General features: G+C 38.1%; 6 protein-coding genes across 7 annotated transcripts; 5 read left to right on the forward strand and 1 right to left on the reverse strand.

The window, feature by feature from the left end:
* Positions 1 to 19,248: 19,248 nt before the first annotated feature.
* LOC118774498 (olfactory receptor 5H1-like) lies at positions 19,249 to 21,935 on the forward strand. The gene is made up of 2 exons (XM_036523842.1): positions 19,249 to 19,671; positions 21,783 to 21,935. Exons 1-2 carry the CDS (start codon positions 19,249 to 19,251, stop codon positions 21,933 to 21,935), a joined length of 576 nt encoding a protein of 191 aa, XP_036379735.1.
* Positions 21,936 to 38,061: 16,126 nt separating this feature from the next.
* On the forward strand, positions 38,062 to 39,066 carry LOC118774499 (olfactory receptor 8D1-like). Its single transcript, XM_036523843.1, has one exon. It carries the CDS (start codon positions 38,062 to 38,064, stop codon positions 39,064 to 39,066), a length of 1,005 nt encoding a protein of 334 aa, XP_036379736.1.
* A 2,182-nt stretch (positions 39,067 to 41,248) lies between these two features.
* Positions 41,249 to 42,226, forward strand: LOC118774500 (olfactory receptor 5F1-like). Its single transcript, XM_036523844.1, has one exon. It carries the CDS (start codon positions 41,249 to 41,251, stop codon positions 42,224 to 42,226), a length of 978 nt encoding a protein of 325 aa, XP_036379737.1.
* A 4,758-nt stretch (positions 42,227 to 46,984) lies between these two features.
* LOC118774501 (olfactory receptor 2A12-like) lies at positions 46,985 to 47,959 on the forward strand. Its single transcript, XM_036523845.1, has one exon. It carries the CDS (start codon positions 46,985 to 46,987, stop codon positions 47,957 to 47,959), a length of 975 nt encoding a protein of 324 aa, XP_036379738.1.
* A 5,920-nt stretch (positions 47,960 to 53,879) lies between these two features.
* On the forward strand, positions 53,880 to 56,486 carry LOC118775455 (cytochrome c oxidase assembly factor 4 homolog, mitochondrial). 2 transcript variants are annotated; one of them, XM_036525390.1, is made up of 2 exons: positions 53,880 to 53,952; positions 55,273 to 56,486. In XM_036525390.1, the coding sequence occupies exon 2, from the start codon at positions 55,289 to 55,291 to the stop codon at positions 55,550 to 55,552; it is 264 nt and encodes an 87-aa protein (XP_036381283.1). In that variant the 5' UTR covers positions 53,880 to 53,952; positions 55,273 to 55,288; the 3' UTR covers positions 55,553 to 56,486. The 2 variants fall into 2 exon arrangements, with proteins under 2 accessions (XP_036381283.1, XP_036381282.1); XM_036525389.1 differs by lacking the exon at positions 53,880 to 53,952 and adding an exon at positions 53,994 to 54,319.
* Positions 56,487 to 57,025: 539 nt separating this feature from the next.
* Positions 57,026 to 58,123, reverse strand: LOC118774695 (olfactory receptor 146-like). Its single transcript, XM_036524128.1, has one exon. It carries the CDS (start codon positions 58,106 to 58,108, stop codon positions 57,140 to 57,142), a length of 969 nt encoding a protein of 322 aa, XP_036380021.1. The 5' UTR covers positions 58,109 to 58,123; the 3' UTR covers positions 57,026 to 57,139.
* Between the last annotated feature and the right edge of the window lie 2,593 nt (positions 58,124 to 60,716).

The raw sequence follows: 60,716 nt of genomic DNA on the forward strand, positions 1-60,716 counted from the left end.
TTACTTCATCAGTATTCTCTTCGTTTACTGTTGCAAGACCCTCTTGTTTTGATTTTGAGATCAGTTATGCAGAAGATCCACTTGCTTCCAGAATGGAACTTTTCAGTATCTTGAGTGGGAGTATTAAATTCACACTGCTAATTAATTAATCAGGTAATTCCACCTGAGGAGCCCTTCAAGTAAGTGTGACGCCACGGCAGTAGGTGTAACTGCTTAAGAAGGATCTGGTCAGGTTAAATAATCAGGACAGGATACACAGGATTGAAGGTAGAGGATCCAGACTCTGAACGCATGCATGAAGAAACACTTGATTACATCGATTTATGCTTCTTTTCTGTCACTGTGTGAAAGTAACATCATGTAACCTCATGAAAGTGAACTTGCTTACTGTAACAAGATATGTATTCTGCATTGTCATGATTTATTTGCTGAAAAAGGTGCAATGTCCATTCATACAGCTGTATGTTCTATTGAAGCACATTACATTGAGTACACTGCTACAGGGTACAACAGTGTCCCACCTGAGATCCAAATCTGCAGCCTTCTGGCAAAAGTCAAGTCTTAACTGCGTAAGTGTAATTCTTATTGCATATCCTCTTAATGCATATATCTGTTACATCAACCTTTGCTACTGTCATTCTTATGTAGCAATTTTAGTTTAGGAATTCCTACAGATATTTAGGGGGAAAATACAATGTTGAAACAACGTAGCTCCACTCATTTAGAAATCTACAAAACCTGTTAATGATTTGCGCAGCTTTCGGCGGCATACCTCAAAGTCAGGTGTGGTGGTGCTTGTCTGTTTAGACCTTGAAAATAGTTTCAAAAATAAGGTACATTAAGCCATAGAATGTCAAGGCTTTACTGACCTCTAAAGTCAAACAGCTGCAATTGTGAGATTATAAGCTTTGACGAAATAGGCTGCAATCTTTCATAAAAGAGGACAAAGACAGTACTGGGGCAGATTAAAAGATCTGTGACCTACAGTATCATATAACTGTACATTACTATACCAGATCTTTTGCATCTTTAAAAGTATATTTAAAGACCTAATTTAATCACGTCAAAATCCATTGAAAATCTGTGTATATTTCTGCTTAAATCACTCATTTAAAAGTAATACCGTAGGATTCAGGAATTGATCTCTATCCTTGGGGGTTTTACAAATGTCCTGTAGTTCCCTTTTTAAAACACAAGAGGGCAGCATAACAGATAAACTGTAGGTGCTTTGGCAATAGCAGTGAAATAAGCCTGGAATAACAGCTAAGAATAATATGATAATACGTCTCAGAATCAATATATGTTTTATTTTCATATAAGAATGACCTCATGGGTAATGCTTTTGAAAATGGCTCTATATTCTTCTTCTCCGGTGGAAACAAGGTAGCAGTTGGAATGCGGCCAAACCCTGGTAACAAGGATAGATTTTCTTCCTTCCGCCCCTGTGCCATTGCAATGATAAATGCCTTACAAAATGGCAGGCAAATATTTTTACTTGTCTGTGGGTGAAAATCTATTGTCTGTGTGTGCCAGAGAAAGCCAGAGTGAGAGAAGTCATACAGTTGGAGAGCCAAGAACTAGCCAGGTATCTGGTTCAGGGACAAGTTAGGTACAAAACACACTGTGAACTCAGCTGCTACTAATATCTGTACCATTAGACAGGGTGCAGCAATAAAAATTATAAACATTCTGCGTGTGTCTGTGTTGACATTCTTGTTTCCTTTTTTAAACAAGCTTTTATACGTCAACTGACAGGTTGCAAGTTCAAATGCTGGAGCTACTATTGGACCCTGTTGCATCAGTGTACGTCCAGATGCATAAATGTGCAGTGTTTAAACATGTAAGCCAAGGAATTGGGTAAGGTAAACCTGGGTAACGTGCATGATATAGTCTAGAAGAAAAGTAACGTATTCAGTGACACATCGGCAGTCTTGGATATAAACCAAACTCTCTGCTGCATAACCCAGTGTGTCTCATTAATTAATAACGGCTCTAATGAATTGGCAAATTATAATTGAATATAATAATGTTAATGGCAGGATATAAAGTATATTAATTGCAAACTGAATGTGAAAGAGCTGTGTGTGACACTTTGTCTCGGTGTCTCTGAAATTTCTCCCTTTTTAAGAAATAAAAAGCTATTCAAAAAAACAAACGAGGGTTGTGGAAAGTAATGATCACCTTTATCTGGGATTGACTGTGAGAGGCAGGAATGTAATTGCAAATTAATATTATACCAGCCAGATGGGTGTGAGATATCGAACTAATGTGGGGCAGTTAGTGAGGTAATAGAACTCTATATTTCTCTGTGTTGCTAGGAGGAAAGTAAAAGCATGAACTACTATAATTTAGGACTAGAGGCACAGAGGTTAAGTGGTTATATCAGTGCATTTGAGATGCCACACCTTCATATGCATTTCAGCATTACCCACTCAATGGAACCCCCGTACCCTGACCACTGTCTGTCTAGCTGACCTGTCCTCTGGTGGTCAGCTTCTCCCTCCCTCTGCAATAGATAGGGTAAGATCCCACAGTACAGGGAAAACAGTACTGAATCATTATACCTAACAGCTTTGATCAGGATTAAGATACACAATGACTTCAAGTGGGTTTTTGAATCCAATTCACAACAGCACCATGGCCTGCATTAATTTGATCTCAGCCATACATGTTTGTCTCTGTACGTGATTAGCTATTGAACTGAATAATATCCCATGTTGACATGTTTCATGTTCCCTCTCTGTGTTAAATTCTGTCTGTGCCACTGCACACCTATCTTCTTACTTGTTTTTTCAAGGTGAAATCGATCTACCTGGAGAGGCAACAGTACTTTACCTGTTTAACCCCATCTTGGAGGTTGCAAGCTACCTCTGATTGGTGGACTGCTCTGCTCACAAAGAGTCATCAGGTGAGGCCCTTGGGCCTTGTTATCGCAAATGAGAGAGTGATGCAAATTGGATACACCGAGCACTTGTTTACTGTAATAACAGCAATGTTTTCTGTTTTGCTGTTCAATTAGTGGATAATTAATGATAATGAGTACCTTGTTTGCTGTTGTTGGTAGTGGCTAAGGGGTTTCTCTGGAGAATTCTACCCCCCTCCCAGCAAATGTGGTTAATGAGTCCCCCATAGTGCAGGCCTTTGGGGTAGTGAAGTTAGCAAGCAGTAGGTTCTTTGCCCATTAGGTCTGTGTGAAGGGCTGCTGGGTCACCTCCAGTGAAATCAAAGGACCTTTGACATTACTGTCTCGGACCTTCACTAAAGCTGGCACATGTACATTTCATGTCTGTGGGGGTCTGCTTAGGTTGTGTTATACAGATTATCTTTTGCATTGAGATTTGCATTGAGGCATTTTTCTGTTCTTTGCCTGCAGAACAAAACAAATAGTAATCCCAAAGGAACTGATCCATATCTTGATTGTCCATATATTGTTTGAACTCTCTGGAAGTACTACAGTCTACAGAGCAGTCAATCCGTGTGACCTGCTGACACAAAATTCAATGAGCAGAATTTAGCCAAGGGAAATATCTGCTCTACAACACAGTTTCATGCAATTCAATAGTAATATGGACTTTCAACCATATTAGCATGACATCATATCACATGACCTATGAACACCACAGGGCTCATCAGGTGGCCTATCATCCCCTATAATCCTGACAAATTTATTGATTTTGTCATAAATCACCTGGATATCACATCATTAAAAGTGTTGGAAGGAAAAAAAACAGGAACTATGGGATGGATCAAATCAATGGCCTCCTAATAATAACATCCTGCTATGTTTGACTATGGCCACACCTCAAATAAGGACAAAGATCTGAGTGGTACTGTAAAACAATCCACCTGTGTTGCTCCTGAAAAAAGCAAATGCCTAACCATTTTCTCAATACATAATAAAAATTCCAGTGAAATACATCTTTAAGTTTCAGGCCCTCAATTTTAGCAATTGATTTTGGTGGGTACTCAGTAAAACGGAGGAATCAATAAATCAACAATACAATTTCAGGGCAAAATGAAAGACTTTTCCCTACCTTCTCTTTGTTTGAAATGCAATAATCAATACAAAAGGCAATCACAACAGGCCGCAGACCAGCAGCAATTCAAGCCCCCATTTGGAAGGGAATGCAGCACAGTCATTATGTTGTCACAATTTAGCTTTGTTTTCTTTATTTTCATCTTCAACTAAAAACAAGCAATTCCTGTGTTTTGACCCACCCCACCTGACTTTTTGTCTGATACTTTTAGATAACATTTTCAGTTATAAAGCCTTGGTTTGCATCCTTGACATTCACAGAATTAATTTCATGTGGGTTTTTATCCAGTAATGTGTTGTAAAGAATATCGAAGACAATTGAAAAAAACTGGGTTCAAAGTCAATTTGTGGTGAGATGATTGTGTTTGGCAGTTGTCTAACTATTCAAGTAGATATGTTGTGCCAATTCTGATTTTAAAAAAATGTTTGGCCACAAATTTATTGCATGATCTAAAAGGTCTCTAATGCCCTGTTTGGTGAAGTAAAGTTTAATCATGTATACCACCATGCACACAATGCACAAGCATGATGTAAAGTGGAGGCATCTCCTGTCTTTGAGAAACGGTAGATGCATGCTGTCTATCACCCAGTATGATAACTCTGTATTATGCTCCACAATGACTCAGGGTCTTTGCTCCCTACTTATGACTGTAGCTGAAAAGAGATCTCCATTAGATTCAACAGAGATTAATTAGTTTACACGAAAGATGGGTGTTTTGTTTACAGGGGGAGCATGAACACAGTAATTATGGGGCATTCCCATGGAACACAGACATGAAGCTAATTACCTAATCAGCTTCCACTAAGGAAAACAAAATGGGATGGAAAAACTGTGGACTATGTACAGGTAGCCTCATTATCAAAAGATAGTAGCATAAACCATGGATTATTTTAGTGCTCACTTGCAAAAATGAGGAAACTTAAAAAAAATTGTTTCAGATCTGAGCCATAAGGCATAAATAAAGTACTGGCAATTTTTAATAGACTTACTTTGGGTGTTTAATAGATAGTGGGTGAAAACAACTATAGTGTGTGTGTGTGTGTGCAGGTGTGTTTCCTATTTTCCTGTCCTGGATGTCAGACAGACTATTTTACATACATAATACAGATACAGCACGCCTACAGTACGTTTTCAAATACACGTGAACACGTAATACTTTTTATAAATCAGGGGATCACGTTTTGACATTTTAAAATAGTAATTGTAGTTCAGAACCATGAAAAATATTCCCAAAAATCCATGCCTCACAGCAATAACAAAAATGAGGGCACAGGATGTGTTGGACATTTTGGACAAATAAAACCCCTCACCAAATAAATTACGTGACAAATGAGGCACATAGTTCAATTGTGGACCTTCAGTGCTAAAAAGTCAATCAAATCAATGTGTACACAACAGGGTGAAGAGGTCATGTGTCACCACTGAGAAAACACACCAGGTAATTATAGAAAAGGGCAAACATGTTTTCTGCTGACATCACTACAAGAAGCCAATATCAGAACTATCCTCCCATGACCTCCAGGCAAAGCAAAATCCACAAGCGTTCTACAAATAAATGTTAATGAAAATTTTACAATCAAAGCTAGAGAGGTCTACAGCAGAGTTCAGAAGAGTTCAGAAGAGTTCACCTCTGGATTTGTCATAACACTGAAAAAAAAAAAAAAATTGAAGAGCAGAGAGGCTGACAGACAGGAGTGTTCTTACAACCTCTGCTCCACATTGCAGTTATAATGAGTGCACAAATCAGATGAACCAAGGTCTAAAATAAACAGAATTCAAACACCCAGCATTGCATTTTAGCTCAAACTGTTATATTACAGCTTTGTGTTAACATTTGTGTTACTCGTGTTTCTTTTTTCATTTATATGATCTTGAAATAAAAGGAAAACATTATCTAAATAACACACAAAAAAAAAACTAAAATTGGAGGGGGGGGGGGGTTAAGGTTTCTCAAAATAAGATCCAAATGCTGATGCACAGAATATAATTAATATTAATCAACAATGTAACTAATAGCAAATGAACAAGTCAACTCCATGCTATTATATTGCAAATACATCTGATATCTGATGATGCATCTACTGCCCAGTCAATTACATGCTATCTTGAGTTAGGAAGTGAAAATATTCAATCCACTAAAAGTAAAACTTTGTAGTTCCATTTGCATCCCTGGGAACCTTTATCTGGGCTTGCACAGCCAAATGAAATCCTCCTCTCTCTCTGTAATTGAATAAGGTAGACTGCTACACAACCCTCTTTTTCTGGTTTCCTCCAATACTGGTGGACTGCTGGAGCCCAGTGAACCAACTGAGAATGGAGAGGAGACCATTTGATTGGTTGAATCCTCTATTCCTCTTAGTCTCACTCTGTCTCTCACTTATGCTGTTGGACCTCAAAATCACCTTTTGCTACACAAACAAAGAGAGAAGTTGAATTAAAACTTTGATTCAAAAACTTATATGGAAAGACATTGAAAACACAAGCAGTTAGATGTCCAAGCAGGTCTGAGCTTGATTTCCTCAGGTATTGTATTTTTCATACACTGCAATTTGGTTATATATACATTAGATGACATCAGATAAACTAGAGGCCCTTTATGACATTGTTTAATACCCAGACTCATTTGCCACTGTGACTTGAATTCAAAGTTTTGTTGTTGTCCACTGTGATTATGTTATTTTTTTACTGCAAAATGAAATTAAGGATTTCATGAAATGAAAGATTTTAATGAAAAACTGAGATTCACATTATCTAATGCAAAATAGACTATTATCCATCAATAATTCTGATAAGTTGAGAAGACAATCATCCTGATCATATGTCAAAACATGTGAATAATATTACTGAATGATCTTTCAAAGCCTACTACAAATTATATTCTGAGCCAATAGACTTTAATAACGCAAGTTTAAAATAGTTAAAATACTTGCGTTCACAAATAAGACTATCAACTTTAATAATTTTCATTTTTGTACATACAATTTCTATTCAGGATTTAAATTTAAAATTTTAAATTTAAATGATCACTTACATCAGTGTTTATAATAACTGTACATTACATTCCTTTGTAACTACTTCCTTGCAGTTTTAAAACTGTGACAAACTCAGCATCAACATTTTCTCTTCCAGCTGGCTATTCTGCCACTGGGAATGAGAAGCACATAAACATCTTGAGCCACGGACCACTGGAATTTGTTTAAAACAGAGTAGATTGACCAGATCTTGTGAAAAACCCAGACATGACTGACTGGTAGCCTGTGATATCAAGTCTTGAATACCTTACCATTTCAGGTGTGTTAACTGTTTAAACAGGCTCCAAAATGATTTAACCAAAGCCAAGGTTAGTGTACTTGCCCCGTAACTTTTTCCATCTATTGTTTTTTTCACACACTTAGGAATGCGTGCACTGCTACCAAGCTAATCACTCATGACATGAGTAGTGCTGGAAAGCTGACCTTGCCAGTCATACACAGCTGACCCTGCCTCTTTTGCACTTGATGTTTTTTCAGTACACAAGCCATGTTCTGTCCAAGTCTTTCATTAGCTTGAGGCAGGTACACAGCTGCATGCAGGATCTGAGAGTTGCATTTCAGTCACTGTGGACACCATCCTTCCTGTTCCACATTGACTTCAATTCAAAATCAGTATCAAAATTTTGACATGTGATAAGGCATCATCAACCATAATGACCAGAAATTATAATAAGAATGCAATGACAATTACATGCGGCACTTATTTGGATACCAAAAAGTAAACAATCTATTTTGGCTGACAGTGCATTCATTTCAGCAGAAATATAAAGGACAGTGTTTCTTTGATCAGCCCCATGTCATTGATGCGACACAGAAAACCTGCTGAAATATTCCCCCATATGTTAAGCTGTTTGCTCCTGCAAAAACCAATTTGCTAAACTGGGAAAGGTTGAAGACATCTGATTAGGATGAGACTCAAATTAACATCCCCATTAGCCAAGGGAATTGAGGGCTTGGTGGGGACAAAATCCTTTGCAAACAGCAGGTCCCCAGGACCCTGATTAATTATCACTACTTGATGATGTTGACGTGTGTCTAATGGCACTGCAGTATGAAAGAAGGATGAGAAATATGCTTCAGTCACTTCATTGCCGTATAGAATAGCACCACATATTTACCTTACAAGTATTAAACTATGGGTGGATAATTGTGTGCAACAATAATTGTTTTCAACAATATGCAGTTTCAAATTGGACAATAAATTTGTGCAATCTATACCCTGACTAAATGCCATTTACATTATATAAACAATCTGCTTTCTTAATGGTGCATCTTCATTATTTTTGATGTGTGAAGTATAGCCAGGCAATAACATATGTATGTATTCTCTAAGAAAGTTGTAAGCATGAAAGGATTATTAATAGACTGAGAATGAAAGGATCTGTTCAGAGAGAGAGAGACTGTGGGCCTTGCCATTTTAATCACATTAATTAACTGGAGACTAATGCCTAATGAATTGGTGCAGCCAAACCATACCTTGTGATTCCTGATGCGTAATTCTGGTCAATTTTCCTAACTACTTCAAAGTTTTACATATAACTTATAATTAAGGCTTTGCAGAGTCTAGTCCCCAGGGGTTGGAGTGCTGCTCCATCTCTTTTTTTAATCGAAGTAAATTGAATGGTGAGACCAGGTATGTGTAATTAAATGAGTACCTCCTAACCCACTAAGTTCACTGTAGGTTCAGTTCTGCTTGATTAATGAATCTGGATGTTTCAGCTGTTTGGATACAGTCTTGCCAGCAGGGCCTTCAGCATCCTAGATTCAACCACATTACTACACTGCTGAAGCCCCAATAGCTGAAATTGTCATGCTTCTGTGTTATTTTTATTTTGACAATAGTGTATACCATCAAAAGCAAACACATATGAGTGGAATGGTCAACTGCTAAGCTAATTGTCTGCCAGCGATCAGTCATCCTCATGAGAGCTGTCAGTTACACTACATTAAGCTACAGGAAGCTTATTCCACTAGACAGGAGACAAAACAGACAGTGGCCATGACCATGATGTAAGGTTAGGAGACAGGGAAAGAGCCAAGCATCCTGAAGAAGCTAAACACAGTGATGTAGCCAGTGTGTAGGCTCAAGTGAAGATAAGTGAAGTGGATGCAAGCCATCACCGGTAGACAGTGAAGGGAGAACGGGGAACGGGGGAATTTGGAGACATTGTTGACCAGCTAAGCAGCAGCATTCTGTATAAGCTGCAGTGGTTAAATCACAAATACAAGGAGAGTAGCAAGGATGGACTTACAGTAGTCCATGTACAATAGGCAGAAGAGAAGCAGAGCTTGTAGGTAGTTGAGTAGGTGGTGAGGAGGCAGCAAATTCTTATGATATTGTCTAAGATCTGCAAATCCTACTGACTATCAATGTCAATGTCACTGACAGTCCAAGAGTCCTGGCACTGGTGTTTTCCAGGGCAATGGTCAGATCTTTGAATGGAGAAGACTTGTCTGGAATATTATAATAGAGACGCGTCATCTCAGGTGATGTTTAGACATCCACAATGAGACATCAACTAGGCAAGATGAGTTTACTGTTTCAATCCTAAACCAGATAGGTAGGTGTCTGGTGTCCTCTGTTTGCATATATTGTAACCATTAGAGATCAAGTAAATATGTATTGTCCATATGTTGGATTAATTATGACATGTCTCAAATAGCAATCGCACGTCATGACTTGACAAGTAGAAAGGGAAAAGTAACATAAGGAAAAGTGAAGACAGGCAATAAACAGACAACATTGGCACCCAGAGGAAGAAATGCAGGGCAGATAAAATATAAGACTACATCTCTGTTTCTCTGTCTAATCTCTGTTTCTCAGAGGTTTATAGATTGGAGATGTAAATGTCAAAGTAGTGGTTTTATAATTATTGTGGATTATAAACTTCTTTTATAAACTATAAAAATTTACTGCCAGCAGGTTTGTCCTTAAGCACTGTCCACAGATCTCACAGCAGGGCAGAACAGACAATAGAAAGATGCAGACTCATATGTGCTCTGTGGCCTGTTGACGAATGTTTGATAGCCATTAGGAAATAGGGTGAGGCAATGAGAATTAACAGATGGTTCAGTATGAGTCCCTGAGAAAAGGATGGGAATTTTTCAGCCAAAGAGAAAATTCAGCTAGTGCTGTCATATAACAGATAGTCAGAGTGGAGAAAGAGAAAAATATTTGTTTTTCTTCATTCCATGCTCTTTATGACATATATTTAACAATAAGTCACACAGAGGATATATGGTACTCTAGAAAGCAGAGCTGAACAAAAAAAAAGATCTTTGAGCTGCAGAATAACCTATAATGGGGGAAGCCAAAGGTCAGGTTAGGTGGAATTAAAGGGACAAGAAGCAGCTGTAGTGTGATTTACAAGAGGAGTGTTGGCAGGGGATGCAAACTTGGACAAGAGGAGTGGAAGATAAAAGCAGTGAGATGAAGAGCACTTAACACCAGAGACTGCCCCCTGGGTCAGGCTGGATGAATCATTAAAATTTAGGAATGCTGTTCTCATTCAGTCCTCATCTCTAATATCTGCTGGGCCGAGAGCAGAGGTGAGATTGTGATAGATGAGCAACTAGACATCTTGCAGCTTGCTTAAACTGCTTGAAAGTGAGTGACAGACCTCTGATGTGCCTCTCCACTTGAGGAGCTGGCTACCAAGTTCACTCACTTGATAGGTGATTCCAGTTACTACTACAGACACTTAACTAGTTAGCTTTGTAACTGGTTAGGTTTGAAATCTATTCATTCGGTCTGAACAGCAGCATCACAAACAGAGACAAACACTCTTTGCCCTCAGAGAGCAGGGTTCCTGTCTCAGGCCTTTGAGGAAAGGAAAGGGTGGAGCCCTTTTCCTGCTATAACAGGGAGATTGCATAGGACACAGATTATGTGCTGTTCTTGTGGTGGAGGGGACTGAGAGATCTATTTTAAATCTGTATACAAAAAGAGCAGATATTCATACTCATTCTGTGTTAGTTACTGTTTTGGATCAGTTAAAAAAACCTTTTCATAGCATAGTGGTAAGGAGCAGGACTTATAACCAAAAGATTGCTAGTTTGAAAGGTACTTGACCCAGAATTGCCTCAGTAAATATCCAGCTGTTTAAATGTCATGCAAAAACTGTAATCTATGTAAGTTGCTCTGGATAAGAGTGTCTGCTAAATGCCAATAATGTAATGTAACATATTATATTAAGAATATATCTTAGACAATATATTTTAGAACAATAAATACATTTAACATATGTAACCTGTTATAAACTATTGCCATTTTTGCATATTGCAATATATTTCTTTTTCATTTATATATTTTAGTTTGCTTGGGCTGAACAACATATTTCTCAATATAGTACAGGAACATACCTTTTTACACCCTTGAGGAAAGGAATGGCTGCATGCTTCTCTGCTGTCTAAAACACAGGATACAAAATGACCTGCATGCAGGGTATGGCATGATATGTAATCACATTTTCAATGCCAGAGTAAACTCACACAAAGTAAAATATTTGTAGATTTAATTGATTGTTTATTGTGAGGAGCTGAGGCAGATGGTACATATGGGAAACAGTTTCACAGCAGTTGTACGCAGCTCCTGCATACAAAGAAACACAAGTGTAAGTGCTCTGTAACAAACTGCTCATTCCAGATCCATTTCCAGACTTATCTGACAAATTATCAGTGCTTCACTGTAGAACTTTTGTTCCACACAAACTACATCAAATTAGAGTTTGGAATTTTGTAGTGATAAACCTACAAGAATTTGAAATTAAACTTCATGGAAGTTCTTAGGGATACCAAGCACATAATAGGTAAGAGGTCCTAACACAGCTGGTGTGTGTACACTCAGCACATCTAGCAATAACACTATAACCTGGGGTTTATTACCATTCGACATAATTGTAAGTGCCGCTTCATTATAGTATGTTGTCACTACAACTCCTGCCCTGAGCTCATGGCAGTGAGCAAAATGTAAGTAAATGTGGTTATATATTTTTTTTAGTTTTTTGAGGCATATTCTCACCAGAGATCTCATACATACATTTGACTCGATGTCTTCAAATCAAACTACAACCCTAAGATAACTGTGTCAACATTTCCCTAATCACGGATAGAATAGAAATGATTAGTATAATGAGGATTTTGCATATGGATTGACATATTCCTCATTACGTTGCTTCACACTTTAGAATATCTTGCCTTACATTACTTACTTGTTCATGACATTTTTAACTGTGTTACATTGCTTCATTTTGTCTCAAAGGAAACTAATGCTCCCTTTGAAGATTTTGTAATTGCACCCTAAGAGAAGCAATGAAAATCTAATTAACCTGTTGCATTAGGACAAGTTATTGGCAAAAAGTTCTCCAATCAAACATATTCTCCCAGAGCGTATTTGTGAGAAGTTGGCACCTAAACTGCCTCTCCCACTACAGTATAAGTATAGCCTACTCGAATTTTAGGATAATCCACAACTCCACAGTGCTGGCTGCAGTTTTCATTTGTTCCTCACTGGTTGGTATTCAAGATTATTTGATAGAAGATAAGATAATCATTTTGCAAAACTACTGTACCCTGTATTTGCCTGCTTGCTCATTCTGCTGCTTCCATCTGCGCCAATGCTGCTAATACTGCTGTGTGTGTATTGCAGCAGCTGACAAGAAGATTTGAGAAAGCAATATCCAATGGAAACAACAACACAGGACTTGAGCAACTTCACTCGTCCAGTTGGATTCTACATCAGAGGCTTCTATGCCCTCCAAAATGCTGAATCATATTTCATATTCTTGGGTGTTATTTATGTCATAACGCTTGTGGCAAATTTGATACTAATGTCCATTATATTGTTTGCAGAGTCTCTCCACACGCCCAAGTACATGGCAGTTTTCAACCTGGCTATAGTTGATGTGGGAGTCAGCTCCGCTCTTATCCCAAAAGCAGTTCACATACATCTTTTCAATTCAAAAATGATGTACTTTGACGAGTGCTTAACACAGATATTCTTTGTTGAATTTTTTGCAGGAATGGAATCGTATGCTCTTTGTGTATTAGCCTACGATAGGCTCATTGCTATTTGTTTTCCACTGCGCAGCCACTCTTTAAACTCAAACACTAAAATGCTGCTGGTCATCATTCTATCTTGGTCGATACCAGTAGTTATCGTGGCAGTAATGGTTAGCTTTCTCCCTTCGCTTGCATTTTGCAAATCTACTATTGTTAACAGCTTCTTCTGTGACCATGGACCTGTGTTTAAGATTGCTTGTGGTGATTATTCTCCCAGCTGGCATATGGCTGGTGTTGTCACAATAGCTTTGTATTTTGGTCCTTTTGGTTTTATTGCCCTGACGTACGTGTTCATCGTTTATGCAATTTTAAGAATTGCATCGTCGGAGAGTAGATGGAAAGCATTTAAAACATGCACTGCCCATTTAATTTTGGTAGCTGTGTATTTTGTTCCATTGTTCATAATTTACATTGTTGCTTGGAATAGTGTATACATTGACACTGATACTCGAATTATTAACACATCTCTGTCTACTTCCCTCCCTCCACTTCTCAATCCAATTATTTACTCTCTAAAAACCGAAGAAATAATGGAACAGATAAAAAAGCACTTGGGGATGAGAAAAACTGTGTCTGCTAACTGAAATGCAAAGTAGTTTGGCCTGTTTGCAAACACTTGTTGTGATTGTCAGTACTACAGTAAATATTTATTCATTTCATCAAATAAGGTTACTATAGAAATGTATCTGTCAGTAAAATGAATATGTTCAATGCAGATTATAAAAAGTAATACAGCTTTAAGGTACATTCAAATGCATGTAGTGTACAAATGTATTAATTGTGGTTATGTTCATTAATGTACATGTGAATATATTTACACAATGTGATGTAATTTGTCAGTTTTGATTGTTCACATGTCTACTCTGTTCCTTGTGTCAGCCATTGGATCTTTTCAAGTTTAATTTCTAATTTGCTTAAACTCCTGAGTGCCACTGCTCTCCATGGTACTGAGGATAGACATTGGCAAGAAATCTGAACATTTATAACAAGCAGAAAGTTTCTTATATTTCTGATATCACTGAAAATATATGCACAGGAGAATTGCTGAATTATGCTTTGTTTGTATGATGCCACATGACCATGTAGGCCTACATACATAAGTCAAAGGAATATATGTAGTCATGCAGATGTCTAATGTTAAGAATCACGTTTCTGATTCCATGTATCTTTTTCTGTTTTGTATATGATAGTGCTTGAAAAATTAAGGTGTCAGTATATAAACAAGTTTTAATCAGCAAAATGTCTGGTCTGGTCAGATGAACATTTATGGTATTTGAAACATTTGAATGGGTACAATATCACCATCTAAGTGTAATATGTTGTGAAATTGCTGAAAGGCTTATTTTTGATTTATGGACTGACACATTTGTTTCCACCTGTAATTGAAGTATTCTTATCCACCACCACCACCAACCCCTGTCCAATCGAAGGTTAACTAGATTTGAACTAATAAATATAACTAATATTATATAACTAGTAAATAACTAATAAATAGAGGCTGCATTCAGTGCCTGGGTGATCACCTTGTGCTCATCCTCACTGTCCATTTCTCTATCCCAAAGGGACCACTGATACTTTCGAATTGTCACTTGAGGTCAGGTGTTGCTCCCCAGTAACCCAAGCACAACGAGTGTGGGCTGCCCTCTGAGCAGTTAGATAGCAAAGCGTTCCAATTCATCCTGTAGGCCCAGTTCAATCAAAGGGGTTCTCACATAATTTCCTAACACTTTAAACCATCTGTGCTATATCATTTCTGTGATCCACTGTTGTTGGTTTACATAAACTCCTGTCCATACCATCTGCATGAATACCAATAAAACAGAGCTGTGGCAGCTTCAAGGACACCTGATCATGAGTGATGATCTGACACTCTGCTGGATAACAAAGGATCATGTACTGAAAACTAATGCTACAGGCAAAATTAAATAATGAACATAAGAAGTACATGGAGGGCTGATATTGCTGTACTGTATCAGTCTCTCCTGATAAGCTCAGATCGTCACACTGCATTTTGTCCTCCTGTGATTTCTTTTGCTAATACCATATTCTCCTGCTGCTCTATTGTAGCATATGGTCACTTGTGGTGTCAAACTAGTGTTAGTAGTATATTAGCATAACATATTTATAAGAGTATATATTTTGTTGACCCAGTCTGTTTACCAGAACATTCCAAATACTAAAACAAGGATGTTACAATTAGAAGTGAACCTAAGTGAACTAAGGAAATAGGGTGAGGCAATGAGAATTAACAGATGGTTCAGTATGAGTCCCTGAGAAAAAGATGGGAATTTTTCAGCCAAAGAGAAAAAATCAGCTAGTGCTGTCATATAACAGATAGCCAGAGTGGAGAGAGAGAAAAATATTTGTTTTTCTTCATTTCATGCTCTTTATGACATATATTTAACAATACGTCACACAGAGGATATATAGTACTCTAGAAAGCAGAGCTGAACAAAGAAAAGATCTTTGAGCTGCAGAATTACCTATAATGGGAGAAGCCAAAGGTCAGGCCAAAGGTCACAATATACTGTCCAAAAACATTGGTAATACACGTCTTTATAAGGGCCATGTTTAACATTGCAAAATCAAACAAAATGTGTTTGACAGCATAGAACATCGGTTTTTGTTTAGACTTTCCAGGTGTTTGGTTTTGATAAGATGTTCAGATCACATATCAGTGAAATCTTTTCTATAATAAAATTCATGTTAAAAATGACTTTCAGGCACTTTCAAGCTTCAGAGTGGTCTAAGTCAGGGGTGTACTCTCTGGTCTGCTATACCTTCTCTCTGTAAAGGCTTTGCTTTGCTCCTTAACAGGTCAGTGCTTTTATAACCCAAGGGTTTCTTGGAGCACTGCCCATAAAGGTGATTGTGTACACAGATGATGTGGCTGTTTTGATTTAAACAGTTGGATAATTCTAGCACAATATATAACCTCAGTGCTAGCTTGAGAGGATGGCTTCAGCCATCATCAATTAGAGTGAGTGTGACAGATGTTTAGTTGGCGATTGGCAAGATGGGACACCTCTTACTCTTCCAGGACAAGTGCGATGACACAGAATTTCAAAATCCTGGGGTGGGACAGGCAGTTCTTTGGCACCGGGAACTTCACAAGGAGATTGTAAAAGGCAATGAGAGAAAAGTACAGGAGCGGTTTTATATGTGGAATTGGCTTCTGTCTGAACTTGAACAGGACTGGCCCTGCTTGCATGGCTATGCTGTGGTTATTGTAACAGCTGATTTAGATGTCGCATGAGACCAGATATACCAATGACCACATTTGAGTAGCAATGATTGTTTGATATCTGATGTTTTGCAGCTAACTGTTGCGAAGGGGGACGGGTGACGGGGGATGGGGGGTGGGGGGTGGGGGGACAACATATGGGGGGCTGAGATTGGACCAGCTCCATTTTCAACTGGGTAATAGTTAACACATTTAGCTGTTACCCTTTTTACAGGGCTATTTTGAATGCATGGGCATTACCTAAGAGGATAAAGGTAGTCTGGGGGAAAATGGCAGTGTGTTGCTTTGAATCTTTTTAAATCCATCTTTTCCTCATCAGGTCACATGATTATAGAGTGTTTTCTCCTCTTTTGCCAGGAGTCACCAAGTTCACTCACTTGATAAGTGATTCCAGTTACTATTAGAGACACTTAACTAGTTAGCTTTGTAACTGGTGAGGTTTGCAATCTATTCATTCTGTCTGAACAGCAGTATCACAAACAGAGACAAACACTCTTTGCCCTCAGAGTGCAGGGTTCCTGTCTCAGGCCTTTGAGGAAAGGAAAGGGTGGAGCCCTTTTCCTGCTATAACAGGGAGATTGCATAGGACACAGATTATGTGCTGTTCTTGTGGTGGAGGGGACTGAGAGATCTATTTTAAATCTGTATACAAAAAGAGCAGATATTCATACTCATTCTGTGTTGGTTACTGTTTTGGATCAGTTAAAAAACCCTTTTCATAGCATAGTGGTAAGGAGCAGGACTTATAACCAAAAGATTGCTAGTTTGAAAGGTACTTGACCCAGAATTGCCTCAGTAAATATCCAGCTGTTAAATGTCATGCAAAAACTGTAATCTATGTAAGTTGCTCTGGATAAGAGTGTCTGCTTAATGCCAATAATGTAATGTAACATATTATACTAAGAATATATCTTAAACAATATATTTTAGCCCAATAAATACATTTAACATATGAAACCTGTTATAAACTATTGCCATTTTTGCATATTGCAATATATTTCTTTTTCATTTATATATTTTAGTTTGCTTGGGCTGAACAACATATTTCTCAATATAGTACAGGAACACACCTTTTTACACTCTTGAGGAAAGGAATGGCTGCATGCTTCTCTGCTGTCTAAAACACAGGATACAAAATGACCTGCATGCAGGGTATGGCATGATATGTAATCACATTTTCAATGCCAGAGTAAACTCACACAAAGTAAAATATTTGTAGATTTAATTGATTGTTTATTGTGAGGAGCTGAGGCAGATGGTACATATGGGAAACAGTTTCACAGCAGTTGTACGCAGCTCCTGCATACAAAGAAACACAAGTGTAAGTGCTCTGTAACAAACTGCTCATTCCAGATCCATTTCCAGACTTATCTGACAAATTATCAGTGCTTCACTGTAGAACTTTTGTTCCACACAAACTACATCAAATTAGAGTTTGGAATTTTGTAGTGATAAACCTACAAGAATTTGAAATTAAACTTCATGGAAGTTCTTAGGGATACCAAGCACATAATAGGTAAGAGGTCCTAACACAGCTGGTGTGTGTACACTCAGCACATCTAGCAATAACACTATAACCTGGGGTTTATTACCATTCGACATAATTGTAAGTGCCGCTTCATTATAGTATGTTGTCACTACAACTCCTGCCCTGAGCTCATGGCAGTGAGCAAAATGTAAGTAAATGTGGTTATATATTTTTTTTAGTTTTTTGAGGCATATTCTCACCAGAGATCTCATACATACATTTGACTCGATGTCTTCAAATCAAACTACAACCCTAAGATAACTGTGTCAACATTTCCCTAATCACGGATAGAATAGAAATGATTAGTATAATGAGGATTTTGCATATGGATTGACATATTCCTCATTACGTTGCTTCACACTTTAGAATATCTTGCCTTACATTACTTACTTGTTCATGACATTTTTAACTGTGTTACATTGCTTCATTTCGTCTCAAAGGAAACTAATGCTCCCTTTGAAGATTTCTTAATTGCACCCTAAGCGAAGCAATGAAAATCTAATTAACCTGTTGCATTAGGACAAGTTATTGGCAAAAAGTTCTCCAATCAAACATATTCTCCCAGAGCGTATTTGTGAGAAGTTGGCACCTAAACTGCCTCTCCCACTACAGTATAAGTACAGCCTACTCGAATTTTAGGATAATCCACAACTCCACAGTGCTGGCTGCAGTTTTCATTTGTTCTTCAATGGTTGGTATTCAAGATTATTTGATAGAAGATAAGATAATCATTTTGCAAAACTACTGTACCCTGTATTTGCCTGCTTGCTCATTCTGCTGCTTCCATCTGCGCCAATGCTGCTAATACTGCTGTGTGTGTATTGCAGCAGCTGACAAGAAGATTTGAGAAAGCAATATCCAATGGAAACAACAACACAGGACTTGAGCAACTTCACTCGTCCAGTTGGATTCTACATCAGAGGCTTCTATGCCCTCCAAAATGCTGAATCATATTTCATATTCTTGGGTGTTATTTATGTCATAACGCTTGTGGCAAATTTGATACTAATGTCCATTATATTGTTTGCAGAGTCTCTCCACACGCCCAAGTACATGGCAGTTTTCAACCTGGCGATAGTGGATGTGGGAGTCAGCTCCGCTCTTATCCCAAAAGCAGTTCACATACATCTTTTCAATTCAAAAATGATGTACTTTGACGAGTGCTTAACACAGATATTCTTTGTTGATTTTTTTGCAGGAATGGAATCGTATGCTCTTTGTGTATTAGCCTACGATAGGCTCATTGCTATTTGTTTTCCACTGCGCAGCCACTCTTTAAACTCAAACACTAAAATGCTGCTGGTCATCATTGTATCTTGGTCGATACCAATAGTTATCGTGGCGGTAATGGTTGGCTTTCTTCCTTCACTTGCATTTTGCAAATCCACTATTGTTAACAGCTTCTTCTGTGACCATGGACCTGTGTTTAAGATTGCTTGTGGTGATTATTCTCCCAGCTGGAATATGGCTGCTGTTGTCACAATAGCTTTGTTTTTTGGTCCTTTTGGTTTTATTGCCCTGACGTACGTGTTCATCGTTTATGCAATTTTAAGAATTGCATCGTCGGAGAGTAGATGGAAAGCATTTAAAACATGCACTGCCCATTTAATTTTGGTAGCTGTGTATTTTGTTCCATTGTTCATAGTTTACATTGTTGCTTGGAATAGTGTATACATTGACACTGATACTCGAATTATTAACACATCTCTGTCTACTTCCCTCCCTCCACTTCTCAATCCAATTATTTACTCTCTAAAAACCAAAGAAATAATGGAACAGATAAAAAAGCACTTGGGGATGAGAAAAACTGTGTCTGCTAACTGAAATGCAAAGCAGTTTGGCCTGTTTGCAAACACTTGTTGTGATTGTCATTACTACAGTAAATATTTATTCATTTCATCAAATAAGGTTACTATAGAAATGTATCTGTCAGTAAAATGAATATGTTCAATGCAGATTATAAAAAGTAATACAGCTTTAAGGTACATTCAAATGCATTAATTGTGTACAAATGTATTAATTGTGGATATGTTCATTAATGTACATGTGAATATATTTACACAATGTGATGTAATTTGTCAGTTTTTATTGTTCACATGTCTACTCTGTTCCTTGTGTCAGCCATTCGATCTTTTCAAGTTTAATCTCTAATTTGCTTAAGCTCCTGAGTGCCACTGCTCTCCATGGTTCTGAGGATAGACATTGGCAAGAAATCTGAACATTTATAACAAGCAGAAAGTTTCTTATATTTCTGATATCACTGAAAATATATGCACAGGAGAATTGCTGAATTGTGCTTTGTTTGTATAATGCCACATGACCATGTAGGCCTAGATACATAAATCAAAGGAATATATGTAGTGATGCAGATGTCTAATGTTAAGAATCACGTTTCTGATTCCATGTATCTTTTTCTGTTTTGTATATGATAGTGCTTGAAAAATTAAGGTGTCAGTATATAAACAAGTTTTAATCAGCAAAATGTCTGGTCTGGTCAGATGAACGTTTATGGTATTTGAAACATTTGAATGGGTACAATATCACCATCTAAGTGTAATATGTTGTGAAATTGCTGAAAGGCTTATTTTTGATTTATGGACTGAGACACTTGTCTCCACCTGTAATTGAAGTGTTCTTATCCACCACCACCACCAACCCCTGTCCAATCGAAGGTTAACTAGATTTGAACTAATAAATATAACTAATATCATATAACTAGTAAATAACTAATAAATAGAGGCTGCATTCAGTGCCTGGGTGATCACCTTGTGCTCATCCTCACTGTCCATTTCTCTATCCCAAAGGGACCACTGATACTTTCAATTTGTCACTTGAGGTCAGGTGTTGCTCCCCAGTAACCCAAGCACAACGAGTGTGGGCTGCCCTCTGAGCAGTTAGATAGCAAAGCGTTCCAATTCATCCTGTAGGCCCAGTTCAATCAAAGGGGTTCTCACACAATTTCCTAACACTTAAACCATCTGTACTATATCATTTCTGTGATCCACTGTTGTTGGTTTACATAAACTCCTGTCCATACCATCTGCATGAATACCAATAAAACAGAGCTGTGGCAGCTTCAAGGACACCTGATCATGAGTGATGATCTGACACTCTGCTGGATAACAAAGGATCATGTACTGAAAACTAATGCTACAGGCAAAATTAAATAATGAACATAAGAAGTACATGGAGGGCTGATATTGCTGTACTGTATCAGTCTCTCCTGATAAGCTCAGATCGTCACACTGCATTTTGTCCTCCTGTGATTTCTTTTGCTAATACCATATTCTCCTGCTGCTCTATTGTAGCATATGGTCACTTGTGGTGTCAAACGAGTGTTAGTAGTATATTAGCATAACATATTTATAAGAGTATATATTTTGTCGACCCAGTCTGTTTACCAGAACATTCCAAATACTAAAACAAGGATGTTACAATTAGAAGTGAACCTAAGTGAACTAAGGAAATAGGGTGAGGCAATGAGAATTAACAGATGGTTCAGTATGAGTCCCTGAGAAAAAGATGGGAATTTTTCAGCCAAAGAGAAAAAATCAGCTAGTGCTGTCATATAACAGATAGCCAGAGTGGAGAGAGAGAAAAATATTTGTTTTTCTTCATTCCATGCTCTTTATGACATATATTTAACAATACGTCACACAGAGGATATATAGTACTCTAGAAAGCAGAGCTGAACAAAGAAAAGATCTTTGAGCTGCAGAATTACCTATAATGGGGGAAGCCAACGGTCAGGCCAAAGGTCACAATATACTGTCCAAAAACATTGGTAATACACGTCTTTATAAGGGCCATGTTTAACATTGCAAAATCAAACAAAATGTGTTTGACAGCATAGAACATCGGTTTTTGTTTAGACTTTCCGGGTGTTTGGTTTTGATAAGATGTTCAGATCACATATCAGTGAAATCTTTTCTATAATAAAATTCATGTTAAAAATGACTTTCAGGCACTTTCAAGCTTCAGAGTGGTCTAAGTCAGGGGTGTACTCTCTGGTCTGCTATACCTTCTCTCTGTAAAGGCTTTGCTTTGCTCCTTAACAGGTCAGTGCTTTTATAACCCAAGGGTTTCTTGGAGCACTGCCCATAAAGGTGATTGTGTACACAGATGATGTGGCTGTTTTGATTTAAACAGTTGGATAATTCTAGCACAATATATAACCTCATTGCTAGCTTGAGAGGATGGCTTCAGCCATCATCAATTAGAGTGAGTGTGACAGATGTTTAGTTGGCGATTGGCAAGATGGGACACCTCTTACTCTTCCAGGACAAGTGCGATGACACAGAATTTCAAAATCCTGGGGTGGGACAGGCAGTTCTTTGGCACCGGGAACTTCACAAGGAGATTGTAAAAGGCAATGAGAGAAAAGTACAGGAGCGGTTTTATATGTGGAATTGGCTTCTGTCTGAACTTGAACAGGACTGGCCCTGCTTGCATGGCTATGCTGTGGTTATTGTAACAGCTGATTTAGATGACGCATGAGACCAGATATACCAATGACCACATTTGAGTAGCAATGATTGTTTGATATCTGATGTTTTGCATCTAACTGTTGCGAAGGGGGACGGGTGACGGGGGATGGGGGGTGGGGGGTGGGGGGATAACATATGGGAGGCTGAGATTGGACCAGCTCCATTTTCAACTGGGTAATAGTTAACACATTTAGCTGTTACCCTTTTTACAGGGCTATTTTGAATGCATGGGCATTACCTAAGAGGATAAAGGTAGTCTGGGGGAAAATGGCAGTGTGTTGCTTTGAATCTTTTTAAATCCATCTTTTCCTCATCAGGTCACATGATTATAGAGTGTTTTCTCCTCTTTTGCCAGGAGTCACCAAGTTCACTCACTTGATAAGTGATTCCAGTTACTATTAGAGACACTTAACTAGTTAGCTTTGTAACTGGTGAGGTCTGCAATCTATTCATTCTGTCTGAACAGCAGCATCACAAACAGAGACAAACACTCTTTGCCCTCAGAGTGCAGGGTTCCTGTCTCAGGCCTTTGAGGAAAGGAAAGGGTAGAGCCCTTTTCCTGCTATAACAGGGAGATTGCATAGGACACAGATTATGTGCTGTTCTTGTGGTGGAGGGGACTGAGAGATCTATTTTAAATCTGTATACAAAAAGAGCAGATATTCATACTCATTCTGTGTTGGTTACTGTTTTGGATCAGTTAAAAAACCCTTTTCATAGCATAGTGGTAAGGAGCAGGACTTATAACCAAAAGATTGCTAGTTTGAAAGGTACTTGACCCAGAATTGCCTCAGTAAATATCCAGCTGTTTAAATGTCATGCAAAAACTGTAATCTATGTAAGTTGCTCTGGATAAGAGTGTCTGCTTAATGCCAATAATGTAATGTAACATATTATACTAAGAATATATCTTAGACAATATATTTTAGCCCAATAAATACATTTAACATATGTAACCTGTTATAAACTATTGCCATTTTTTCATATTGCAATATATTTCTTTTTCATTTATATATTTTAGTTTGCTTGGGCTGAACAACATATTTCTCAATATAGTACAGGAACACACCTTTTTACACCCTTGAGGAAAGGAATGGCTGCATGCTTCTCTGCTGTCTAAAACACAGGATACAAAATGACCTGCATGCAGGGTATGGCATGATATGTAATCACATTTTCAATGCCAGAGTAAACTCACACAAAGTAAAATATTTGTAGATTTAATTGATTGTTTATTGTGAGGAGCTGAGGCAGATGGTACATATGGGAAACAGTTTCACAGCAGTTGTACGCAGCTCCTGCATACAAAGAAACACAAGTGTAAGTGCTCTGTAACAAACTGCTCATTCCAGATCCATTTCCACTGAAAGGGCACCAGGGATTTATCTGACAAATTATCAGTGCTTCACTGTAGAACTTTTGTTCCACACAAACTGCATCAAATTAGAGTTTGGAATTTTGTAGTGATAAACCTACAACAATTTGAAATTAAACTTCATGGAAGTTCTTAGGGATACCAAGCACATAATAGGTAAGAGGTCCTAACACAGCTGGTGTGTGTACACTCAGCACATCTAGCAATAACACCATAACCTGGGGTTTATTACCATTCGACATAATTGTAAGTGCCGCTTCATTATAGTATGTTGTCACTACAACTCCTGCCCTGAGCTCATGGCAGTGAGCAAAATGTAAGTAAATGTGGTTATATAATTTTTTTAGTTTTTTTTTAGGCATAATCTCACCAGAAATCTCATACATACATTTGACTCGATGTCCTCAAATCAAACTACAACCCTAAGATAACTGTGTCAACATTTCCCTAATCACGGATAGAATAGAAATGATTAGTACAATGAGGATTTTGCATATGGATTGACATATTCCTCATTACGTTGCTTCACACTTTAGAATATCTTGCCTTTCATTACTTACTTGTTCATGACATTTTTAACTGTGTTACATTGCTTCATTTCGTCTCAAAGGAAACTAATGCTCCCTTTGAAGATTTCTTAATTGCACCCTAAGCGAAGCAATGAAAATCTAATTAACCTGTTGCATTAGGACAAGTTATTGGCAAAAAGTTCTCCAATCAAACATATTCTCCCAGAGCGTATTTGTGAGAAGTTGGCACCTAAACTGCCTCTCCCACTACAGTATAAGTACAGCCTACTCGAATTTTAGGATAATCCACAACTCCACAGTGCTGGCTGCAGTTTTCATTTGTTCTTCAATGGTTGGTATTCAAGATTATTTGATAGAAGATAAGATAATCATTTTGCAAAACTACTGTACCCTGTATTTGCCTGCTTGCTCATTCTGCTGCTTCCATCTGCGCCAATGCTACTAATACTGCTGTGTGTGTATTGCAGCAGCTGACAAGAAGATTTGAGAAAGCAATATCCAATGGAAACAACAACACAGGACTTGAGCAACTTCACTCGTCCAGTTGGATTCTACATCAGAGGCTTCTATGCCCTCCAAAATGCTGAATCATATTTCATATTCTTGGGTGTTATTTATGTCATAACGCTTGTGGCAAATTTGATGCTAATGTCCATTATATTGTTTGCAGAGTCTCTCCACACGCCCAAGTACATGGCAGTTTTCAATCTGGCTATAGTTGATGTGGGAGTCAGCTCCGCTCTTATCCCAAAAGCAGTTCACATACATCTTTTCAATTCAAAAATGATGTACTTTGACGAGTGCTTAACACAGATATTCTTTGTTGATTTTTTTGCAGGAATGGAATCGTATGCTCTTTGTGTATTAGCCTACGATAGGCTCATTGCTATTTGTTTTCCACTGCGCAGCCACTCTTTAAACTCAAACACTAAAATGCTGCTGGTCATCATTCTATCTTGGTCGATACCAGTAGTTATCGTGGCGGTAATGGTTGGCTTTCTCCCTTCGCTTGCATTTTGCAAATCCACTATTGTTAACAGCTTCTTCTGTGACCATGGACCTGTGTTTAAGATTGCTTGTGGTGATTATTCTCCCAGCTGGAATATGGCTGCTGTTGTCACAATAGCTTTGTATTTTGGTCCTTTTGGTTTTATTGCCCTGACGTACGTGTTCATCGTTTATGCAATTTTAAGAATTGCATCGTCGGAGAGTAGATGGAAAGCATTTAAAACATGCACTGCCCATTTAATTTTGGTAGCTGTGTATTTTGTTCCATTGTTCATAATTTACATTGTTGCTTGGAATAGTGTATACATTGACACTGATACTCGAATTATTAACACATCTCTGTCTACTTCCCTCCCTCCACTTCTCAATCCAATTATTTACTCTCTAAAAACCAAAGAAATAATGGAACAGATAAAAAAGCACTTGGGGATGAGAAAAACTGTGTCTGCTAACTGAAATGCAAAGCAGTTTGGCCTGTTTGCAAACACTTGTTGTGATTGTCATTACTGCAGTAAATATTTATTCATTTCATCAAATAAGGTTACTATAGAAATGTATCTGTCAGTAAAATGAATATGTTCAATGCAGATTATAAAAAGTAATACAGCTTTAAGGTACATTCAAATGCATTAATTGTGTACAAATGTATTAATTGTGGATATGTTCATTAATGTACATATGAATATATTTGCACAATGTGATGTAATTTGTCAGTTTTGATTGTTCACATGTCTACTCTGTTCCTTGTGTCAGCCATTGGATCTTTTCAAGTTTAATCTCTAATTTGCTTAAGCTCCTGAGTGCCACTGCTCTCCATGGTTCTGAGGATAGACATTGGCAAGAAATCTGAACATTTATAACAAGCAGAAAGTTTCTTATATTTCTGATATCACTGAAAATATATGCACAGGAGAATTGCTGAATTGTGCTTTGTTTGTATGATGCCACATGACCATGTAGGCCTACATACATAAGTCAAAGGAATATATGTAGTGATGCAGATGTCAAATGTTAAGAATCACGTTTCTGATTCCATGTATCTTTTTCTGTTTTGTATATGATAGTGCTTGAAAAATTAAGGTGTCAGTATATAAACAAGTTTTAATCAGCAAAATGTCTGGTCTGGTCAGATGAACGTTTATGGTATTTGAAACATTTGAATGGGTACAATATCACCATCTAAGTGTAATATGTTGTGAAATTGCTGAAAGGCTTATTTTTGATTTATGGACTGAGACACTTGTCTCCACCTGTAATTGAAGTGTTCTTATCCACCACCACCACCAACCCCTGTCCAATCGAAGGTTAACTAGATTTGAACTAATAAATATAACTAATATTATATAACTAGTAAATAACTAATAAATAGAGGCTGCATTCAGTGCCTGGGTGATCACCTTGTGCTCATCCTCACTGTCCATTTCTCTATCCCAAAGGGACCACTGATACTTTCAATTTGTCACTTGAGGTCAGGTGTTGCTCCCCAGTAACCCAAGCACAACGAGTGTGGGCTGCCCTCTGAGCAGTTAGATAGCAAAGCGTTCCAATTCATCCTGTAGGCCCAGTTCAATCAAAGGGGTTCTCACATAATTTCCTAACACTTTAAACCATCTGTGCTATATCATTTCTGTGATCCACTGTTGTTGGTTTACATAAACTCCTGTCCATACCATCTGCATGAATACCAATAAAACAGAGCTGTGGCAGCTTCAAGGACACCTGATCATGAGTGATGATCTGACACTCTGCTGGATAACAAAGGATCATGTACTGAAAACTAATGCTACAGGCAAAATTAAATAATGAACATAAGAAGTACATGGAGGGCTGATATTGCTGTACTGTATCAGTCTCTCCTGATAAGCTCAGATCGTCACACTGCATTTTGTCCTCCTGTGATTTCTTTTGCTAATACCATATTCTCCTGCTGCTCTATTGTAGCATATGGTCACTTGTGGTGTCAAACGAGTGTTAGTAGTATATTAGCATAACATATTTATAAGAGTATATATTTTGTCGACCCAGTCTGTTTACCAGAACATTCCAAATACTAAAACAAGGATGTTACAATTAGAAGTGAACCTAAGTGAACTAAGGAAATAGGGTGAGGCAATGAGAATTAACAGATGGTTCAGTATGAGTCCCTGAGAAAAAGATGGGAATTTTTCAGCCAAAGAGAAAAAATCAGCTAGTGCTGTCATATAACAGATAGCCAGAGTGGAGAGAGAGAAAAATATTTGTTTTTCTTCATTCCATGCTCTTTATGACATATATTTAACAATACGTCACACAGAGGATATATAGTACTCTAGAAAGCAGAGCTGAACAAAGAAAAGATCTTTGAGCTGCAGAATTACCTATAATGGGGGAAGCCAACGGTCAGGCCAAAGGTCACAATATACTGTCCAAAAACATTGGTAATACACGTCTTTATAAGGGCCATGTTTAGCATTGCAAAATCAAACAAAATGTGTTTGACAGCATAGAACATCGGTTTTTGTTTAGACTTTCCGGGTGTTTGGTTTTGATAAGATGTTCAGATCACATATCAGTGAAATCTTTTCTATAATAAAATTCATGTTAAAAATGACTTTCAGGCACTTTCAAGCTTCAGAGTGGTCTAAGTCAGGGGTGTACTCTCTGGTCTGCTATACCTTCTCTCTGTAAAGGCTTTGCTTTGCTCCTTAACAGGTCAGTGCTTTTATAACCCAAGGGTTTCTTGGAGCACTGCCCATAAAGGTGATTGTGTACACAGATGATGTGGCTGTTTTGATTTAAACAGTTGGATAATTCTAGCACAATATATAACCTCATTGCTAGCTTGAGAGGATGGCTTCAGCCATCATCAATTAGAGTGAGTGTGACAGATGTTTAGTTGGCGATTGGCAAGATGGGACACCTCTTACTCTTCCAGGACAAGTGCGATGACACAGAATTTCAAAATCCTGGGGTGGGACAGGCAGTTCTTTGGCACCGGGAACTTCACAAGGAGATTGTAAAAGGCAATGAGAGAAAAGTACAGGAGCGGTTTTATATGTGGAATTGGCTTCTGTCTGAACTTGAACAGGACTGGCCCTGCTTGCATGGCTATGCTGTGGTTATTGTAACAGCTGATTTAGATGACGCATGAGACCAGATATACCAATGACCACATTTGAGTAGCAATGATTGTTTGATATCTGATGTTTTGCATCTAACTGTTGCGAAGGGGGACGGGTGACGGGGGATGGGGGGTGGGGGGTGGGGGGATAACATATGGGAGGCTGAGATTGGACCAGCTCCATTTTCAACTGGGTAATAGTTAACACATTTAGCTGTTACCCTTTTTACAGGGCTATTTTGAATGCATGGGCATTACCTAAGAGGATAAAGGTAGTCTGGGGGAAAATGGCAGTGTGTTGCTTTGAATCTTTTTAAATCCATCTTTTCCTCATCAGGTCACATGATTATAGAGTGTTTTCTCCTCTTTTGCCAGGAGTCACCAAGTTCACTCACTTGATAAGTGATTCCAGTTACTATTAGAGACACTTAACTAGTTAGCTTTGTAACTGGTGAGGTCTGCAATCTATTCATTCTGTCTGAACAGCAGCATCACAAACAGAGACAAACACTCTTTGCCCTCAGAGTGCAGGGTTCCTGTCTCAGGCCTTTGAGGAAAGGAAAGGGTAGAGCCCTTTTCCTGCTATAACAGGGAGATTGCATAGGACACAGATTATGTGCTGTTCTTGTGGTGGAGGGGACTGAGAGATCTATTTTAAATCTGTATACAAAAAGAGCAGATATTCATACTCATTCTGTGTTGGTTACTGTTTTGGATCAGTTAAAAAACCCTTTTCATAGCATAGTGGTAAGGAGCAGGACTTATAACCAAAAGATTGCTAGTTTGAAAGGTACTTGACCCAGAATTGCCTCAGTAAATATCCAGCTGTTTAAATGTCATGCAAAAACTGTAATCTATGTAAGTTGCTCTGGATAAGAGTGTCTGCTTAATGCCAATAATGTAATGTAACATATTATACTAAGAATATATCTTAGACAATATATTTTAGCCCAATAAATACATTTAACATATGTAACCTGTTATAAACTATTGCCATTTTTGCATATTGCAATATATTTCTTTTTCATTTATATATTTTAGTTTGCTTGGGCTGAACAACATATTTCTCAATATAGTACAGGAACATACCTTTTTACACCCTTGAGGAAAGGAATGGCTGCATGCTTCTCTGCTGTCTAAAACACAGGATACAAAATGACCTGCATGCAGGGTATGGCATGATATGTAATCACATTTTCAATGCCAGAGTAAACTCACACAAAGTAAAATATTTGTAGATTTAATTGATTGTTTATTGTGAGGAGCTGAGGCAGATGGTACATATGGGAAACAGTTTCACAGCAGTTGTACGCAGCTCCTGCATACAAAGAAACACAAGTGTAAGTGCTCTGTAACAAACTGCTCATTCCAGATCCATTTCCAGACTTATCTGACAAATTATCAGTGCTTCACTGTAGAACTTTTGTTCCACACAAACTACATCAAATTAGAGTTTGGAATTTTGTAGTGATAAACCTACAAGAATTTGAAATTAAACTTCATGGAAGTTCTTAGGGATACCAAGCACATAATAGGTAAGAGGTCCTAACACAGCTGGTGTGTGTACACTCAGCACATCTAGCAATAACACTATAACCTGGGGTTTATTACCATTCGACATAATTGTAAGTGCCGCTTCATTATAGTATGTTGTCACTACAACTCCTGCCCTGAGCTCATGGCAGTGAGCAAAATGTAAGTAAATGTGGTTATATATTTTTTTTAGTTTTTTGAGGCATATTCTCACCAGAGATCTCATACATACATTTGACTCGATGTCTTCAAATCAAACTACAACCCTAAGATAACTGTGTCAACATTTCCCTAATCACGGATAGAATAGAAATGATTAGTATAATGAGGATTTTGCATATGGATTGACATATTCCTCATTACGTTGCTTCACACTTTAGAATATCTTGCCTTACATTACTTACTTGTTCATGACATTTTTAACTGTGTTACATTGCTTCATTTCGTCTCAAAGGAAACTAATGCTCCCTTTGAAGATTTCTTAATTGCACCCTAAGCGAAGCAATGAAAATCTAATTAACCTGTTGCATTAGGACAAGTTATTGGCAAAAAGTTCTCCAATCAAACATATTCTCCCAGAGCGTATTTGTGAGAAGTTGGCACCTAAACTGCCTCTCCCACTACAGTATAAGTACAGCCTACTCGAATTTTAGGATAATCCACAACTCCACAGTGCTGGCTGCAGTTTTCATTTGTTCTTCAATGGTTGGTATTCAAGATTATTTGATAGAAGATAAGATAATCATTTTGCAAAACTACTGTACCCTGTATTTGCCTGCTTGCTCATTCTGCTGCTTCCATCTGCGCCAATGCTGCTAATACTGCTGTGTGTGTATTGCAGCAGCTGACAAGAAGATTCGAGAAAGCAATATCCAATGGAAACAACAACACAGGACTTGAGCAACTTCACTCGTCCAGTTGGATTCTACATCAGAGGCTTCTATGCCCTCCAAAATGCTGAATCATATTTCATATTCTTGGGTGTTATTTATGTCATAACGCTTGTGGCAAATTTGATACTAATGTCCATTATATTGTTTGCAGAGTCTCTCCACACGCCCAAGTACATGGCAGTTTTCAATCTGGCTATAGTTGATGTGGGAGTCAGCTCCGCTCTTATCCCAAAAGCAGTTCACATACATCTTTTCAATTCAAAAATGATGTACTTTGACGAGTGCTTAACACAGATATTCTTTGTTGATTTTTTTGCAGGAATGGAATCGTATGCTCTTTGTGTATTAGCCTACGATAGGCTCATTGCTATTTGTTTTCCACTGCGCAGCCACTCTTTAAACTCAAACACTAAAATGCTGCTGGTCATCATTGTATCTTGGTCGATACCAACAGTTATCGTGGCGGTAATGGTTGGCTTTCTTCCTTCACTTGCATTTTGCAAATCCACTATTGTTAACAGCTTCTTCTGTGACCATGGACCTGTGTTTAAGATTGCTTGTGGTGATTATTCTCCCAGCTGGCATATGGCTGGTGTTGTCACAATAGCTTTGTATTTTGGTCCTTTTGGTTTTATTGCCCTGACGTACGTGTTCATCGTTTATGCAATTTTAAGAATTGCATCGTCGGAGAGTAGATGGAAAGCATTTAAAACATGCACTGCCCATTTAATTTTGGTAGCTGTGTATTTTGTTCCATTGTTCATAATTTACATTGTTGCTTGGAATAGTGTATACATTGACACTGATACTCGAATTATTAACACATCTCTGTCTACTTCCCTCCCTCCACTTCTCAATCCAATTATTTACTCTCTAAAAACCGAAGAAATAATGGAACAGATAAAAAAGCACTTGGGGATGAGAAAAACTGTGTCTGCTAACTGAAATGCAAAGCAGTTTGGCCTGTTTGCAAACACTTGTTGTGATTGTCATTACTACAGTAAATATTTATTCATGTCATCAAATAAGGTTACTATAGAAATGTATCTGTCAGTAAAATGAATATGTTCAATGCAGATTATAAAAAGTAATACAGTTTTAAGGTACATTCAAATGCATTAATTGTGTACAAATGTATTAATTGTGGATATGTTCATTAATGTACATGTGAATATATTTGCACAATGTGATGTAATTTGTCAGTTTTGATTGTTCACATGTCTACTCTGTTCCTTGTGTCAGCCATTGGATCTTTTCAAGTTTAATCTCTAATTTGCTTAAGCTCCTGAGTGCCAGTGCTCTCCACGGTTCTGAGGATAGTGTCAGGGCTCCCGCCCCCTAGCTGTTGTGTTTTTGTTTTTTTCCCTGTCCATGTGCTTTTGTTTTTCTTGTGTTCTAGCCCTGCCCCGCTCTCCGCCTTGTCTCCGCCCACCTGATTGTCTCCACCTGCATGCCTGCACACCTGCCTCCCATCACCTAATCAGCCCAGCCATATATCTACCCTGCTTGTCTCTGTGTTGTTTGCCAGATCGTTTCAGTGTTTCTGCCTGTCTCGTTTCCTGCCTGTTTTTCCCTGTTCGGATTTTTGCTGGTTTTTGCCTCGCCTGTTCCTCGACATCGTTTTTTGCCTCCCCTACTGTCCTGATTGCTTGATCTGCCTGCCTTCAAATTTTGACCCGGCCTGTTTCTGTTTTTGATCCTTGTTTTCCCCTTGGACTGCCTACGTGGTATTTTGACCCTGCCTGATTTTGGACTGCCTGCTTGTTTGACGATTCTGCTAATAAACGCCTGTAATTGGCGCACTCGTGGTCCGTGTCTGAGTCCGTGCCTGAGTCCTGACAGATAGACATTGGCAAGAAATCTGAACATTTATAACAAGCAGAAAGTTTCTTATATTTCTGATATCACTGAAAATATATGCACAGGAGAATTGCTGAATTGTGCTTTGTTTGTATGATGCCACATGACCATGTAGGCCTACATACATAAGTCAAAGGAATATATGTAGTGATGCAGATGTCTAATGTTAAGAATCACGTTTCTGATTCCATGTATCTTTTTCTGTTTTGTATATGATAGTGCTTGAAAAATTAAGGTGTCAGTATATAAACAAGTTTTAATCAGCAAAATGTCTGGTCTGGTCAGATGAACATTTATGGTATTTGAAACATTTGAATGGGTACAATATCACCATCTAAGTGTAATATGTTGTGAAATTGCTGAAAGGCTTATTTTTGATTTATGGACTGACATTTGTTTCCACCTGTAATTGAAGTGTTCTTATCCACCACCACCACCAACCCCTGTCCAATCGAAGGTTAACTAGATTTGAACTAATAAATATAACTAATATTATATAACTAGTAAATAACTAATAAATAGAGGCTGCATTCAGTGCCTGGGTGATCACCTTGTGCTCATCCTCACTGTCCATTTCTCTATCCCAAAGGGACCACTGATGCCTTTCAATTTGTCACTTGAGGTCAGGTGTTGCTCCCCAGTAACCCAAGCACAATGAGTGTGGGCTGCCCTCTGAGCAGTTAGATAGCAAAGCGTTCCAATTCATCCTGTAGGCCCAGTTCAATCAAAGGGGTTCTCACATAATTTCCTAACACTTTAAACCATCTGTGCTATATCATTTCTGTGATCCACTGTTGTTGGTTTACATAAACTCCTGTCCATACCATCTGCATGAATACCAATAAAACAGAGCTGTGGCAGCTTCAAGGACACCTGTTCATGAGTTATGATCTGACACTCTGCTGGATAACAAAGAATCATGTACTGAAAACTAATGCTACAGGCAAAATTAAATAATGAACATAAGAAGTACATGGAGGGCTGATATTGCTGTACTGTATCAGTCTCTCCTGATAAGCTCAGATCATCACACTGCATTTTGTCCTCCTGTGATTTCTTTTGCTAATACCATATTCTCCTGCTGCTGTATTGTAGCATATGGTCACTTGTGGTGTCAAACTAGTGTTAGTAGTATATTAGCATAACATATTTATAAGAGTATATATTTTGTCGACCCAGTCTGTTTACCAGAACATTCCAAATACTAAGACAAGGATGTTACAATTAGAAGTGAACCTAAGTGAACTAAGTGTACATACTTGATCAAATGTATTCCTGGAAGATACTGAGTGACCATGCCTCATTTAAGCACCCGGTCCTGAGCCATGCACCGTTCTGGCTAGTTAACATTTACAGGGCAGCAGGTCCCTATTCAAAATTTCATACTGTTTTCCCCACAGCTCTACCAGTCAGCCCTTATGCAGTTATTATCCTCGGTAACTAGCATCTTTGTTGACAGCACCTCCAATCCCCCTTAAAAAGGAAAACTTTATTCCACTTCTTGGATCACTGGCATTTGCTCAAAATGTACATAAAGCTTCTCACATTACCATGTCCAACATGTGGCAATCAATCTCACACAGCATTGATATCAGCAGGATAACAATTAAAGAACTTCACAAAAACCCAGCCCTTACAGATCACTCTGAAGGGAATAACTATTTTTCTACATATCCTTGATGCTACAAATAAATTATCTTAAAGGTAAGCTTCATACATTATACTAGGAACTCAGCCCAGGGAGTAGATATTTATCCTATGGAGCCAGGCAATGCCTGCTGCAAGGGCGTCTCCTGCAGTGAAGAAGAATAACAATAATTAATAAGAGCAGGTTGTCACATAGGCCTTGAAGGGGTCTGAGCGTGGTACCTTACTGTATACGTTGCTAGCTGTATATATTATACTTTGAAACTATCATTCTGAACGACATGTCTGGTTTGTAACTGAGACACTTTCCCCTGTGCTGCATTGGTGAATAATCTTCACTTTTGAAGCAAGAATCAGTCTGGTGTATGGTAGCTGAAAATTTAAGTTTGAGAGTTAACTTGATTACTTTCAGTGTTTTTATCCCCAGCACCACTGGCCAAAGCAACAAAGTGCTTCGTCAGTGCATTCGATATTCTTCAGCACTGCAAATTACTACAGCTCTCTCATCCTTTCCCCTAGTAAAATCAGTGGCCATGACGATCGTAAGAGATATGCTACCACTGAATGCACCCAAGGTGAGCTGTACCAATGTGGCAATTAAACTCCCTTGCTTGAACAGTTAACAAATAAGTACTATCAGGCCCTAAAAGCTTGTGGCAGTGTGGCAGTGGTATACTGCATACTGTCCAAGTGAAAAAAAGAGCCATAGGAAACAGCATGAAGCCTAAAGCAGGCAGGCATGTTGTTCTCTTGAACGCAGATATGGAACAACTCACTTACACAACTTTATTCTATTCTGGAATACATTTGCTGCATGAATGCATATTATGTTTTTATGGAGCACTTGCAGCATTTAAGATATAAGGAGCTCATTTTTTAATAGGCAACAGCATTTTGCGCACTTAATGTGGCCAATAACAGCAATTACAGAGCACCCGGGTTATAAGAAAGGATGTAAGAATAAACCACACAGTGATCAAAAACATCAGGACAGAAGAATTCACACAGTGACATTCAAATAGTTGAAGTGAGTCATATTATTCTTACTTTATTGCAGGAAGGGTTGTATACAAATGCTGAACATTTCAAATGCATGTTTGAGGAACATAGCTAAAGACTTAGCTAAGACTAAAGAACTTAGCTAACTACGAAGGCTGGCTGAGCTAGCTGCAAGGAATGGCAAGTCCTAGACATGTTATCAGCTCTGCAAGTGGAATATGGCCGCTCAGCAACTTTTTATGTGTCTCACAAGGAACGTCTCCCACTGAGCAAGTGCAGGAAACAGGAATGTCACTGACTGTGTCCTCTGTCTGAAAGGAATTCAGACATTCTGTCACACATCCAGGGCTGTTCCACCCAGGCCACTTGGCAGATTATGTAAATCCAATGGAGTTGCACTGCCATCTAGCACCTGTAATTAAAACAGCACCCAAATACAAGTACTTGAAAAAGATTTCCCTTGACAAATATATAAGAGCTTACAATCACTTATGCATGAAAATATAATATGTATGGAGACATGGATGTTCAGAGTCAACATTCAAGAGGAGGTCTTTGATGCACAATTTATTGGTGCATGATCTATAGTAATTTATTATGTGAACGTTCCATGTGTATTGTTTAATGTGGTTGTTCCATTGCTCCATTTATAGATATGTTTGTGCATTTTTTATTGTTTCAATTATTACTCATGTGTTTGGATATGTCAACAGTCACATATCAGTTATAATATGCCAATTTACTTGTAGTATGATTGTTATTTGCTTATTTATTAACCTAGTGATTTTCATTTATTTCTGTCTTAAATACCTGCCTAGATGCCTGTTAAATCTATTTTGATGTTCTAGCTTCTATTTTATTTGACATTTTAATTCATTACAAGCAAATTAAAAAATACAGTTAACATGTTATCCCACATCTTTATCAGGTGGTCAATATGCTATCAGCAATGCAAACACAAGACCCACCTTTTCAAAAAACTTCCAAATAACTTTGAACATTGTTACCACAGCCCATGATTTGATGATTTGTTTCTGATTTGACTGTAGACTGTGTGGAACAGTAATGTTTTTAGCTTTGAGAGTGCTGGTGTCTTTCTGCCTCAGTGAGTGATCATTTATTTACTGATTCATAGATACAAAAATGACAACATCAACAAGGCTTTCATGAGGCTGCAATTACCTATAGAATATATGCAGATGCTAGAAAGGCTACAATCACATGTAGAACACATACAAATACAAGAGAACACCTTTCAGTTCAGGAAGTTGGTGTTTATTGGTGCTTATATTAAGATAAACAACAAAATAAAACTCAAATCTGAAGGGTATTTAAAGAGCTATTTTTTATCAGCACTACTGTTTCAAATGCCTTTCTGATTTTTATGACATGATACATGCTGCATATATCCTGGGGTCTTTGTCAAGCTTGAGAACCCTTGCTAATAGGGTCAATGACCCTGATGTCACCACAGTGACCTGCCAAACCCAAATCCATGCAGGTGGCTACTGCTGGTCAGAATAATATGAACACCGGGGTAAAAGATGGGTCATATATACATATAGTAAAGCACTGACCAGGTGATATTAAGGTTCAAACATAAACGTATGTGTCCTCTTTGTTGATCTGGCCTGACTTTAATTCGAGTGTTTTAATTGTCAGTGCTTATTACAAATTATGCTGATACCATAAAGTACGTTTTCGAATAAAAGACAAAACACACAATAAACCTGATGTAAGACTTTTCCAACCTCGAGAGCAACGTATAATTTTATTGACCTCTCGTGATTCTGCTTTGTTGGTATAGCGCCATAAATCCATGTGATCAAACATCCGTGTGATTTAGACATGTGATCTAATATCTGTGATATTAGTTAAGTGTATTGAGCTATTTGGCAAAAACACACTACATTTCCGTCTTAGTCTGGAGAGAGTGGTCATCGAAAACATACCTACTGTAGATATACTGTGCGGTATAGGTTAATCTTTGAGTTGACTTGTATTTCATACATAAACACCATCTAGACATACGATTTACGTTATGCAGCCTAAATATTAAGAAAAAACTTTGTAATTGCACCACAAGAGACTGTTTCTATATGCATCTAATTAACCCTCGGCTTTTACTGTACTCATGTACTGTTCCGACGAAAGTGAACTGGTTAATCACATGCATGAACCCCAGATGACTTGCGCTGGTTACACACGTCCTATCCCAACTATAAAGCATCGTTAATCCTGTTCGACTCTTCGGAGTTCAGACTCAACCGGGACTCTACCCTAAACGGTGCACAGTCTGTTTTCCTGCTACCATCAAACAGGTACGTATGGAGTATGTTTAAATTTATTATATATATATAATATATTATATTGCATTAAGTTAACTAATTGGTGCCATTCAATTTTATAGCTATGACATTTCGTCCTTTACGTTGAGCAACTCATTAAGCAAGTACGCGTTTTTATCTTTGTTTATTTTTTTATTCTTACACAATGAAGTGTATCAAAAGAATTGGGGGGAAATGTCATGCTTGCTTAAATATTCTGCTCAAAATGGAGCAAAGCCGTAATTTGAGGTATGCTGAGTGCTCCACATATCTTTTTTGCTGAGTATGTTCATGTTTCGTCTAGTTTAGAAAGGAATTGCGCACTTGATGTATTTGTGCGGTGACATATATTTTTCCTGTATGTTTCAGATTGAAAAAAAGACCAAAGAAACCAACTGCCTATGGAGACAACAACACAAGACTTAAGTAACTTCACGCGCCCGGTGGGATTCTACATCAGAGGCTTCTACGCCATGAAAAATACTGAATATTACTTTATATTTCTGGCAGTTATTTATGTTCTGACTGTTGTGGCAAATATACTGCTGATGCTTATCATTTGGTACTCAGAAACTCTCCACACACCAAAGTACATGGCTGTTTTCAGCCTCGCTGTGGTAGATGTCAGTTTAAGCTCCGCTCTGATTCCGAAAGCAATTCACATGTATCTGTTCGATTCCAAATTTGTTTATTTTGACGCCTGCTTGGCGCAGCTGTTCTTTGTTGATTACTTTGCATCGATGGAAGCGTTTGCGCTCTGTGTTTTAGCTTACGACAGACTCATTGCTATTTATTTCCCATTACGAAGCAATACTTTGAACACAAACTGTAAAATGATGTTGGTCATTATTGTATCTTGGTCAATACCATTTATAATAGATGTGGTAATGGTTGCACTGATTCCACCCCTGGCATATTGCAAATCAACAATTGTCAACAGCTTCTTCTGTGATCATGGACCTGTGTTTAAAATCGCTTGCGGTGATTATTCTCCAAATTGGTTTATGGCTAGTTTTACCACTGTGGCGTTATACTTTGTTCCTTTTGGCTTTATTGCTGTGACATACTTGTTCATCATTTATGCAATTTTGAGAATTGCATCGTCTGAGGGAAGGTGGAAAGCGTTCAAAACATGTAGTTCGCATTTAATCTTAGTTGCAATATTTTTTGTTCCTTTTTTCGTTACTTACATTGTGGCTTGGGCTAATGTTAACATTGATACGGACACCCGAATAATCAACACCTCTTTGTCCGCTTCAATTCCTCCGCTTCTCAACCCGATCATCTACTCTCTAAAAACCGAGGAAATATTGGAGCAAATTAAAAAGCACCTTAACCTGAAAAAAAACTGCACCCAGCAACTGATCAGCCACCATTGTTCACTCCAACTGCAAACTCCCCTTTAAAATAATTTTAGGGAATAAAAATCTGGTATACGTTTTCTATATGTTTTTATGTTTGAACACCCACACCGATACCAAACATATTTTTTTATTATAACATACAAAATATGATTTGATGTATCTATGTCTGGGAGATTAAGAAAATCTTGCGTGACTTAAAACATAAAGTAGCACAATAGTAGGCCTACTTTTTTGATGATTGAATAAGTTACCATTTGCCTATAAATTTTAATTGGTTTGGGAGGATTTAGCATTTCACGACCCGAAAAATAAGCATCTGTACTTGTTTGTCCATGTTTATTTCGTCATCGATGTCCTCCTTTTATGCTTCCAATAAAATAATGAGCTTATTCACTAAAATCTTGCCTGATCAAGGGTAGGAACGATGTTCGATTATGTTTCCCTGAAACCATGTCATGTTGCAACTTTGCTCCCAATTAACTGAACTTGATTCAGACTAAAAAACTTCTGGGTTAGGATTTGGAGTAGTCAATCTGATCGTGGATCAGCAGGGAAAAAAATCACGAAGCCGGCTTCCGTTCAGAATGATTTTCTGAACAGGGGCTCATGTAAAACCATGTAAAAGGATACTGAAGCAGGGGCAAGTTGTTGGAAGACATGTTCTTACTGTTGTAGTTGGGTCATTTTGAAAACACTGATTTGCTTGTTTATATCATACATTGTGATGCATTTAACGTTATTTAACAAGGGGGGCCATCTTATTTCGGACATAAATAATTCCCTAATGACGAAATCACCACTTCATATAACGTATTCACAGTCTAATTCATTGCGCTCTTCCAATTAAAATATTACAGGCAAGCCCCATTACAGGCAGTAGGCTATACATTTATTTTATGCACTAAATAATATAATATGAAGCGTTGCAGGATATTGCGGATAATAATGGTAATTGCACTAATAGTGTGCTGATGGCCTTGTATGATTTTTTTTTTTTTTTTGGATTATACTCGCATTTTTTTTTTTTTTTTAGTTTTTATTGAATTCATCCCTGGAATCACATCATTGCAAACACAGCAACACTAGAACTCATTTCCTCCTCAGAAAAACGAACTTACTGTGTCATAATGATGTTTTCTCGAAACATCGCTGTATGCAGAGCAAACTAGCCAAGCTCGCTTGGACCAAGGAAGCTAATAGGAAAATGCATCTCAACAATATTTATTGTAGTAGCTGAAAAGTAGTTTTCTGGAATCAACATCATCAAGAGTTCCTAATGAAATACGTCAACCCTCCCGATGCAAAATCACTTCAATCGATGGCACCTGCCTGGATTGGACGTACTTGTGGAGATAACTGGCATTTTCACGTTTTAAGCAAAATGAGTGAATGTCGATATAAATAACTACATAGCCTACATGTGGACAGACGTGTGTGTGCGTGCGTGTGTGTGAGGGGGGAGTTCAACATTCAATACAACAAAAAGAATTACTAAATATTAGTAATGTTAGTCTATATCACAATATCTTATATTTTCACATGTACACCATGCTGTAATACAATGTCTTGTCAAGGTGTGGAATGCTATTATGGCTATGTGGACTACAACATTAAACTCATTTTCCAAGGAGAAAAGAGATACCAAAAGGGAGGGCAATTTCAAAAGTTAATTAAGTCTACTGAGAGTTCTAAAGTATATCCCCTTACACATTACCAGATAAATACTGCAGTAACATTTTAGATATACCACAAGCGGTTTCGACAGTTATCAGTGTTGTGGCTAACTGGTAAGTGACTTAATTATGCTTGTTAAATTCTAATGAGCACTCATCCACCGCTCCATACTTGGAGAGCATTAACGTAGAAGTGTGAACGTTTGTTTTCTCGCGCATAGCATGCGTGCAAACGCTTGATATATGACAGTAAAAATAAATGACAGCAGCAATTATACGAGCTTTACTAAAAGTAAGATCTCTTTATTGAAATATCTATTTATATCTAATTAACATTGTCTACAGCCTGCAGTAGGCCCACAACTCACTGCGAACCTTAGCCTGTTACAGTTTTACTAGTTAGATGGTTATTTAATTTGGGTTACATACAAACCGTTAAGGTGTGCTATGAAATGTTGTAAAACACATCGCGTCTCTTTCAGTGGCGTTATTCACTTCTCTGTAACGACCCTGTGGAAAGGTTTCTAAGGACGGAAACAATCTGAGCAGCGATGGGCGCTCTCGGGACTTCCTTCACAAATGACTCCATCATTCAACCAGTGGGATTCTACATAATTGGATTTACATACTTACGGTTCGCCGATTTATATTTTATATTCTTAGCGATAGTCTACATTGTAACTATCCTGTCTAACTCCTTCATACTGTCAATTATATGGCTGGATCACCGGCTACACACTCCGAAGTATATTGCGGTGGCTAATTTAGCGATTGTCGACTTGGTTCTCAGTACAACTATCATTCCCGGAATGATTAAAACATTTCTCATGAAGGATAATTTCGTTGCCTATAATGCTTGTTTGACCCAGATGTATTTTTACTATTGTTTTGCGTCACTAGAGTCATTTTCCCTTGGTGTACTTGCATATGATCGACTCATTGCCATATGTTTTCCACTGAGGCATAACTCTATCAACACAACAACTACTATGCTCAGTATTTTAGCAGTTGTTTGGACGTTTTGTGTGAGTATCATTGTATTCTCGACCTCAATAATGACCAAGCTGTCTTTCTGCAATTCTGTCAAAGTGTACAGCTATTTCTGTGACTACGCGCCCGTGTTCAGACTATCCTGCAATGATAATTCACTGCAGTGGGCCATGGCCACCTCTCTGAGTTTAGTGGTTTTATTTGGACCCTTGAGTTTTATCATTATTTCGTACGTATGCATTTTGATAGCCGTGTTTAGAATGAATAATGTGGAGAGCAGGTACAAGGCACTTGCTACGTGTACAGAGCATCTAATTCTAGTAGCGATTTTCTACGTTCCAATTTTGACGCTTTTCATCATTGGCTTGTTCTTATTCAGCGTCGATCCAGATATCAGAATGGTGAACTTGTCTTTGTCCTCATGCATCCCACCCTGCCTGAACCCCATTGTGTATTCTCTGGCAACCAAAGAAATTAGAAACAAAGTGTTGGTTGTGTTCCGAAAGGTCAAGGTAATAGCGTGGGCGAGTGAAGCATAATGGTTAAGAGGAAAGTGACATTTTAAGTACATTGTGTGAGGAAATAAACCTTATTTTACCGGTCTTATTCAAGCCTATAGTAGACAAGTCTCATTGAAATGAAACCATTTTGTTTTTTGTTTTCTTTTTTCACTATGAATTCATTTTCAAACATTTAGTACTTGTTATAAAGCACATGTGATCGTCGATATAGCCTCAGCAAGATACTGAATGCATCACGATTTATAGACTGCCAGCACACATAAAATGACATTCATAACATGGCAACTGCATCTTTTGCATGTTTTTCACAATTTTAGGTGTTAAACCATGGCAGAGGTTCATTTCCATCATTGCAAATTACGCATTCTCTCAACTGCACAAATTTTCATTATTTCGACTTTCTGATACCCATTCACACATGTGGCATCGTCCGTCATCGCCGTTCTGTGTAACATCAGTTAACCTTGCCTCGTTTTCCTCTTGCTCTGTACCGAGAGAGAAACGAAAGCTCGCCAAAGTGATTAAGGAGCTACAATTTCCCAAATAGCATTCACGCGGGTTTTCAACGTATTAGGCCACCCAGCCCAACACTCTTGCAATGCGTTTTGATTTATGGGCTCTGATGTTCTTTCTATTCATTGTGGCAGGTGTCGTTCTGTTGATCACACAAAGGAAATAAAAGTTCCAGAGGTGTTTTGTATTTGGTTGTTTATTGTATTTTATTTGTATTATGATTGTTTATGTGCTTATTATGTTTATGATTAATCATGTAATGTGAGTGATGAATAAATTGGACAACATGAGTTGTCCAACTCATTGCTAAAACTGTGGGAAGAACAAAAGAAATTCAACACGTGCTTACTTTTCTTTCCCAGAGGTTAATAGAAAATGCATTGTGTTTGGACCAAATCTGGCATCCAATGTGGTACCAAGAGAAAATAACACCCAGGGAAAGCCTGTCAAAATGTCTCAACATTCAAGAATCAGTAATGTCACCTCAATTTACATGGTTGTAGAGTTGTTATTCCTAATTTAAAAATTTCACAATACCATACATTTTCAAATATTTATCTAATTCATAACTAACATGAGATAACATGTTAAACTGTAGCGGAGTGAGCAGGGGGGGGGGGGGGGCAGAGGGTGCGGCTGCCCCGGGCCCAGGGTTCTTCCAGTTCCACCTTGGGCCCAATCTGCCTGACTGAACATGCATTTTTGTTGTTTAATAAGCTGTATAAGGGCCCACTACAGGTCCTCACCCCTCTGCAATGAGCCATCGGCTCCACGCCTGGCAAGAAAGTATCATATGAAGGAACCTCTGGGTTTCACAGAACCCAAATAAGTGCACCAGTGGCTGCTGAATATAATTTTCCATAATATTGTAGTTAGAAGGTATATGTTCATATGTTACATGTTCAGATCATACCAATATTAAAGTAGTGTGGCTACCACTAAAAAATATTACTGCTCTACTAAAACATTAAAATTACAACCAACACTCAGTGCAAGAATCACAAGGATATCATGAAAATAACAAGAAGTAATATTAGGGTATGAAGGGAAGGTATAGTATAATTGGTATAACTGGGAAGTGACATAAGATAATTGTTCTGGTTAAGCTACAACCATTGTCCTAGGGGTTCAGAGATAGCGGTGCTCATGACATACATTACTCTTTTGTAGCTCTTCAAATATACATTACCAAAATGACACCATCCATAGCTAAAACACTCCAGATGTGCCTCCCCTTCTGCTGTTGCTCTAGTGGCTGGATATGAATGAGCTATTGATTATTCATGAATCCTGCAGTATTTTGTAGGCTCTTTTTTTCTAGAAGGGAGAGTGAATGCTAAGTTTCTAGTTTCTAGTTTCTAAACTAGAAACGATCTCTTTTGGAATGAAAAAACTGGTGCAGCCTATAAAGCGTTTTCTGCTTGATTTCCAGTTGCCAGCATATTTCTACAAGTGAACAGTCTATCCAAACTGAGGATCTACATTCTGCCTTATCACTCACTCTCTCAACTGCTAAAGCATCTTATTTAGATAACAAAAGTCAGGAGTCGTTCACTAACCCCTACAAACTGTTCTCCAACTTTTATTCCCTACTCTCTCCACCCTCACATCTTCCTCCCTCTTCTCTCACTGACATGACTTTGCACTAGATTTTGATGAGAAAGTCATCACCTTCTGCAGCTCCTTCAATCTGTAATCCAGTCGCTCAGCAACCAGCTCATTGTCACACATCCTTCTCACTCTCACACTCGCTCTCATCCTACATATGCTCCCTGCTCATGAACACAGGGGGACACTGAAATCAGTTGGGAACCCAACAATACCAAAATAGGTTTAAAGAGGTACAGGAGAAAAATGCTATGAGCTGAAATTTCCACCATTGCTGAGAAACGTCTACAGACAGAAAAAAAAAATGTTTTATCAGCTTCTGAAATCCCTTAGGACTCCATTGTAATGAGATGTAGATAAGGGTGAACAGGTACAGTACTCAAAGCACATGGTTAAAATAATGTAAAATTCAAGACAAGAAAGTACCATTAGTATGCTTTTAATAAAAAAGATGTTTCTACCCTAACACCAATATGTGACTAATGTAATCTAAAACCAGATAGTGAAGAGCTAGGCAGCTACCTGTTACAGTGAGGTTGCTATTTTATCTTTGTTATGCAGTTCAGTAGAAGAGTCAACAATAGTTATGACCAAAGCCCTCAGTGTGTAACTTCTGACAATGGCAAGTTTAAACTGAATGTGGTGATGATGACAGACATGTGGTGTCTTCAGAATGTGCATATATTGTAAACAACTAACTAGGTAGATAAACAAACTGCACATGGCTTTAAAGGCTATTTAAAACCTTCTTGTAGCTAAATAGGCCCCTCATATAGTTTCATACAGCCGCAGACACCAGCTACCCTAGAATAAATAATTCATAGTTGAATGTAGTTGCTTATAAATCTTTTCAAATATATCAAACATCAAAGGCAATGTTTTATATTATTATAGGAAATCACTATTTCAGTTCAACACCTGAAATGCAGGAGAACCCTGGGAAACAATTGGACTAGTTGGTTACAATAACCCAGCTAACTTATAAGAAGGATATAGTTAACAAGTCATTTTGTTCCACCCATGGTTCACATAATGTTATAGGGGTTTTCCTTCGAAGGACATGAGATGAGAGAAAGGATGCAAGTGAATAAAGTATGTGTTTACTGGAACAAATTCATTAGGATGAGTGCACAGCACAAGCACGACACATCCATGAAGTGCTGACAATGGCACATTGGGAAGCAGCACAGTATTTTTTGCAAAAGAAATTTTCTTAAAATACCTGCATGAACCAACAACTAAATATGTAAACTTATTTGAAGGGCTCCTCTCAAAGAAATCTGTCATAGTTAATTGCTGCTATACTGTAGATTCTGAGTAATGGATGAAGGTGTCTCAAAGTGAACAATTTCAATTTCTTGCCCTTCCTGCAGCTACACTTCCCATTTTAGGGGGGGAAGAGAGAATAATATGCATAGACTCTACAGATTTTGCATGAGATTTTGAATGAAGGTTAATTCCAGCTGAGGTCAAGAGAGCGGTTCATTAGCACAGGATCCTGTTTGAGGACATACTGCTGTAACTGCGAAGTTCCATATAATTCAGACATCAGGTTATATAGAAGACTTGGCTCAATTATTCAAATTTCTGAATCAGAGCAGAATTTTGATATAAAAATGTAGCAAGTAGGTTTGCCCGCATGGATGTGAGATGTACACACTGACTTAAAAAACAATAATCATTAAAATATTGTTTACGTTTTCCAGGAAGAAGCTTCCTGACTTTTTAAAAAATATATGGAATATGTTGCATTACCACACTTAAATCAATAAAATGTTGATAAGCATTACTGCTGTTCTGTGTATACTGGATGTGAGACAGCACGCACATCTGGACTTGAGACAGCACAGGTATCTCCTCACCTTTGATACATGGAAAATGTAAACTCTTATAAAGCAAGTCTTCATGCTGTGGCAAAATTACAAAACTAGAACCAGTAGGCCTACTGCAAATATGTCCACAGTGTGTTGTTTTTTGTACTTATAGGTTCCTTATCTCACATTGTCCCATCTTCTGCCTACCACCTCATTGTCCATTGAACACTCATTTAATGGCATACCATATAACCACTCAAAAACAGAGATATCAATGACAAAATAAAGAAGATTACATACAAAAACATCCTCAGCCAAATTTGCAGCCTGCTACGTTGCATTGTGTTGATGTCTGCAATGCCTCATTGCTTCATTATGAGTCTGTCTTGGTTGCCATTGTGATTATAGATTAGAGAAATGCTTTAAGGGAGGGGGTGTTTTCGAATTTTAATGATGTCCCCGAGGACTTTACAGTGTACATATTTCCATACACAGTAACTCATAAATGCGGTAGTGAGTAGGGATAAATAGCAAGCTATTTCAGATACAGGTGCTGTGGCAAACTGGTGAGTAAAAATTACCCACTGTAGCATAAATTATGCCCTGAGCGTTCATGTGGCGTTCAGTCAGACTTGGTGATTATGAATATTTGTATTCAACGCGTAGATGTACACGTACTTGTGACGGATTCGTTATTCGGCCACATATTACAATACACATAGCAATACGTAATACTGTATCAGATAAAATATATGCACAGTAAACCATATTGTTTCTTAAATAGAACTCGCATAAGACGCCTACTGATCGTGGTTTGCAGCGCTGAGGAAAGGAATAAGCAATGGGATCTGCCGGAACATGGAAGACCAATGACTCCGTAATTCGACCACTGGGCTTTTACATCACTGGATTTACGTCTTTGCAATTCGCCAATTTATATTTAATTTTCTTGGCTATCGTCTATATTATAACTGCCATGTCAAACTGCTTTATTCTGTCAATTATATGGCTAGATCACCGGCTACACACTCCGAAGTATATTGCGGTGGCTAATTTAGCGATTGTCGACTTGGTTCTCAGTACAACTATCATTCCCGGAATGATTAAAACATTTCTCATGAAAGATAATTTCGTTGCCTATAATACTTGTTTGACGCAGATGTATTTCTACTATTGTTTTCTGTCATTAGAGTCGTTTTCCCTCAGTGTACTTGCATATGATCGATTCATTGCCATATGTTTTCCACTGAGGCATAACTCTATCAACACAACAACTACTATGCTCAGTATTTTGGCAACTGTTTGGACATTTTGCGTGGGTGTAACACTGTTCTCGACCTCAATAATGACCAAGCTGTCTTTCTGCAATTCAGTCAAAGTGTACAGCTATTTCTGTGACTACGCGCCCGTGTTCAGACTATCCTGCAATGATAATTCACTGCAGTGGGCCACGGCCTCCTCTATGAGTATACTGATTCTATTTGGACCCTTGAGTTTTATCATTATTTCATACGTATGCATTTTGATAGCCGTGTTTAGAATGAATAACGTGGAGAGCAGGTACAAGGCACTTGCTACGTGTACAGAGCATCTAATTCTAGTAGCGATTTTCTACGTTCCAATTTTGACGCTTTTCATCATTGGCTTGTTCTTATTCAGCGTCGATCCAGATATCAGAATGGTGAACTTGTCTTTGTCCTCATGCATCCCACCCTGCCTGAACCCCATTGTGTATTCTCTGGCAACCAAAGAAATTAGAAACAAAGTGTTGGTTGTGTTCCGTAAAGCTAAGGTAATAGCGTGGGTCGGCGATTAGTGCCTAAGCATTTTTTATTATTATTTAAACCTTCAATCGAACTAGGTCTTAATTTCGCAAGCCCACAGTAAACGCATTATTTTTAGTCATTTTACATTGATTAGGATTATACTTAAATTAGTTGATGACGAATTTGTCTTTAATAATAAATGATGTTGATCAAATACACAGAACGTTGTCCATGAAACAGCTTTGGATGTTATCAGGCTTTGTAAATAGATAATCACTTAATTTTGGAAAACATAATATATCAGCCTGTCAGTAAATTCGGAATGACATAACATGTCATACTAGTTTGATCATTTGCATTGTTTTGTTTAAAATACTAATAGTTTCCATTAGGCACGTAAAACTACGACTCAACAGCCCAGCGGACAATGGTCCATCTAAAAAAAAAAAAAAAAAAATACACTGCTTTTCCATTAGGTTATTTCAAGGTGCAGGTCACTATGGAAGGACATCAAACAGATAAGAGGTCCTTGCAACATTGTCACCCCCCCCCCCCCCCCCCCCCCTGCAGTTATCGATGTCTGTCTGGCTTGCGCAGTTAAATGTTTAATATTCTCTTTGCAACTCAAAAATTGTATTTGCAGGAGAGCACGCTATGTACACGCTATTGTCCCAGGTTATTTCCTCTTTATCACATATCAACGTTCAATACTTTTGCCAGATGTTGAATAGCCACGCCTTGGCATGATCAAGTATTAGGTAGCCAATGGTACCCAATGATACCCAAAGCTACCGACTTTTAACCCAACCCTACCTACAGCTTGTGGAAATGACCTTCACAGCAAGCCACATTCAAGCACTACTGGCAGGCAGGTTAGCTGAAATGAGCCATAAGGATACTTCCTCTGCTTCATCCTCTGTTATCTCCTCTTCATAGCAAAAGATTTTCAACAGTGCATCCATAAGGAAAGCTCTACAGGGCTTCATGTGCTTTAATTTCTGCAATGGATATGCAATCCTACATATCCCTGTGTCTAAACTGTTTACATTCAATAGATGTTACTAGCTGAGATTGCTGCTGTGACTTTTAGGCAAGGTGTTCCTGAGTATGTTCTGGTTAGAGTAATTTTGAATGGACAAAACCTAATGGATATTTTCCTCCCCTTGACTGGGCATGAGGCTTGCCGTCACTAGAGCATGTGACTTTGCTCGCCACTGCAGTGAAATCAAGGCCAGAAACAATGGAGGTGATCCGTCCAGGTAGCAACACTGTCATTTTTGCGTCAGCATTTTCAAGTGTCAGATGAATCCTACTGTGATGCAATATGCATGAAGTATGTCTCACTAGTTCTCTACATTTCTGTGAGTGTCAAGCCTTACCTCTTTGTGGTGTCAAATCCTTACTGTACATTTTACTCACAGACTGCCACATTGCAAAGGAAGGTGCTCAGTCACAAGACTGAGTTATGAATATCATCACCATTAGATGTGAATGTTTCCTTAACTGTACCTTGTCTCAATTTGTTGATTAAAAGGAAAACTTGTTGAAAACTGGAAAAATGATTTTATCCTCTTATTTGTTAGGGAGATTTATATTCATAGTGTGATGAACTGTGCTGTTTTAAAACATATTTTATGATGTGTATATAATGTACAAATGAAAATTCAAATTATGTATTCTACAACTTGTATTTTATTTATTGTATTGAAATGGTTTGTATGTGTGTTTTGTTAGAGTGTTTAAACATGGAAGTCATATATTGTGTACTTATTTTTTCTTTTGATTTCTCTCATTTTGTATGACTGTTGATTTCTGTTACTGTAGAGTTATCCATTATACATTATCTACTGTGCTCAGCATAGGTTACTCACCTGCTTGGTGCTGTTGTCATCACTCAAAAAAATCCTCAGCATTTATTCTCATGGGTAATATACAGGGCAGAGTAACAGCAAAGTCCTGTCAGGTAGGAAAAAAGTATTTCAGAGTCTCCAGTGGAAGTAATTAAAATGCTCTCCCTTAAAGCAAAGATTAATGAAGTCCCTAGAACAGACATACATTTGCGAGCCTTACAAATAAAGCCACATGATCAGTATGCTAAAATGGTAACTTACCAAAACCAACTGTCTGACATACGTGGCTTTACTATATACAGGGGATGATGATTAGAGGAATGACTGAACATGGACTTTAAAAACTTTATCTCTATAGGACATCTATAATATAATATTATTAGTGTAGTAACAATGTTGTGTCCTTTAAAGAGGTTGAAAGTGAAGACACTGGTTTCACCTATAACTTCCAAAAGATCCGTCAAACTGTCCACACAGAGCTTATCCCACGTCCTCTGCATTCTCCAAATCTTGAACACACAGCGACAGTCTCTCTGCTGCCTGTCCCCATACTAATGCTTCTGTGTCACTGACATTAAACAATGCGTACCAAATGCACACTGTTAACTGACAACACTTTGACAGTGCCGAATAGGCCGCATTGAAGCAAGCTTCTTCTTACCTTTTGAGCCACCTCAGTTTGAAAGGGTACCCAAAAACCTAGCTTGGTCCAAACCACCAATTTCCACAGCATATTCCATATTACCTCAGAGATTATATATATTTATGTATCGGTTTCTTGATTTTTTTAGAGTAAGATGAATAGATCAGTTGAACAAACATTGTTGATAAGAACATATGTAAACACATTATTTCACCCAACCCTCTCACAGAAAATAACAGAAAAGTACCTAGAGGAAGTTAAAATGAATAAGTAAAGACTAATAGTGAAAAACTAAGTTCTAAAAGACAAGAAAGGGAAGAAAGGGAAAAAGAAAAAAACTCCCAGTTGAACTTGCACACAATGGACAATTAAGGCAAGACATGACATGTGTCAGCCTATAAACTGTCACAGGCCTAAGTCAACCAGTTGCAGGCGAATGACAGATGATGGCATATGTCAGTGTCAGTGTAAATATATTAGGCAGGAACAAGATAAACCAATCAGGACAGACTGACAAAGATTAAAAGTTACCGTGAGTAATGCATATCTCAATAGGAAATTTCAATTAAAAAAATTAAAAAGGCTGCTATATGAAGGTAGAGCTTATGGGGGATCCTTTGAGGTAGGCCATGATGGGTTAGGAATGATGAGTGTTCCTGTAATTTCAGAATTTCAAAAATAAATTCCCAAAATGGAGCAAGTTTAGGACAGAGCCAAAACGAAGGCACAAGAGAGTGAGGCTATTAGTGAGCTAGTGATTAAAATAGTTAATGAGCTTGTGACGGAGAAAGAATTCTCCGCACAAATGGGCGCATCCGCCTCGCTATGAGGAAGCGGGGGGCTGCGACAATACATGTGTTTTGTGCAATTTTAAATATACACGGACTCAGTTTAAATGGCTTCGGTTTATTTCTGCAGCTAGTGAGATGTGTTCAGTCCTGCAAGAGGAAAGAAGACTGTTACCATTATGTACAGGATTGCTACAGCCATATATGTTTGGATTGTTTGTTTGTTGTTTGGATTTGTTAAAACTTTAAGGTAGCGAACACAAGCGTTGTTTCGGATGCACACGAAACAGGCGATCGGGTTTGCTAATTTGACAGACAGCAATTATAATTGTCACTTTGGAACAAACGTGATAAATGCAATTAAGTTTGAAATGACTCACCTGTGGGTTAGAGCTGCTACCGGGAACAGGCAAAAGGAGTGCGTACACGGAGCAGGGGAATTATATAGTATTATGGGTAGCGTAGTTCCCATGTGTTGAAACGTGGAAGGGGGAGAATGTGCTGCCAATGTAAATTTTATGCAGCAATCTGTTTATTTGGAACAAAACATGTGGGTTTGTCAATGGAACGTGTGTATTTCATTGTGGGATGAATTGTTGTTATAACTTTGTCATTTTATTTCTGTAAATTGATTTTAATATTTTGACCCAGGTAATGGGTTAGTCCAGGGCAGGGCTCAGGCTATTTAAGCACCCAAGTTCTGTCATTTGGGGAAGAAGGCTGTAGAAGAGTATAAACTCTGTGGGCCTATGAAGGAAGGAGGCACATGGGAATAATTGCCCGGTGTTGTTTGTTTATGATTGTAAATAGTTTAGCTTTTGTTTATTGTATAGCACAATTAAACGTCTTGTCTTCGTTCACTCCAATCTCTGTTGTTGTCACCTGTTTGCCGCTCGCCATCCCGTCACAGAGCTAGTGGCTCAAAATAAGCACAATGCTCAAGCAAGCTAGCATGGTCAATTCAAATGTAATCTTATCAGCCAGCTAGTCAGTTAGCCATTTAGCCATGTAGTTCAATCATCATTCAAATCTGAATGAAGAAGGCAAAGATGAGAAAAATTTTCTTTGAGAAAATGGAGTCAAGAAACAAATAAGGTTATATCACATCCTGTTTAAGATCCAGTCAATGGCAGCTCTGGTGTGAATGGTGACTAGAGGATCATTACTATCTGAACTGCCTGTATGGTGGCTACCAAGATATAAGAAGATTTGAATCATTGGATCTGTTCCTATGGGACTTGTAATTCTGGCAAAGGAATGTCTTGATTTTTCAGTAAGTAGAGAGCAACAAAGCAGCTAAAGTATAGCTTTCATTCATTGAGGCTATGTAGCGGTTCCCATGAACCCAGTATTTTGTGAGAGATATTGACTAATATACAATTTTGTATACTGTATATTGTATAATTCTTGCCATACACATGCACAGACCGGCTATTTTATTAAAACACAGAATTTTCAATTTGCATAACACTAATGTTAACTGGGGGACCAATGAATGAATGAGAAAACATAAGACCACCTCTTTAAAACTCCCAAAAATGTGGATATCAAGTAATTTTCACAGAATTCATCAAAAAAAAAAACCATCCTTGGGTAACACTAGTCCTGTGTATATAATGCTTGAAGCACTGATCTCTGACAGCTGATCACAAATAACTGTCACCTCTTCAGCCAAGAGTCCTCTGACAGCTGGCTCAGCATCTTGTCCACCCTTCATGCTTTCGTCTTGTCTGGCATCAGCACGTCAGGGTGTGGGCGTCTCTGGATTCAGAGAACCACAGAGGTTCACTTGCTTCTGTTCCAATAAATTATGTAAAGTATATTTGGTTTTTGATGGACTGGATTTGATTAGATACATTCAAGTTCAGCCTTGATTGAAATGATTGGGGGAGGGTTACTTTGTTCTGTTGTTGTTACAGCCACATCCAAAGTGTTGTTTAAGTTTCCAAATAAGTATGAAAACTATAAAAAGTGAGAAGCTACATAAAATAACAGATAGCAAATTCATGCTGAAAACTTGTAAAGAGCTGTGTGGTTTTATTGCTGGGACACTCCTGCAGCAGAGAAGCTGAGTTGATCAGGCTCCACTAAAGATGCTGTTTTGTAACACATTTACATCAACGGACACCTCTCCTGTTTCATGGTGCACATGCGTATTAAGTACAGTTGATGTATTTAAATCTATGGTTCTCGTACATCCGTTTAAAAATAGTGATACAAAAGGATGCTCCTGACAATAACCATTTTTAAGAATATACAGACTGCTTCAAGCAAATGGGGGGGGGGGGTATTAAGTTTTAACATGAAACTGAGAATTCTCTTTCTACCTGTCACCATCAGTTTTCTGTCTCCTTTCTTTTCATTAATTTTTCCCATTTATTCTAGTTCCCTTTAGCTCAGACTCTCCATGGCTCTCCTCTTTAAATTTTGAATATACCTACTTCTAAGATATTTCTGCACATATGTTACACAGTCTTCCGCTATATTGTCTTACTAAATTATGCTCGATGGCATAGTTCATTGCAAAGTTGACGCCGTTGAAGATCTCTTAGTTTTACCTTCAAAATGCTGCCATCTGGTGCCCGTACAATATATTACAGACAATCCAATTTTGGTTACCTCACTGTAAGATTACACTCTCGTAGTACCACCTTCATGCGTGTTTTCATGTCGTACACTTCCTGTCCGTCTCATAAATGTGTCCCCCGTCCAATGTGCCAAAGTAGAGGTCGGTGACTGTTTTGTAACCCCGGCGACTCGTTGTGAGTGAACATTTTCTTTTTGTTAAAAAATTAAATGTTGACAAATGAGAATTTAGTGCTTCTTGGAACTGTTGAAGTGTATTTAGTTGTCTAGCTTGTTTGAAAAGGACCTGCGAACGGAACTATTTGTTACTAGTTTCACAAGCTTTGCTACTATGAATGTGCTGAACGCTAGCCATAGCTAAGTTAGCTGGTCGGCTGCTGAACTTTATGGCGTAAACAATATGTGAGTTATAAATGTTCGTTCAGTAAACTGGTATCTGGTGTATGCACACGCGGACAGTAATGGCCCAGCAGTAACAGACATTCAAGAATGTGCCCATTCTCGATTTAAGACTTAGACATACCTGACACTTTACTCAAGTAGGTAGGTAACTTACCCAAACGGCGCTTTGTGGGCTGCTCATGTTACTGTTGTAATTTATTTAGTTTTGGGAATGTATATAATGTTTATTATTAAAATCTTTCTCTGCAATGCAGTCAAGCATACGGAAGCCGAGAACGGACGTGCTTGCAATTATTTTTAATGCTGTTGTCTCGAGATTACTGGTTAATCAATTACGTGTGATTTCACTAATTAGCAACTCTACCTGGCTGAGGAGTTGTGCTAATTAAATTCAGCTGGTGTAGTGCATGGGTGGAACAAATACGTGGCAGGACTTTTACTTTCTGAAGCCGGGGTGTCCACCTCTGCTTATAATGTTTATCGGAGATCAGGAGTGCCATGCCAGCATGCATATATGGCATCTTAACGTAGCAACCGATTTAGGCTGAAAATGTCAGGAGTACGCATTATTGATCGACGCATCAGTCAAGGTCTAGCAAAGGCAGAAATTGCATTGTGTGTTTCTATTAGAGGTAAAATTCAGGTCAGTCCTCGTCACTTAAGGAGAAGACTAGCCCGGCTGCAACTTCACTGGCGAGTGCACTTCAGTGATCAGGTGTGATCAAATGGAACCAGACACTCATTTTCGAGTTCTCCATAATTATCCCGTGATCTCGAGAAAACAAAAGTCATTTTCTCGTGATAAACTATCTCGTTATCTCGAGAAATCGGCCTTTTGTTTTCTCGAGATAACGGCATTAAAAAAATAATTGCAAGCACGGCCGTTCTCGGCTTCCGTACAGGCATATCATTTCCAAATAAAATGCTCTAGCTCTAAATTATTAAATTCTGAAAAGTTTAATATACTGCATGTCTTATTTTCTAACTACTTATTAAATGTCATAATTTGCACTTATTTTCATTTTATTCTTGTGAAATTTTGATTGGATTCACTTTGAGTCATTTTTGGTGATCAACATTATTTTGTTTCATAGCTACTAGAAGTGCTTTATGGCATCCACTCCCACACCACACAACCGCACTAGGAGTGAAGATGAGGATGATCCAGTCGACCAGATGATCTCTAGGACGGGATGTGCAGAGCTGCACTATGCTGTACAGGAGTGCATGGCAGAACACCAGGATTGGCGCAAGTGCCAGGCCCAAGTCCAGAACTTCAAGGAGTGCATGTTGGCATTCCAGACCGCAAGGAAGGAGCAACTCATGCAACAGAGAGCTACGCAGCATAACTTAGCCTCTAACTCCAGTGCCTAAACAAATTGTAAAAGGCTCTGTAAAATGTGATTCAGATTTTTCAAGAAGTACTTTGTCCCTTCTCTCCCCTGGTCACACTCATTTAACTGACTTATACGATGGGAGAAATGAAAAGGTTAATACATTTTCCTGCCACAGAGAATTATGCCATGTCACCTTTCAGCGAAAGTGGTAGGAAATCCTAATCTTTTCTGAGGAAGTCCAGTTCCTTGTGCTAAGTATTGCAGTGTGCTCTGGAGTGTATGTACTTTTTTAGATCAAGCATTGAGATACTGAGAGTTTAAATTTACAGCAAAATTAACTGTGGTTGGTGCAAAAATCAATGGACTGCCATTACTTTTAAAAGAGACTTTCCCCCAGTGTCAGTGTGCATAATTATTTACACACATTTCCAAGCACAGAACTAGAATGCAGGTATTGCAGCAGGTGTGAATGAAAGACTTGATTAATTAAATTTAAATAATGAAAAACATTCATTATTGTCAATTAATATAGCCATTTGTATAATGTAGTCTTTTTCTGCTTCATCTGAATTACATATTGTAGCAACATTGGTCATGTACCTAGACGGAAACCCAAACTGCTTCTTGTCCAATTTTAAAAGAAACACATTTTTGCTTGTTGGCTGATTTTGCCAAAGGTAGCAGAACTGAGGAACCTCGAAAGGACACCTCTTATCGAGGAAGGTGCAGTTTGTGGTTGTTGTGGGCATTGTATGTCAACTGAACTGTTATCAAACTGAATGATTTGTAAGTTTATGTCCCCATATGTGAGCTCACTAATCTGATGTGAGGTTTCAGGTTTCATTGAACTGCGAGATTGTTACATTGTATTGATCCACATATGTATGTTGCAAATTGTTACTGTAGAGCTGCATTGATGTAATCTATTGACTAAACTTAGAAGCAAGGCCAAATAATTAACCATGATATAAGAGAAGTTTTATTCCTCAATTTTCCATGTAAGTACCACTACACATTTTATCCATAACTGCAAATTGCATTACAGTTGCTTAGCAGATTGATATGCAAAAGAAACATTAAACACAAAGTAACAGTCGTAGCAAAAGAAATGATTATACAGTATTCCCGATTTGGATGTGTATCGCAGACAACAAATATATACGAGCTGTTCAAAACAGAAGACCATTTTATGCAGCTTGACCCTGGTTGCAAAATTTAAACAATCATGAAAGCTACATTTAGTGTGATACATTATTTGTCACATTTTCTGAGAAGGAAACTATAACCTGAAAACATTCACAAAAGTAGTACTTTAAGTTAGTATTTTTATTTGGTTACCACAGCGCACGGAATGTGCACGTGTAGCAGTGTATAAAACTGCATATATACCTCCATAGGTCAAACTAAATTTAAAAATTAAAATCTATTTGTCAGCATGGACATACCAATTAGTCATAATGCAGGCAAGTTCAGTATTTGAATATTGTTCCATTAGGGGACTTATTTTTGTTTTATTTCCTTTTTATTGTGTTAAAATGTGTTCTAGATTACCCCCTGTAAAGAAGGGAGTTCCCAGAGATAGAAAGTACACAAATACACAGATGCTGGTTTTGCACATTGACCATTATTTCTTGGATTTAGCAGTGGTGACCTTGCTTCTTCTGTAGAGTTTTTTGATAGATACCATGACCTCCTCTGTTTTCAGGGTGTAAATGATGGGGTTCAGCATGGGCGGCATTATCGAAGAGAGAGAGGAGTTGATGATCCGAGCATTGGGGTGTATATAGGTGGCAACTGCTGCAATGTTGGTGGCAAACGTTGGGAGATAAAATATAGCCACTAACATCAGGTGGGAAGTGCAGGTTTTCATGGCTTTAATGCGTTCTTCACCAGATGCAATCCTTACCAGTGTAATACCAATGCATACATATGTGATTGTGATCAAGATCACTGGTAACACGAATATTACCAGAAAGGCAATCCAGGCCATAATGTTATTTATCGATGCATCATTACAGGCTAGTTTATATGTTGGCCCGTGATCACAGAAGAAGCTGTTTATCACAAGGGATTTACAGAAAGATAGTCTTGTGATTAAAGCAGCACATGAACAGCACACTGCTGCAGCTATTCCCCACGTAATTATTATTAAAACAATCATTGCAGATTTAGTAACGATAGCATGATATCTCAGTGGAAAGCATATGGCAATTAATCTGTCATAAGCCAGAGCAACCAGGGTCAGCGACTGTACACAACTGAATAAATAAACAAAAAACATATACGACAAACATTCATTATAAGAGATATACTGCGCCTCAAAGAGGAATGTGTCAATTACTTTTGGAATTAACGCAGTGCTTCCACTGAAATCAGCAACTGCTAAATTAAAAACAACAATATACTTCGGAGTATGAAGAGTGCGGTCAATGTATATAACAAGCATGATGAAAGAATTTCCGAACACAGTTACAACATATGCAAAGCACAAAAACACGTAGTAGTACTTCACGTGTGGGACGTTGGAGAATCCGTTGATGTAAAACCTTGACGGACGAATAAACGTTGCATTTGAAGGAGTGGATGCCAGCATGGTGCTTGTTTGTTGATCCAGAATTTCCTGTAATCAGAATTTCACTGGAACTTAAAAATATATATGAAAAAAAAGAGTTGTTAAACCTTTATCTCAGTATACATAAATGATAACCAATATTGGCAACACTTTTCAAATACATAAGGAATTACTTTAAAGTATGAATATAATCAGGATATATAAAATCTAGTGTATGCTTTTCTTACGAATATCTGCCATCTGTAAACCATTTGCATTCCTAAAGCTAAAATGTATGCTTCACTTTGTGTAGACAATTGAGATTGTTAAACGACGGACATTTTGGACACATCATCTTTTTGCAGCCTATATTGGAATCGTACATGAGACTTGTGTCACCGTGGCGTCCTTTTCATACAGGAGCGCTGATATGAAACGTACACAATCCTCCGATACAAATGTACTGCAGCTAGCGGCTATTTTGCCAGTGCCATTTTCGACAGTGGAATGTCGGCGCTGTGCAGGAAGGATTGTCTTTTACGAGGTAGTAAGTTTGCTGTCTACGTAGTATTTCTCAAACCAGTTTAATTGGTTGTAGAAAGTGTGGTTTTGCTTTAGCAATAAAAATGTTGTATTAAAAAAAAATCTAAAAATAGACTGTCCAGTGAAAATTGATTGGTACAAGAAAAAAGTTTGCATAGCTTTTCAGTACTCACCTATAATATCGGTCTACAGCAACACGCGCAAACACACTAAGAAAGCAAAACCAAAATGCGTATTCTATACTTTCAGCTGTGTCTTCAGTTATTCCGTGTTTTGAGGGGCTACATTTGGATCTCAGAAAGCACAGAGTGGAGTCTTTTATATTGCTTTCCCTGTCACGTAATGATGACGAGGAGACGGGTCTCCAGTCCACACAGTGAAGCTTCAAGGGAGACAAATGCACCTGGGTGTTTCTGATAAGCAGAAGCGCTATAGTCACTAAAAATAAATTCAGGTCGACATTTCCCATTACGAATGACTCACATTAGTTATAAAGACTTGACGCAGGTCGTTAAAATATAAAATATGATGGGAGTAATGATAATCAAAATTGGGCTTTAATTTGTATGGTTATGAGAAACTAATGTATAATGTTTATTCGTAGGATTAAATTGGCTAAACCCATCTGCAATACTGTTGAATGGAAGGTTTAGACAAGGGTCATTCCATGCCAACTCACCTAGAACGTCGCAGTCCATGTCATGGATTTTCTTGAAAAAATTCATGTGAAAACTTCTATTAAATTCATGGGACCTTGCAAAATCCTATAGCTCTACTCCAATTACTTTTTTAGTTATGAATTTTTGAAGTTTGGCCCTCGGAGTTCATCATTTTTGCGATTCTTTGTAAGTGTATTATAAGCCTCAACAATTGCTTATTTATTTTTATTAATTTGATTACTGTAAAACATTGAGCAGCAACTATTTACATGACTATATGTTGCAAATTATCCTTAGGGTTTCTTGAATGTTCAGTACAAATTTCAACCCAATCCAGTGAAAAATAAGCAATTGGTGAGGCTTATAATACACATACAAAGAATCCCAAAAATGATGAAGTTAAGCTCATAACTCAAAATCACTGCAACCCATCCGAAATAGAGGACTATGATCACAAAAATGTTTTTATTACTGTAGACTGGCAGAATGACAACTTTGTGATGGACCCCACAGCTATGAGAACAATCCGTTAACATATTGGCTAAATATTCTTCATAGGAAATGTTTTGTGAAGGCATCAATTACATTAGGAACAAGGACAGTACTTACAGCACCTACACAAATTGGTTTCAGAGTATTGGTTTCAGTTCCACTCCTAGGTTCAAGTGTGATCCTTCCATGGAAAATGCATTAAAATATGCATTGAAAACTATAACAGCACTGATTGGGTATAGTGCATGACTTAGCGCTGATATATGTCAGGACAAATGAGGTAGTCCCTAATTGTGTCATTCTAAGTCTCCTGGAGAGACAAATTGGAAGACTTCATTGGAAAAGGCTTTTCTAACGTTCTGTGCAAACAAATATGTACATCTTTTGTGGATGAGGGAGAGGGCCGAACAAAAAGAACTGGTCCAAATGATATCCGAGTAGGATATCTGAAAAGTGTTATAGGCTACACTCCAAATATGACATATTTTGGTATCCTTACCTAGATGTTTTTAGTCCTACTAAATCGGCAACACTATCTCAGGGGTTTCCACATTTCAGCTTGCCTGACAGATAGTTCACGGTGGATGGTGGACCACTGGCTAAAGCTGAAGGCCAAGACTGAGATGCTTTTGATCCTGTCCAGGTCCTCCCCGTATCATGATGTCTCCCGCAGCCTAGACTCTACAAGCATTTTCACCAATGCCATTGTCAAAAGCCTAGGTGTAATGCTTGATAGCAAACTGTCCTTCTCTTCTCAGGTTGCAGCAGTAAGTCAGGTGTGCAGATTATTTTTGTACAACATCCAAAGAATCAGCCCCTACCTCACTACGTATTCAACACAGCTCCTAGTTCAGGCTCTGGTCCTTGAAAGCCTGAAGTGCTGCAACTCTTGTGCAGTCAAACCCCTACAACTAATCCAGAATGTAGCTGCACAACTACAATCTCCCTAAACATAG

The sequence above is a fragment of the Megalops cyprinoides genome, chromosome 3, assembly GCF_013368585.1.
Source record: "Megalops cyprinoides isolate fMegCyp1 chromosome 3, fMegCyp1.pri, whole genome shotgun sequence".
Taxonomy (NCBI): Eukaryota; Metazoa; Chordata; class Actinopteri; order Elopiformes; family Megalopidae; genus Megalops; species Megalops cyprinoides.

Bases quoted from the DNA above. Each gene is read 5' to 3' on its own strand.
- LOC118774500 (XM_036523844.1), top strand. From the start codon at position 41,249: ATGGGCGCTCTCGGGACTTCCTTCACAAATGACTCCATCATTCAACCA.
- LOC118774498 (XM_036523842.1), top strand. From the start codon at position 19,249: ATGGTTGGCTTTCTTCCTTCACTTGCATTTTGCAAATCCACTATTGTT. The intron at 19,672-21,782 runs ATGGAACAGATA...TAGACTTTCCGG, and splicing joins CTCTAAAAACCAAAGAAATA to GTGTTTGGTTTTGATAAGAT.
- LOC118774695 (XM_036524128.1), bottom strand. From the start codon at position 58,108: ATGCTGGCATCCACTCCTTCAAATGCAACGTTTATTCGTCCGTCAAGG.
- LOC118775455 (XM_036525390.1), top strand. From the start codon at position 55,289: ATGGCATCCACTCCCACACCACACAACCGCACTAGGAGTGAAGATGAG.
- LOC118774499 (XM_036523843.1), top strand. From the start codon at position 38,062: ATGGAGACAACAACACAAGACTTAAGTAACTTCACGCGCCCGGTGGGA.
- LOC118774501 (XM_036523845.1), top strand. From the start codon at position 46,985: ATGGGATCTGCCGGAACATGGAAGACCAATGACTCCGTAATTCGACCA.